Genomic DNA, 72,089 nt, shown 5'->3' on the forward strand with positions numbered 1-72,089 from the left:
ACGGAACCTCGCCCGTCCGCGTGTCGGTGTCCTTTGGGCGGGGCGCGGTCCCTGGCGGCCTTGGACCGGCGCTCTTTCGGTGGCTCCGACAGGCCGCCCTCCTCGACGATGTCCTCTTCAACTTCGGGTGCCTTCGCCCTCGGTCGATCCAATGTCGGTCGACTCCTCCTCCACCACGGGCGGAGCAACGTCCGGACCGTCGCCGCACTCGCCATGCCCCCGCGAGCCATGCTGGGTAGAGGAAAAACGTTGGCGGTGGGCTCGACGTGGCTAGTGCTCTCCTTCTCCGCTTGACTCCCGGCGGCGGGCTCTTCTGGAGCCGACCCCGCACCCCCAAGGTCGGACGGCGCCGCCTTCCTCTCCGCGGCTTTCTTCTTTGCCTCGGCCGCCCTCGTGGCCGCCACCCCGGCCGCGGGCGGCTGCGCCAAGGTCTTCTTCTTGGACCTACAGAGAGGCGAGGTGAGTCGACACTCGGTCCGATCGCAGGAAGGATAAATTCGACAAGAAATACTTACTTCACCGTGGGAATCGCTTTTACGCCCGGACCGGCCCGAGCTCCCGCATCGATCGCGTCCTTCAAGGGACGCCGAAGCCTCATGGACCCTTCCGGGAGAGTGGGCGCAGTCGCTTCGATAGCGGCTCGGCCCCTTCCTTGGAGGGCTCCGCCTTGTCCTCCGGACGGGAGGTCGCCTCCTCTTCAGCCCGCGCCCTGGGACGAGGACTCGGCACCCCTCTTCGACCCGCGCGGGAGTCGGTGAAGTCCCGCGCCTCCGAGTCCGACTCGGTGCGCTCCTCCTCCTCGTCGACCTCTTCCTCCTCGCCTTCGGTCATCTCCGGTGGTTCCTTTCCGGCGAGAGGAGGGAGGTGGTCCGCGATCTTCTGCCAACGCTGCAATCGAATCAAAGGAACAAGTCAGAAAGGAAGAAGCGCGGCTAAGCCGTGCGAAGTCGCCATGCGAAGCATTACCCGAGGCGCTGGGGTGTCTTCGGTGTAGGGCTGCAAGCCGTCCTCGAAGGAAGTAAAGGTGGCAGTGGTGATCTTAGCGAGCGCCTTCCGGTACTCGCCCTCGTCCCACTCGGTCGGCGTCGTCCGGGTGCGGTCGTTCTGTCCCCGGTACTCCACATGGGGTGAGCTCGGCACCGCAGGGATCAGCCGCCGGCCAAGCCAACGATTGTACATGTCGACCGCCGTCGAGCCGTCATCTTTTAGCGCCTGGATCGCTTGGCGCATATCCTTCACCACCTTCTCCTGCTCGCGCGGCAGCGACCGGACATTGAGGCGCCGCGGGACGCTCGGCTCGGGACTGTATTGGGGAATGCATACCTCGCCCGGGGGAGTGTACTCCTTGGCGTAGAACCGGAAACGACGCCACGGCGGCTGCGCCTTCTTGGGGAGCGCCATGTCGATGAAGCTTTCCCCGGACTTCACCTGGAAGGTGATCCCCCCGTTCGGGATGAGTGCTTCGCTGTTCTTGCTGGCCCGAGTCGCCCGCCCGTGGAAGATGGACACCCACAGCGGGAAGTAGGGCGGACAGCCCAAGTAGCATTCGCACAGCGCCACGAACAGAGAAATCTGCTGGACGCTGTGCGGCCCGAGGTCGGAAACCTTGATGTTGTAGAAGGCCAGCAACTGCCGGAGGAAATCGGAGGTGGGGAGAGCGAACCCGCGATCGAGGAAGCTCATGAAGATCACGAACTCCCCGGGCCGTGGGAGGGGCTCCGTCTCGTTCGCCGGCGGAACCCGCCATCGCTCCTGGTTGAACTCCGGGATGACTCCGGAGGCGACGTACGGGAGGAGAGACTCCCGCGTGACCTTCGACTTGCCCCAACCCTTCGCCGCCATGGATGCGTGTGGAGTGTGGAATGAAGATGAGATGAAGAGAAGATGGGGGATGAATGCGGAGGAGTGTTGAACCCTAATCCTAGGGGCGACCCTTTATACCGCCCGCACTCGTTCAGATTGAGGATGAGATCTGTTCGTTGAATTGTCCCGGAATCGCCGCCCCGCAATCAACGGTCGAGATCTGCGCCGTCACCGGCTGAATAGCCGTTAAACTAGCCGTTAGCGGTCACGTCGAGCCCAACGGTCAACAACATGCAGACGGTGTGCGCCTCGGTCAACGTGAAATCTAGCCGTTGGCCTCTCCACGTGTCTCTATGGTGACTACGCGTCGATCGGCAAACGGCGATCGGCTAGAGCCGATCGTCACACGCCGACTGACTGATCAAATTATGGCGACTGAGACTGCCACCGCACCCGCGACTTTATCTTTGGAAGCCCGGCGGCGACTCATCTTGATCCATCACCGCGCCTCTCCAAGACTTGTTCCAGATCCGCGCTTCTTCACCACCGCGCTTGGGGACTACTGATGGGGATATGCCCATAGGGGGTGGGTCGCCAGTCCCAGTCGCCATGAAGATAGAGGCTTGGGTGGATCGCCAGTCGCCTAAGCGACTGGGCCCTAAGGCGGCAGGCCGTGATCCCAAGGAGGAGGTCCACACGGCTGGACAAGAAGATTACTTGCGAGAGGGATAGCGGATCCCGGATTAGTAGCAACTGATATGATTCGGAGTTATCTCCATGTAACCCTAGGCCGGGGGTGCTTATATAAACCCCCGAGCTTAAACCCTAGAGGACACCTTACTCGAGATCCAATCTCCCCCTGTAAGCTCTCGGCGTAGCCACCGACTGAGCCCCCCCATTGTAATTCTCCACTGAGCAATAAAGATCTAGCAGGACGTAGGCCTTTTACTCTCCGGAGGGGCTGAACCTGGGTAAAACCCTTGCGTCTCTTGCACCTCGACCCGTAGATGGCAATGTTCCCTTCCCCTCGCATCAATGAAGTGCTACCCCCTGTAGCATCTGCCGTGGTTACATCCACGACACCGTTGGTGTTGCCTCAAACAAGTTGACCAATTGCTCTTTCCTTTGGTTTGTTGGCAAGCACGGTTGTGCAAATGTTTTCTTGATGAACTTTTTGGACGATATGTTGTGTGTTGCACCAAATATGAGGACCAATTTCTCTTTCCAATGGTTTGTGTGCACACATGTTGATGATATTTTGGACACTTCCTCTTATGCGTTTTGGCCAAATTCTCCACTTGTTGCTTCAAGGATGTTGAACAATTTCTCTTTCCGATGCCTTGAGAGTAACAATGAAAATGAGTTTCTACATGAGATGGACACCATGGTCGTCTCACAATTTGGAGTTTTTGTGTTCCCACATTTGGAAGATGTTCATACGGAGTTCTTGCACATTGACCTTGCACATGCATTATTCTTGATAACTTTGTGTTGTGCTAACGGTGTTGTGAACATGAATGGACATGTCGTTGATGATATGCTCCTCTATCACGCACACATATACTTTGCTTGGTCTTTGTTGTGTGAAGGTACATGTGACTTGTGGATGAGCGTCAATGAGTGGTTCCGCCCACATACTTCGACGACCCAAGATCTATCGATGAGAGCACACCGACATTATGCAAAGGTGACCTCCTTCTACTTACGCTCTCTTGCTAAACCCGTGGAACATTGGCTATGCTTTGAGTGTTGTTTGGCTTTTCTTGTGCTATTCATAGGGCTCTTGACAAGCGAAGCGACATTCAAGTGTGGTTGTCATCTACCTCCTATACAAGTTCATGAAGAGCTATCGTCGAGGACGACTCTTTTTCAAGTGGGGGGAGATGATGTAGCCCGACCTTCGGTCTTCGCCACATCATATGCTTCATCGACAAGACGGCACGCTAAGGTGAATCTTCTCCTTTACGCGTGCCTCGAATCGCCTATTTGGAACAATATACTACTTCATACTCCATCATACCTTGATGATAGGAACTCGACGACAAGTACGGAGGGAAGAGAGGATGCCATGGAGACCCGAGGACGCAAGGCCGATGTCACGGAAGCATGGAAGAGAAGGAGAAAGAGGAGCTGGACGCTCCAGGCCGGAACTTCCGCCCACCACCGCCGGAACTTCCGCCCAGATTCCATCCAAGACTGAAGATGCTCGCACTGAAGAACTGCGACCGGAACTTCCGCCCCTCATGGCCGGAACTTCCGCCCCCGACCGGAACTTCCGCCCTCAGGGACCGGAACTTCCGCCCTGTCGAGCCTCAGCCAGATCTCAGCCCCTTTTGGCTTGTAACTTACCCCTTCATCCCCTTGCCTATAAATAGACACCTACCCCCACCTTCATGAGGGAGAGATGATGTTTAGATGAATTGGCTTATGCCTCTATTATCCCTTTGTGGATTTGGGAAACCCCCACCTTAGGTGTGACCATCTATTGTATCCCTCCTAATCCGGATCTTTTCCATTCTAGTAATTCTATCAATTGAGAATCTCTTGCTTTGCAACTCTATTCTTAGTTGGTCTTTTACTCTTTGGACTTCTATTTGGATTTGTCGATCTTTTGCAAGAGATTCTACCTTTGGTCTTTCTCTCGCAATTCTATCGGTTGGTGGTTCGGGCCAACGAGGATAACCGATTTGTGTGTGTGCGTGTGTTTGTATCATGTTCTTCGCGTTCATCCACTTCCCCGCGAATCCCCCTCCGCAATCACACTCACCCGGGTCAAACCGTGAAGATTGGGCACAACCTCGGGCTTAGCCCGCATCAAACTCCTTCTGGCACTATCATTGATCCTGGCGCTTTCTTTTCCAGTTAATATTTGATAACTATTCGACCAATCCTTGCTCTGCTGATGCTTCACCTGCTTCTTCCTTCTCGAAGAAAATGCTAGTTGATGACGACCCCCTTGAAGGTTCTTCGAGCAAACATTTGTCGGAAGATTTGCAAGAACTTCGACAACAACTTCAATCCATGAAGAAACAAACTCTGGCAATGATGGAACAATCTCGGAAAGCATCCGAACAAGAAAAACTTGCTCTCCAACAAGCCAAAGAGGCTATGGCTGCCAAGGATACTGCTGTATTGGAAGCAAAGGAAGCCACTACCCGAGAAAATAGCATGCTCGAGCTAATGTTGGAAGCTAGCACAGATATGTTAGGTATGTTTTTCCAACCTCACAATGCCCCTCCTCTTTATTTTGCTGTGCCCCCCTTCCAATTTCTTGCCTTGTCGCTTAATAGGCTCGGTTCTTGATGCTGCCGCCGAAGATCGAAGAGTAAACGAGAGAACAAATCTTCTTGTCAATCTTTCCCTTAACCATGGCTGTTTATTCTGGGCCACCCCTGAACGAACCCAGCAAATTGTCAGGTTCCAAGATCGTGCTTGCCAAGTGCGCGAATTTCTCAATTTTTGCACGACAACATTAACCCTTGTTTACAAGACTTTGTTTCCTCGAAATGAAGTTCCCAAAACTCTTCCTGAATTGCTGGAGATATTCAGAGATGCTCCCCGCATTCATAATTTTGTGCGAGCTCAATTGACTGCTGGAGCAAGGTTCGCCATGATTATGATAAATATTTGCCATCCAAAATTAGACCTGACGAAGATTGTTGCTGATTGCACGGCCAAGAAATCGCGGCGAAAAATGATATTGACACAATCAATGAGATGGTAACTCCTGTGGCCGAGTCGATGATAGATGAGCTTCTTCGGATGGACTCGTAATTCTTCGTCAAGGGGTCCTATCTTTGAACATAAAACAACCAGAGGCTTGTCCATAGATAGTATTTTAGGCTTTGACTGATTTGTACCATATTGCAAAACATTGTGTCTGTATCTTTTTTGATTTCTTTTTTATTTCTGAAGAAATTTGTTGTATATTGTAAAGTGCTCTATATTGTTGGAGCCCCCGAGCCTTCTGGCTAGAGTTTGTACTGTTTTTTCCATCTCGAAGATTTTTCCTCTTGCCGTAAGAAGATATCTTTATTTTTTCATCAAATAGGTTGCAAGCCCCCGAGTATCTTAGTGTCGAAGTTCTATATTTTTGTTGCGAGGTTCTTAGACCAAAGCAATAAGATTTTTGACGTGTACACTATATTTATAATTGTTAGCTTCCGATTTTTATATTTGGCGAGGTATTAGTGTACCAAGGCGAAATATTTCGGTAAGTCTAGTTTGTCTATATTGTACGTATTTTGAGACTTGAAGGCGTTGAGCCCCCGAGCGTGTCGAAGAATAAGAAGTATATCTCCACTATCTTTATTATATTGCAACACCGCGAGCCCGCCTCATTAAAAACCTTTCCGGCCCCACTCGGTGCCCCGAAAAGGAAAAGAGTGCGTCTGAAAACTCGCGGGCGTTTCAGTACATTGTGTTTTTGCAGAGAAGGACTATATTTCAACTCTAGGTGTAGAACCGCCTGAGGTGCGCTACGTTCCAGGGGTTTTTCTCGGGAGCCCCTGTCTTCTTGTCCTTGATCCTGTATGCGCCTCCGTCGATGACTTCCGTGACAACGTAAGGCCCCAACCATGGTGATTCGAGCTTCTCAGTACTTTTTTGATTTAACCGCAAGACCAAATCCCCAACTTGAAAAGATCTTGGTCTTAACCGTCGACTGTGGTAGTTTTTGAGGTCTTGCTGGTATTTGGTGACTCGTGAAAGTACTTCATCGCGAGCTTCGTCGAGTGCGTCCATATAATCCTCCCGAGATTTTTGTGATGTTTCTTCGTCATACTCTGTTACTCTTGGAGAATCATGCTCTATTTCAATTGGTAGTACTGCTTCGGCTCCGTGGACGAGAAAAAACGGAGTTTCTTGTGTCGCCGTATTTGGTGTTGTTCGGATGCTCCACAAAACACTTGGCAATTCCTCTGGCCAAGTATGTCGAGCTTTTTCAAGCGGTCCTAGCAGGCGCTTTTTGAGACCGTTGCAGATGATACCATTGGATTTCTCGACTTGTCCGTTAGTTTGCGGGTGCCCAACTGACGCAAAGTGCAATTTAATGCCTACTTCTGCGCAGTATTCCTTGAATTCCTTGGATGTGAAGTTTGAACCATTATCTGTAACAATGCTATGAGGCACCCCAAACCGAAAAACGAGGCCTTTCACAAACTTTATTGCCGACTGATGTGGGAGGAACCCAGTGGATCCTCCTAGTTGATGCCCGATCTTTCACAGCGAGAACCTGGGGTAGAGAATCCTCCCAACAACGCGATGAACGCAGCCTGGAGAAGAGGGAACGAATCCAGCAAGCAACGGATCGACGAACGATACGCCTCAAACCAAGAGCTAGACAATCCTTGATGAACACAAGAACCTTCGCAGCGGATATAATAGATAACGGCAGCGCCGTACCCCCGGAGGGATGATATACGTGATCACACGCTATGGGGTAAACCCTAATCTTTAGACTAAACTTGAACCGTGTTAAACCCTAGCCGCCCCACCTCCTTATATGAGAGAGAGGTGGCCGGCCAGCCCCTATTGGGCTGGGCGCCCCACTATGGGCCTCCCTAACTTGGTTGGACAGGCCCAAACCAAGACTGACTCGATTTATTAAAAATCCCTAATTTGTCCATATATGACAATTACATAAACTAATATAATTAAGCTGGTGGAGTCCTGAATCGGGGCTCCACATAGGCCTCCGTGCCCATATCATCCTCCCCCCCTTCAAGAAGCGTTGTCCCCAACGCGTGAGGGTCTTCTGGAAAAGGTGACGTGATATGAACATGACACGTCCTCGCCGTCTTCAAGTCTTGCTTGCCTTCCACACCACATCCTCCCTCGCGGCCTTCTCGACTTGATACAGCACTTGGCGCCTCCTTTCTTCTCCACATGAACTTGGACTTCGGCGCCAATTCCTTCTTCTTGCGAGGTTTTGATGGACCCTTGTGTCGCTGCACATGACCCTGCACAAGATGTGTAATTCCTGGGCCACATAGATGTCTCACACGTCCATCCTTGCCTCGATGCATCCGCGGTGTCGCGGAAAACTGGACTGCAGTACTCCTAGCACGGTAATGCCGCTGCCCACTGTCTCCACTGACGCGCTCGCCTCCCACTCCTCCCACGCGCATCTGCGCCACATGTACTGAAGTATCATCAGCACAAATATCATCACCAGATATCGGCATCAACACAAACCGGAATCGTAGCACATGCTGCAACATCCACATCAACAACAAGTGTAGCTTCATCCGGCTTGTCACCAACAAGAACTGTCTTGTCATCTACATGCATGGCTGAAACAACACCAACATCAATGGTCGGAACATCATGCACTTCTTGCTGCACTTTAGGCTTGTGCAACTTCTCTTTACGCACCACTAACTCCACATCGGACTTGATATGATCATCACCCATAGGCTTCAAAGTCCGCTGTTTGCCACCATGCATAAAAGAATATGTATTTGCTCGCCCAAAGATGTGTCACATTACGATCATACTGCCAAGGACGCCCAAGTAGCAATCCACACACCTCCAATGGCAACACATCGCAATCGATCTCATCAACATAATCATCAACTGTAAATGGCACACGCACCTTATGAGTAATCTTCAGCATACCACAGCTATTCAACCACTCAAGACGTTTAGGTTCAGGAAGACGCCATGTAGACAATCCCAATGCTGCCACCATCGCCTTGCTAATGCCATTAGTACAGCTTCCACCATCAACCATCAACTTGCAAGCCTTGCCCTTGATAAAGCACTGAGTCTGAAACAAACTCCACCGCTGACCCTTGTCAACTGTCTTGCAAGCATCACCTTGTACCCTCTTGAGTTGCATATTCAGCCCGCTCAATGGTACATCCGCCTCAACAGTCACAGTAGTACTCTTGGTATCAAAGCCAGGTTTCCTCTCCTCTGAAGATTTCACCTCAACCTTAGTGACTGTTGGTAGTGGAACAATCTCCTGAATAGGAACTATGCACTTGTCCACTTCCTCTATTGCATGCACAACTCTGGACGACTGCTTACGCTGCTGCAATGGTAACCCAAAACCACCACGAAGAAACATTTTGAAGTCCGCCCAAGTATAAGCATACTCGCCTCTATCAACGGCATCATACCAACATATGTCCAACTCGGCATCCACACGCCGGTGAGCTAGAAGACAGGCATCATACCCATTGAACTTCCCTTTGTAGCAACGACATCGTTGGAAACCCAATTCCATGTACTTCTCCCATTCTTCATACTGCTCAATTGTCGCATACAGGCGTTCTATGCCAGGCAGCCCGGTCACTGGCCCGGTTGACCGGATTTCATACGAAGTTTTTCCTGGTCGCGAAATTTCGTCTTCTTCCCGATCCTGGTCGCGATTTTTCGCGATTTTGACCTCCGAAACAGCCATGGATGACCTCCAAACTTCACCAAACTTCCTCCAACCAACCTCCTTCGACCGAGAGCCAAACTCCTCCGATCTTAGAGCTAATCTTCTCCGATGCAAACCGATCAAAGAGATCGATCAACAACACCTCGCCGTGAGCAACCCAGAAAGCTGATACCACATGATGCGGGAGGAGTGGGAGGCGAGCGCGTCAGTGGAGACAGTGGGCAGCGGCATTACCGTGCTAGGAGTACTGCAGTCCAGTTTTCCGCGACACCGCGGATGCATCGAGGCAAGGATGGACGTGTGAGACATCTATGTGGCCCAGGAATTACACATCTTGTGCAGGGTCATGTGCAGCAACACAAGGGTCCATCAAAACCTCGCAAGAAGAAGGAATTGGCGCCGAAGTCCAAGTTCATGTGGAGAAGAAAGGAGGCGCCAAGTGCTGTATCAAGTCGAGAAGGCCGCGAGGGAGGATGTGGTGTGGAAGGCAAGCAAGACTTGAGGACGGCGAGGACGTGTCATGTTCATATCACGTCACCTTTTTCCAGAAGACCCTCACGCGTTGGGGACAACGCTTCTTGAAGAAGGGGAGAGATGATATGGATATCCGGGCCTGGTACTCTAGGACAGCCATTGATATGATATTTGGGTCTAAGGTTGTACCAGTAGTTTATTATAATCTTGTTATTAGGAGATAATAATGTAGCCAGGTCATGCTGTGGGCCATCTAGGGTTTTAATAGAGTCTGTTTGACTTGGGCCTGTCCAAGTCGAACTAGGTTAGGCCCAATAGGGGGGCCGGCCGGCCAGCTCTCCCTCTCATATAAGGAGATGGCACGGCTAGACGCTGCATCTGGTGAATTTATTGGCTTCGCTTCTACCCACTTGGTGAATTTGTCGACAGCGACTAGCAAGTACTCATATCCTCCTGGCGAAGCTTTGTGCAACTTGCCCACCATATCAAGTCCCCATTGGGCAAAGGGCCACGACAATGGTATTGGTGTTAATTCCGCCGCTGCAGAGTGAGGTTTTGCGGCAAATCTTTGACACGCGTCGCAAGTTCTTACTATTTCCTTGGCATCCTCGATTGCTGTCAACCAATAGAATCCTGCCCGAAAAACTTTGGCTGCAATAGCTCGACTACTTGCGTGGTGGCCACATATTCCTTCGTGTACATCCTTCAGAATTATTCTTCCTTCCTCGGGTGTGACACACCTTTGCAGAACGCCTGAAATACTTCGCTTGTATAACTCCCCCTTGATCACTGTGAAAGCTTTGGATCGTCGAATAATTCGCCTGGCCTCAACTGGATCGTCGGGTATTTCTTTCCTGAGGATATATGATATATACGCTTGCATCCAAGGAACTTCTACCATCATCACAAGTTCTTGGTCCTCTTCATCCTCCGTGGTTTCTTTGAGGGGCGCCGAAGTTTTTCCTTCCTTTGCTTTTTTCTGCACCTTTTTCGGCTTCGTGGATCTCTCCGCTATTTCTTCCCAAAATACTCCTGGCGGGATTGGGAGGCACTGTGATCCGATGTTTGCGAGAACGTCGGCTTCATCATTGCTCAATCTACTGATGTGATTTACCTCACACCCATCAAATAGCTTCTCAAGCTCATTGTACACCTCCTTGTATGCCATCATGCTATCATTGATTGCGTCACATTGGTTCATGCTGAGCCACCAATTGTGAGTCGCCAAATATTTTTAGTCGAGTTGCACCGCAAGCTTTCGCCATCTTCATCCCGTGTATGAGGGCTTCATATTCTGCTTCATTGTTGGATGCGTTAGGGAACGTCATCCGAAGGACATATTTCAACTTGTCGCCTTCAGGTGATATAAGTACTACTCCTGCGCCAGCTCCTTCTATTCTCTTGGACCCATCGAAGTTCATGGTCCAAGTTCTCGACAAATCTGGAGGTCCCGTGTTTTGTAGCTCCATCCACTCTGCAATGAAATCTGGCAGAACTTGCGACTTGATTGCCTTTCTTTTTTCATACGTGATGTCCCGAGGGGAAAGTTCTATTCCCCAAAGGGAGACACGCCCTGTAGCTTCTGGATTGTTCAAGCATATTTGAAAGAGGTGCTTCGTTGACTACTATTATCGGGTGTGCCGAAAAATAGTGGCGCAACTTCCTTGCCATTGCAATTACTCCATATGCTAGTTTCTGCATCATGCGGGTACTGCTGTTTGGAAGGCGATAAAACTTCACTGATGAAATATACTGGCCTTTGCACTCCATGGAGTTTTCCTTCTTCTTCTCTTTCAACAACTAGCACCGTGCTAACCACTTGGGGCGTGGCTGCAATATACAGAAGGAGAGGTTCCTTTTCCTTCGGCGCCACCAAGATTGGTGGTGTCGAGATTGTGCGCTTCAAATCCTCGAAAGCTCTGTCGGCCTCTTCGTTCAACTGGAATTTCTCTCCTTGCTTTATCAGAGCGTAAAATGGTAACGCTTTTTCTCCCAGCCTGGCGACGAATCTGCTCAAAGCTGCGACTCGCCCAGTTAGCTGCTGTATTTCTTTCAACTTTGTTGGCTTCCTCATTGTTACGATAGCTTGTATTTTGTCGGGATTTGCTTCAATCCCTCTTGCTGAAACCAGAAACCCCAGAAGTTCTCCTGCTGGAACGCCAAAAGAACACTTCGTCGGGTTCAGCTTGAGGCAGAATTTGTTGAGGTTGTCAAAGGTTTCCTTGAGATCCTCGATCAGCGTTGCCCCCTTTTTTGACGTTATGACGACATCGTCGATGTATACTTGCACGTTTTTCCCAATCTGTGTCGCCAAACACTTCTGCATCATCCTCTGATATGTTGCTCCCGTGTTTTTCAGACCAAAGGGCATTGTTCTGTAGCAAAACACGCCATAAGGTGTGATGAACGCTGTCTTTACTTCATCTTCTTCTTTCAATCTGATCTGGTTGTAACCAGAATATGCGTCCAGGAAGGAAAGACGTTCACATCCAGCCATGGAGTCGATAATTTGATCGATCCTCGGGAGGGGAAAGTGATCCTTTGGACAATGTTTATTGAGACACGTAAAGTCGACGCACATGCGAAGGACCTTAGTGTTTTTCTTCGGCACCAACACAGGATTTGCTACCCATGTGGCTTCTGTGTGCAACTCCTTGATAAAACCAGCTTCTCGTAGTCGATCGATTTCTGAAAGCATGGCCTTGCGGTTTGGTTCCAAAAAGCGCCGCAAGGGTTGTTTGATTGGTCTCGCTAGTGGATCCAAGTTTAGGTGGTGCTCGGCAAGTTCCCTGGGTACTCCTGGCATGTCAGCTGGACACCATGCGAAGATTTTCCAGTTCTCACGGAGGAACTCGACGAGCGCGCTTTCCTATGCGAGGTCCATGTCGTTTGCGATGGACGTCGTCTTTTTCGGGTCTGTCGGGTGAATCTGTACCTCCTTAGAATTTTTCTCGGTATTGAAAGTTGATTCTTTATTTGGCCTTCCAACGTCTGGCAGCACGTCGTAGTCAGTCATACTCCTTGACGCCAAATACTCAGCTTGCATCCCGAAAGTTTCTGATATCCGATGAAAATCCTTATCGCACTTATCGGCTAAGGCGAAGCTTCCTTTGACTGTGATTGGTCCCTTCGGTCCGGGCATCCTCCACAACAGGTATGTATAGTGTGGTACCGCCATAAATCTAGCATATGCTGGTCGTCCCAACAGAGCGTGGTACTGCGACGGAAAATCCACAACTTCAAATTCTAGTTTCTCGATTCTATAATTCTCTCGGGTTCCAAACTGAACGTCGAGATTGATCTTCCCCAATGGATAACTTGGTTTCTCCGGTGTGATACCATGGAACCTCGTGTCTGTTGGCTTCAAGTTTGCTAGGGATATGTTCATCTTCCTCAATGTATCTGCATACATAAGGTTTAAGCTGCTGCCGCCATCTATGAACACTCGAGAGACATCAAATCCCGCAATAACTGCTGGTAAGATAAGTGCTGACTGCCCTGGTCGAGGAACTTGCTGCGGATGATCTGCTATGGTGATGCCAATATCTTGCCCTGACCAATTAAGATACTCGACTGATGGTGGAGGCATTTTTTCTACCATGAACACCTGTCGTGAGATTACTTTCTGAGCTCTATTGGATGGCCTTCCCTTCTGAATCATCGACACTGCTCCGTTGGAGTTAGGATCAACGTAAGGTGGTGGTGGAGGTGCTGCCGCTATTCTGAGCTGATGTCGATTGTCTTCTGTAATCACGGGAGGAGGTGGCAAGTGAATCTCGCTCCTGGGTTCTCGAGGATTTCTCTGTGCTGCCCGAGCGTTAGCGTGCTCTGCCCACCTTAACATTGCCTGGAAATTGCGACAATCTTTCTGCAGATGTCCTGACTGTCTTTTTCCGTTGCTGTCGAGGAAAAAGTGCATCTGACACGGCCCATTCATCATCTCTTCAGGAGACACGAAAGGCCTCGGGAACCTAGGCCCGCTATTTTGCCTGTTGTTTCGAGAATCATCTCTATTATCGCCTTGCTGCTCATTGCTTCTCTGATAATCATCTCTGTTGTTTCCTCCTGTGTTTGCCCGAAAACCTGCCGAAATTTGTCCTGGAGCATCATAGTTCGGGTACTGCCGAGGAAATCGTCGCCTCGGTTGATAATTTCGACCACGGTCCTCCTCTGGCGACCTGTGCCGTTTGTTGTGGACAGCATCTTCTCCATCTGCCCATCTGTTTGCTATTTCCATTAACGCGGATACTGTCTTTGGGTTGGTCCTTCCCAAGTCCTCGACAAAATCTCCACGCCTGATTCCTGCGACAAACGCATCTATCGCTCTCTCGTCAGATATATTTTCTGCCGAGTTTTTGATGATGTTCCACCTTTGGATATATTTTCTCATTGGCTCGTCTGGCTTTTGTCGACATGCTCTCAACTCCTCTAACGACGCAGGTTTTTTGCACGTGGACCTGAAGTTCTTGACGAACACGTCCTCGAAGCTTTCCCACCTGTCGATAGATCCTGGAGGGAGTTTCTTTATCCAAGACCGTGCGGCTCCACTCAAATGCACCTAGATGCTTTGCATAGCTGTTGCTCTGTTTCCTCCTGTGAGTTTCACCGTCTCGAGATAATCAACTAGCCAATCTTCTGGATCTTGAAGGCCGTCGAATTTTTTGAAATTATCAGGCAACTTGAATCCCGAAGGTACTCGAGTTTTTCGCACTCTCCTCGTGAAGCACGGCAAACCGCACATATCCTCGTCGTTTAACTCTGGGGACTGCCGATGTTCTCTTCTGCTTTGTCGCGCTCTGTCGACCCTTGCTTGCGCTGCCGTATCTCTTGCTCCACTTGGTCCTTCAGGAGCTGCTGCTGCCGCAGGTCGTGGACTATTTTGCCTTCTTTGTTCCTTCGGGAGGTGTTGATACAAACGCCGTCCCCATGGCTCCAACTCCTGCTATCGCCATGTTGTAAAGTGTTTCCCTTGGATCCCCTGGAGGTGGTTTAGATGCGAGGATAAAAGCATGTGTCGCCATATACCCAGCCTCTGGTGTCTTAGGGATGATGTTTCCTCTTGTATCTATCGACATAAAGGACATGTCGAGGTTTTGGACCAGGTGCTCTCTTTCTGCTTCGGGTATGTGTTGTAACCTTGATCTTGCTCGTTCGAGCTTCCCTGTGGCTATCACCCGAAGTTCTAGATTGTCGACTCAACTCTGCCCTTCTCCTGCTGGATGCAGAAGCTGCCTCCTTTCTTCTGTTTAACTCAGCTGCCTGTTTTTCCAATTCTCTTGCAGCTCGTGCGAGCCTATATTGATATGCTTGTAATTCCTCTGGCGTGGCTGTGGTGGCCATTGGTTCTGATCCATCCATAGCTCTCGCGGCTCTATCCCATGCTGCTTGCGGGAGTCGAACTCTGTGTCGCGGCTGTGGCCCGACGTATTTATTGCCCAGGCCTCGTCGCAGATCGGAGGGATCGACGTATGGATTTCCCAGATCATCGAAAGCCTCAGATGTTTCCTCTTGGTCATTGCTTGGCTCTCCAATGACATGAATCTGATGATATTTTGTGTTCAGATCTATGTTGGGTTTGGTGACACCATCGTTGAGATTGGTGAAGACCTTGCCCACTGTAGTAGATTTGTCGATGAAGTCGTAACTGTGGACACTGCTTGAGCCATCGCTTATATATGAGTCCGCAGATGACTCAAACGACATGTCGCTGAAGATCTTGGCGAGTTTCTCTCTTGCCCTGATGCTGATGTAGCGTGACGACGAAGTTTCTTCTTCTCCTGATTCGGTTGACGATGTATAGCTTGAAAAATCAGAATCGACCGCCGACGATCCCGACGAAATCGGAATTTCGACACGATACGATCCTTCCTTCTCGACGCGAAAGCGAAACCTTCCGAACGTCATCTCCATAGGCTCCGCCAGATACGCATATGCATCCAAACGGGAGGGTGGGTGAGGAACAAAATCGACAGGACCAGCAGCTATCTGTTTACCTCGATCCATTGCGTTGCTTGCAGTTGATGATGTCGAAGATCTTGAACGTGCCATCGAGATCAGATCCTTACGCCTCTAGTCCCCACAGACGGCGCCAATTGACAAGGTATTAACTTGTCAATGCCTATGGATTGTAGGCTAGGGTTTAGTTGGAAGTAGAGGGCAAGTAGATCTCGAAGGTTTCAGCCGAAAAGTACTCGACGATTATGAAAACTAGGGTTTGTAAACAATAATTTGATGATTTCCGCGTCCCTCGACTCCCCCTTATATAGGAGGCGGAGCCGAGGGATTCGTGATGTACAAGTTACAAAGTCCGGGAAGGTTTCTAACTCGTCCCGTAAAATTACAAATAAGACTTTCTATTACAACTCTAGCTTTCCTTAATAATATCTTGGGCTTCCGAATCTTCTTATTCTTCGGGTAGTGGGCCTTCAGTAAACCCCGGGTACTATCTTCGGCAGGCCCATTTGGGATGCCTATGTCAGATGGCGCGCTCGAGGCTATCCATGCGCCGCTCCATGTTCGCATCATTGGCCGCCACTTGGCCATGCAAGTTGTCCGTAGCTTCGCGAAGTAGGGTCATGTCTTGGTTGATGATGTTGAAGTTGTGAGTCACCTCCTCATATTGCTCATCGATGCGTGTCTCGAATAAGGTGAGTTGCTCCTTAAACTATTGGCGTTGTGTCCATAGGTTGTGTTGGATAGCCAACCTCTCGGTGTTGCGTAGGACTTCATCCTCCCTTGCTTCGTCTCCGTGCCTATCCATGATAGAAAGACAAGAACTATGGTGTGTATGTGATAAGGGCTAAGCCCAAGGATGTGCCCGATCTTCACGGATTTTGGTGGAATTCGTGGGGGAAGAGGATGAACGTGATGAACACGAAGAACGCGAGGGGAATCGTGGGGATACAACACACACACACACACAAATCGGTTTTCCCTCGTTGGCCCGAACCACCAACTCGATAGAGGTTGCAGGAAAAGACCTTCCGGTAGAAGTCCCGCAAAGAGATCGACAAATCGAAGCTCGAGAGATCTAGAAGGGTGAAAAGACCGGAAGGTTGATAGAAGTGCAAGCAAAAGACCAAATAGGTATAAGTGCAAGCAAAAGATCAAACAAACGGTAGAAGTCACCAAAGAGATCTTCACGAGTCGATAAGGAGCCCGGGTGGGTACAAGATCAAAGATCTAGGTAGGGTTCCCACAAGGGTGAGCTAAGCTCAGGTTTAATTTCACATCCAGTCTAATCTCAGATCTGAGCCAACAAGGCTATTTATAGGTGGGGGCGAAGGGATAAGTTACACGATGAAAAGTGCTGTCGTGCTGAAGTTCGATGAGGCGGAAGTTCCGGTCATCCTGGGCGGAAGTTCCGGTCATGGGCGGAAGTTCCGGTCTTGTGGGCCGGAAGTTCCGGTCGGGGCGGAAGTTCCGGCCAACTTCCGGCCTTGTTCCGGAAATTCGCGATTTCCTCGCAGTAACATCCAGTGTTGTTTTTGCGCAATTCCGGAAGTAGGGCGGAACTTGGTCGGAAGTTCCGGTGGGCGGAAGTTCCGGTCCTCCGGGGCGGAAGTTCCGGCTGGATCCTTTTCCCTGGGCGCTTTAAGGCATCTTGAGGGCATCTGGCCGGAAGTTCCGGTCCTGGGGGGCGGAAGTTCCGGCCTGGGCGATGTAGCTCCATCTTCATCATTTCCAGCTCTCTCTCCATTGGCTTGGTCTCCATGGCTCGCGTCTTGGTCGATGTACCTGATTGAACATAGGGTATTTGCATGAAGTAGCAAGCCATCCAAAGGGGTATCAAAAGCATACGTGGAGAGGAGCGAATTCACCTCTTGGTGTAGGGCTTGGGCTCGAGCTCGTGTCATTGGACCACGAGGAGGGCTTGTCGGTCTTGAGGCGGTGGTGTCCGAAGGCCACCCCGTATCATCTCCCCCCCCTTGGGAAAGAGTCGTCCTCGACTCGATGTTCTCCTCATCGCCATGATAGGGTGAGAGGTCGGACACATTGAATGTGTTGCTCACCAAGTACTTGGATGTTGGTATGTCGATGACGTAAGCGTTGTCGTTGATGTGCTTGAGGACCTTGAAGGGACCATCGCCTCGGGGCTTGAGCTTGGAGTTTCTTTCTTGAGGGAAACGGTCCTTGCGAAGATGTATCCACACTAGGTCGCCTTCATTGAAGATCCGTGCCTTTTTCATCATGTTGAGGCGTGTTGCTTGGTGAAGAACTTGTTGCTCGATTGTTGCCCTTGTATCTTCATGTAGCTTCTTCATGTATTGTGCTCGCTTGTCGATGTTCATGTTTACTTGCTCGTGTAGCGAAAGAGGAAGGAGGTCAATCGCCGTAGGTGGTTCAAACCCGTAGACAACCATGAAGGGGCTTCTCATTGTTGTAGAGTGCTTGGCGCGGTTGTAGGCAAACTCCGCATGCGGAATGCAATCTTCCCATGACTTCAAATTCTTCTTGACAAGGACGCGGAGTAGTGTGGAGAGGCTTCGATTCACCACTTCCGTTTGCCCATCGGTTTGTGGGTGCGAGGATGACGAGAACAAAAGCTTGACGTTGAACTTGGCCATTAGTGTCTTCCAAAGGTAACTCATGAACTTGACATCTCGATCCGACACAATGCTTCTTGGTACACCGTGGAGTCTCACAATTTCCCTAAAAAACAAGGAGGCAATGTGTGAACCATATTTGGTTCTAGGCAATCCTAGCACAAAATCCATACTTATATCGGACCAAGGAGCATGAGGAATAGGCAATGGTGTATAAAGACCATAGGTTTGGAAGTTGACTTAGCTTGTAAGCATGTTGTACACCGTCGGCAAAGGCGCTCCACGTCGCGGTACATTCTTGGCCAATAATAGTGAATGGAGAGCATGGCATATGTCTTCTCTCGTCCAAAGTGTCCCATAAGACCACCACCATGCGATTCTTGTAAGAGCAAAAGGCAAAGCGAAGACATGGGAATACAAAGTTTGTTGCCCTTGAACAAGAATCCTTGGTGCGAATAGAAATCATCGATGCCCTTCTCACTAGAACACTTTGCAAAGATTCGGCCAAAGAAAGTATCGGAGGCATATAAATATTTGATTTCATCAAGACCCAAAACATGGATATCCAAACGAGTGAGTAATATGGTGAGCTTGCGGGAGAGAGCATCCGCAACTACATTGTCTTTGCCCTTATTGTATTTGATTACGTATCGAAAGGACTCAATGAACTCAACCCATTTTGCATGACGTTTGTTCAAATTGTGATGTAGCCCCGGTCACCGACGTCGCTACACCAAGACCAACAAGCCCCCCAAGTGGACCGATGACACGGGCCCGAGTTAAAGCGCTACACGATAAGGTGAACTCTATCCTCGCTACTCTTGACCTTGATACACCGTTGGACGGAATGCTACCTCATGCCGACACTCTATGTGTTATTAGGTACAAGGATCACCAAGGATACGAGGGAGAGGAGGCACCATTCATCAAGGGAGAAGAAGCTAAAGCCTATGGACTAGAAGAAGAAGAAAGAAAGAAGGAAGAAGAAAGAAGAAAGAAGAAGAGAAGGAGGGTGGAGCCTCCAGGCCATGGGAGGCCGGTACCTCCAGGCCTGAGGTGGCCGGAGCCTCCACCCTGGCCGGCCGGTGGCCAAAGCCAAGCCTGGCCGCGCGCCACATGGGGAGACCGGTAGTACCGGCCCCTCCTGGCCGGTACTACCGGCGGGGGTTGGGCGCCACCTCCTGGCCGACCTGCGGGAAAGAAGAGGAGGCCGGTACCTCCGGCCAAGGTACCGGCCGGGGTACCGCTCAGAGGTCCAAGTACCCTGGATAGTTTGCTTCGAAATGGACGTTTTTCCGGTACCTCGACCGGTACCTCCGCCCGTGGTACCGCCCGTGCGCGAATGTCTTCAAATCTGAACCGTCCATTCGCTATCTAGCAGTTGTAACTTATTTAGCCTTTGCCCAAATTACCCTTGACTCAGATCTGAGCTATTTGTATCCCCGTACTCCTCATTTGCTAGGGTTAGACATAGACTTGGATAATTCTTAGAGCTTAGCTCATCTTGGGGATTATCTCCTGTGTTTCATCAAGGCTACTCTTGTTGAGATTAATAGTTGTGTGTGAGATTCTAGTTTAACCACTCTCTCTCCCGCACAAGTGTTCGTCTACAACACCGATCTCTCACACCGGGATTCAACCTCTTGGTCTCTCCTAGTGTGATTCTACCGGCGTGGTTTGTCGAGCCATGGGAGTGTAAATCGATTGTATCGGGTTTGTGTGCGTGTGTGTTCATCGTGTTCGTCTCGTTCTTCGTTCCTCCACTTTTCCCCTTTTGATTTCGGGTCGATTTCGCAAGATTGGGCCACAAATTGGGTCTTAGACCTCATCATATGGTATCAGCAGCTCAAGGTTACCGCGAATTTGACCCCCCACCCACCCAATTTCGTCCCTAAAAAATTTCCCAAAAAATCCCCAAAAAATAGCCCTAATTTGCCTTTTGACCGATCTGCGATTTTGTTGAGTTTTGAGTGGTTTTGGTCCATTGATTCGGTGTTTTTAGTGTTGATCTATCACTTCCCCCACTTTCTATCCACAAATCCCATCGTTTTTCTTCAATTTGGGTCATTCTAGTTGGTTTTCCTAAGAACAGGAGAGAGAAAAGTGGGAAGAACAAGCAAGCTCGCGTGGGGGAAGAACACCTGGCCGGTACCTCCAGCCAAACCTGGCCGGTACCTCCGGCCAAGGCTCCAGCCTCCACTACCGGCCGCCACTACCGGCCGCCACTACCGCCCACCACTACCGCCCACCACCCAGCCGCCACCACCGCTCGTCCCCCCAAATCACCGGTAAACACCGCCGCGGCACCGCCACCACCACCGCCACCACCACCACCACCGCAAGACCACCGGCATACCACTACCACCACCGCCAAGCTAGTTTGACCCAACTTTTTCTCGCCTACCTTGTGTTTGCTTGTTCGGTTTGAGTGCCTTTTGTGTAACACTAACCCGCAGCTCCGAAGCAAGCGACGACACTCTCGGCACCCCGAGCTTGCAAACGTACTCTTGATCCAACCACCATATTGCAAGTTGAGTGTTCATCACCGCCTACGCCCCATCTAGGTATAACTTGCAAATCCTTTTCCCTTTTGCGATCTAACCTCCCGAGCATTGCTTGACTAGTGTTGCGAGACATTGCACGTGGCCCCGTTGTGAGGTGTGTGTGTAGTGTGGAGTCAAGCTTTTAAGCAAAACTCGTGTGGCAAAGTAGCAAAGGCGAAGCTAAGCTAACATAGTGCGAGACAAAAGCCGCCAAAACACAAAAGAGCAAAAGAGTGCAAGTGCCACAAAATACAAAAGAGTGTCAAGTGCCACCAAATACAAAGGAGGAAAGCTTTTAAGCAAAAGAGAGAAAAGAGAAGAGAGGCCGCGTGTAAATCTTGTTGTCTCTCCGTTGCAACCAAAGCTTTGTCTCTCCTTGTGTTAGTGTGACACCGAGCACCCTTGTTAAGGGTTTCTTACATCTTTCCGCTCATTCCTTGGTCGCACTAACCCCTTTCATCTCGTGTGTGTGTTCCACATCTTTTTCCGTGTTTTAGTGATCATCGCTTTGACATTCGATATTTGGATTTTACCCACTCTTAACAACAAACTTGATTTCGGATTTCGTCTCTTGGCTTTCCACCATACTCACCTACCACCATATTTGCTAGCTTTTGCGTGTGTCTTTGCGTGTGTGCCCGATACAATTGGTTTCGCTCTCGGTTTGATTGATCACCTCGATACTATCACACAACGGTAAGATTGTGAGGTAGTCTCCTTCCACTAACATACACAACATAGTTCTTGTCTTGCCATCATGGATAGGAACGGAGATGAATCACGGGATGGTGAAGTACTCCGCAACACCGAGAGGTTGGCTACTCAACACAACCTATGGACACAACGCCAAGAGTTCAAGGAGCAACTAGCCCTCTTCGAGACGCGCATCGATGAGCAATACGATGAAGTGGCTCACAACTTCTCCGCCGTGAACCAAGACTTGGCTCTCCTTCGTGAAGCTACGGACAACTTGAATGGCCAAATGGCGGCCAATGATGCTAACATGGAGCGGCGCATGGATAGCCTCGAGCGCGCCATCACCAACTTGGGTCGTCATCGCCGACACCGCTCTACTTCATCATCATCAAGCTCGCCGCAAGATTACTACTCTCATGGTGGCCTTTCGTCCTCAAGCTCTTCTTCAAGGCATGAAGACCATCATCGACCTCATCGCCCACATGCTCGTCATGAAGACTCTCGCTCCAACTCTAGGCGCGGAGAAATACATCGCCATGCTCGTCCACATGAGCGTCCTCCACAAGACCAAGTCCTACAACAAGATCGTCACCAAGCGGATCGCCATGCCCACCATGGGCGTGACGACCAACCCCAAGACCAAGGTCCTCAAGTTCAACCTTGGCAAGATCTCCGACGCCATCCTCGCCATGACCAACGTGGAAGAGGAGACCCACAACATGATCAAGATGAAAGAGCCAACTATGAGCCTCGTCAACAACCTCGACAAGATCTTCAACAACACCATCGCCGTGAACCAAGTGAAGCTAGCGTCCATTTTCAACGCCAACCCAATGCTATGGTTGGCCGGGGAAGACCTCCTTTCCCACCTCAAGCCGCAAGAGATGAAGGCATCCGTCCGCGCCGAAGAAACTTGGAGGATGAAGAGAACATGTATGGCAAGCTCAAGTTCAACATGCCCAAGTTCAAAGGTGAAGACGACGCCGAAGCTTACCTCTCATGGGCACTCAAGGTGGACAAGATCTTCCGCATCCACAACTACTCCGGTGCCAAGAAAGTGGCTATGGCATCACTCGAGTTTGAAGACTACGCCAACACTTGGTGGGAGCAAGTCCTCACTCTCCGAGAAGAGAAGGGTGAACCTCCCATTGACACTTGGGAAGATATGAAGAAGGCGATGCATGCTCGCTTTGTTCCTGCACACTACATGACCGACCTCTTCAACAAGCTCCAAAAGTTGAAGCAAGGCACCAAGACCGTTGAGGAATTCTACAAGGAGATGGAGCTCACTATGATGCGAGCAAACATCCAAGAGTCCGAAGAGCAAACCATTGCTCGTTTCTTCAATGGCCTCTCTTACCCCATCAAGAGGATCGTCGAGTTCCAACCCTACTCCAACATGGTTGAGTTAGTGCACAAAGCATCGAAGGCCGAGCGCCAAGTGATTGATGATATCAAGTACTCCAAGGCCAAGACCTACTTCACCTCCAAGTTCGCAACATCGACTCCTCCTACTACATCAACTCCTCAAGCTACAAGTGCCAAGGCCGACGCATCCTCTACACCATCCAAGAGACCGACTATCCAAAGTCGCATGAAGCAAACGGTCTCCTCCACCGCCTCCTCTAAGGCATCCACGGGACCCTCTAGTGTCACTTGCTTCAAGTGTGGCACCCAAGGTCACAAATCGTTTGAGTGCAAGAACACCAAGGTCATGATCACTATGGAGAATGGTGACATCGAGACTCTTGATGAAGATGAATATGAAGCCCTTGTGCAAGCCGCCGTGGAAAGTGAAGAAACTTATGAGCAAGAATGTGAAGAAGATCCTCTCTTATGTGAGCATGACCCAAGTCCCTCACTTGTGGTCACAAGGGTGCTCACCACACAACCTCATGCTATGGAAGAGCAAAGATGTAACATCTTCCAAACGCGTGCCGGAATTGGTGGCAAGTCGATCAAGGTCATCATAGATGGTGGAAGTTGCCATAACCTTGCAAGCACCGAGTTGTGTGAGAAGCTCCACCTTACTCTCCGCAAGCATCCTCACCCCTACCATATCCAATGGTTGAGTGACAAGGGCAACGTCAAGATACAACATACCATCACCGTCAACTTCAAGATCGGCCCTTATGAGGACACCATCGAGTGTGACGTGGTACCCATGACGGTGTGCCACATGTTGCTTGGCCGCCCTTGGCAATATGACAAGAAGGCTATACATGACGGACTCTCCAACACATACACCTTCAAGGTCAACGACAAGAAGTTCGAGTTGCGCCCGATGACTCCTAGCCAAATCATCGCGGATAATGCGAAGGCTTTAGTGATGAGGACATCCCTACTATTGTTCCATCTCCACTTCATGATGATGACAAGCAAGTTGCTGCAAAGAAGAAGTCCAATGATGAAATCAGAATTGGACCTATCACAAGAGCTCGTGCAAAGTTAATAGAACAACAGGTGAATTTGCTCCTAATAGAATCTGATTATTTTGTTAATGAGAATTGTTTACTGCCTAAGTCTTTGTGTGTTTGCATACTCAGGTTCATGGGAGAAGAAGGCATAGCACGAGGGAGCGAGGAGATGGAGCAAGACGTGATGATCATGCACATGGACGCGAGGGAGGAGAGGGAGGCCGGCGACCAGCATGAGGAGGAGGACATCACGCAGGAGGCTGCATATGGCGCACCACCACATGTTTGTGCGCCATACACATAAGGCCTGCGCGCCTAGTTGGCTGCACCCAACCATTGGGTCAGTTTGTATCACGTTTGGTTGAGTCGAACCAAGTTAGAGGACCAGGTCAGGTCGGTTTGCCTTTGGCCAGCCGCACCCCCCATATAATAAGCGCCTGATGCGCCATAGAGAGGCAGACCACGTTTTAGATAAACCCTAGTTCTTGAGACTGCTGCAAGCATTCATCTTGAATCCTGTCTCCAATTCGTTTCGATCTGGAGATTATATACTGCAAGTTAAGTGTGATCTGCTGTTCCATTGGGAATAAGTGAATTGCAATTATACCGTTTCGTGGTCGACGGCTGCGTTGCGCAAGTGTGTGAAGTCGTGAATATCCGAAGGGTAGAGAGCTGCTGCATTGGCATCAGGGATCTAGCGAGGAGAGATCATCGGCGACACCAAGTTATCTATCACCATCATCACCATTACCGCAAGCTTACTGAGAAGATCGGGCCACCCCATATCATCTTGGTATCAGATTTCCAGTGTTTCCTCGGTAAGCAATCCACCAGATCATCCGTAGTTTAGTTTTGATTTTCGTCCTATCCAGAAAAGCCAAAAAAAAATTAGGGTTCATAGTTTTGCCATAGCCTAGATTGCATCGTAGATTGGTTTTAGTTGCTGGTCGTTTTCCTTCTTTGATCCGATCTATTTCTTGTTCCGTAGGAGTCTAGGTTCTAGTCGGTTTTAGGTTTCGAGTCCACTTCGATCGCTCGCCATCAGACAAAAGACGCGATCTGTGCTGTCTGCGCGTAGGAAGCGAACGCTCCCGATCGGACACCGCGCCACGTTTTGTCCGGTCCAGCGCGTTGGCAAGCTTGCTCCGAGTCCCGCCGCGGCACGAGTTCTCATGCGTTCTTCTGCCGTGGTACAAATCCGAGTTTTTCTCGTTTTCCTTCAAAACCGAGTCCACATAGCGTACCTTTCTGCATCTTTTGATAAACATAGCCACAGCCTTTCTACTATATAATTGTGTAGGAGCTTACCTATTTGAGACTAGCATATTTTGTGCTCCACGGGCTACAGTACTCCGTGAATTGTTTTTATAAAGAGAGTCAAAAACAAGTGAAAAAAAAAAAGAGAAAAGAGAAAAGAATCAAAAACAGAAAAGTGAGAAGCCGGCCGAAGCATACATCTAAGTTGCTGCACTCGTAGATTGAGCAATCTTGTGCCTGTTACATTGAGCATTGCTAGTGTCTCTCTTGTGCATTGCAACATTCCCTGTTTTATAGTTGCTTTGCCACGTTTATCTCCACGTGTGTGTTTCCCTTGGGTGTTTTGTTCACACGATCAGCACTAGGACTTGTCTTTGGTGTAGTTAGGATTCCATACCTACAGCTCCACCATATACTCCTGCTTTGTCGTGTGATTGCTCTTATACCCTGGTATTCACTTCATCACATCAGTGCATTAGTCCTTTATCCGGACGGGTACGCATTTGCTATTCACTTTGGAACGGTAAGATTTCCTTTTCTTGTCAGTTTTGAGTGAGTTGTGAGTGTGCCACCATAAAGATTTTTGATTTAGTGCACTAACCTACTAATCATGTCTGTTAGTGGTGTTGATGATGTGATGCAGAAAAAGGCTGATGATGCTACTGTTACATGGAGGGAATATGAAGCTCTCCGTGATCATTTGCAAGGGGTTATTACTAGATCCACTGAAAACATTGACGCTGATATTCAAGCTGTGCAAATGAAAGTAGATGCCACTGAAACTACAGTCAATGCTATGCAAGCGCAAGTCACTGCTCTCCAGACAAGCATACAGCAATTGACAACTTCCGTCAATGGGCTGCGTGTAAGCTGATGAGCAACGCCACCATGAGGACCATGGCGATGTTGATAGTGTCCATGGAGATAATGAAAACATGATGGGCAACAATGGACGTGGGCGTGGTTTTCCAGGACAGGGTCGACCACCACCACCTGGTGCTCGGCGTGTGCCATTTCAGGAGGATGATGGATTGGGCAAGCCCAAGTTCACGATTCCCAGATTTGAAGGTTCCACTGATGCGGAGGAGTACCTTACTTGGGAGCTCAAGATTGAAAAATTATGGCGTTTGCATGATTACACTGAAGATAGGAAGATCAAGCTTGCTTCTTCAGAATTTGATGGTTATGCCTTGCGTTGGTGGGATAGCATTGTGACGGAAAGACGAGATAACAACGAGCTTCCTGTTCTTACATGGCGCAATATGAAGGAGATCATGCGAGCTCGTTTTGTTCCCACTAATTACCTGCGTCTTCGTTTATGATAAATTGACACAGTTGAAGCAAGGAACCATGACTGTTGATGCTTATTACATGGAGATGGAGATGTTGCTGCAGCGTGCACGTGTTCGAGAATCTATTGAGATGACCATGCAGCGATTTCTTCATGGGCTGAAGTACAACATCAAAGGTATTGTTAGGCATCATTCCTACAACAATATGAACGAGCTTTTGCATCATGCAAGGGAGGCTGAATCGCAGCTAGCTGAAGAGGCTCAAATCAAGGCACGATATACTTCTTCTGGGAGGTTCTCTAGCAGGGCGCCACACCAATCTGCAGCGCCTATGGAGGGTGCCACCAGAGGCCCCTCTTCTTCACATTCTCACCCAGCCTCCAATGTTTCTCATGCAAAGAAACCAGCAGCTCCTGCGCCTAGCTCTGGTTCCAACATGTCTACAGCTCGTAATAGAGATATGCAATGCCATACATGTGGTGGCAAGGGGCACTTCAAGCGAGAGTGTCCAAACAGAAAGGTGATGATTGTTAATGATGATAATGAGTATGAGACTGGAGATGACGCTGATCCGTATGATTCCAATGATGATGGTTACACAAGTGAGGGCGGCATGGATGCCTTTGCTTCCCCAGCGCCTACCATTGTTGTCTCGCAGCGTGCTTTGAGTGTCACGCCACATGCTGATTCCCAGCGCTGCAATTTGTTCCAAACAAAAGCACTAGTTGGCCCAAACAAAGCTTGCAAAGTAATCATTGATGGAGGTAGCTGCCGCAATCTAGCAAGCAAGGAGTTATGTGCCAAGCTAAACCTGAAATATTTACCTCATCCAAATCCCTACTACATCCAATGGCTGAGTGATAATGGAGAGATGAAGGTAAATCATATGGTGCGTGTGAATTTTGAGATAGGACCATACAAGGATTCCATTGAGTTTGATGTCGTTCCTATGACTGTTTGTCACCTACTCTTTGGGTCGGCCATGGCTGTATGATCGCCATGTGCAACACAATGGCCGAGCCAATACCTATCACTTGGAGTTTAAGGGCAAGAAAATTAATCTACAGCCTATGTCACCGCAGCAAATTGTCAATGAGTCTCGTCAGAAAACAGAAGTGAAGCTAGAACAGCCACCTACACGAGAAAATAATGTAATAGCTGTGAGTGAAAATATAACGAAAAGTGAGAGAGTGCCTAGTTTGCTTATATTAGCCACCAAAGAAGACATGGTAGAATTTAGAGAGGATCCTACAGCCATGCCACTTGTGCTTATGTACAAAGGCGAGGTGTTAGTTTCTAATGATATGCAACCTGTTTCTCTTGGTGTTTCTAATGTATTGCAGGAGTACGATGATGTGTTTCCGGAGGAGGTGCCCGCAGGACTGCCACCATTGCGTGGAATTGAGCATCAAATTGATTTGATTCCTGGTGCCACTCTTCCAAACCGTGCTCCGTACAGGACCAACCCCGAAGAGACAAAGGAAATACAGCAACAAGTACAAGCGCTTCTGGACAAGGGGTATATTCGTGTTTCTCTTAGCCCTTGTGCTGTTCCTGTTATTTTGGTGCCTAAGAAAGATGGTACATGGCGCATGTGCGTAGATTGTAGAGCTATTAATAACATCACTATTCGATATCGTCATCCTATTCCACGCTTAGAGGATATGCTAGATGAATTGAGTGGTGCTGCTATTTTCTCTAAGATTGATTTGCGTAGTGGATACCATCAAATTAGGATGAAAGAAGGGGATGAATGGAAAACTGCTTTCAAAACTAAATTTGGTTTATATGAGTGGCTAGTTATGCCTTTTGGTCTTACTAATGCACCTAGCACATTCATGCGCTTAATGAATCATGTTTTGCGAGAGTTTATTGGTCGTTTTGTGGTTGTATATTTTGATGATATACTTATTTATAGCCGCACTGAATCTGAACATTGTGCGCATATTAGACAAGTTTTGCAAGTGCTGCGTGATGCTAAATTGTATGCTAACCTTGAGAAGTGCACATTTGCAAAAGATAAAGTGATATTTCTGGGATATGTTGTATCTGCGCATGGGGTAGAGGTAGATTCATCTAAAATTGAAGCAATTCAAAATTGGCCTACTCCCATGAATGTTAGTCAAGTACGCAGTTTTCACGGTCTTGCTGGTTTCTATCGGCGTTTTGTGAAAGACTTTAGTACTATTGCTGCACCATTGAATGAATTAACTAAGAAAGGAGTGCCTTTTGTATGGGCGCTGCACAAGATCATGCATTTGATGAGCTGAAACGTTTGCTTACTTCTGCACCATTGCTTGCACTACCAGATTTTTCTAAGCAATTTGAAGTTGAATGTGATGCTAGTGGTATAGGAATTGGTGGTGTGTTGATGCAAGAAGGTAGACCTATTGCTTATTTCAGCGAGAAACTTTCTGGTGCTAGACTGAATTATCCTGTGTATGATAAAGAATTGTATGCGCTTGTTCGAGTTCTTGAGGTTTGGCAACATTATTTGTGGCCAAAAGAATTTATCATACATTCTGATCATGAAGCTTTAAAATATCTGAAAGCTCAATCTAACTTGCATAGGCGCCTAGCTAAGTGGGTTGAGTTCATTGAGTCGTTTCCCTACATAATCAAGTATAAGAAAGGGAAAGAAAATGTTGTTGCTGATGCTCTATCTAGGAAGAACATGCTATTGACACATCTTGATGTTAAAATTCCTGGTTTAGAGAGCTTGTGTGATTTGTATGCCACTGATCATGATTTTGCTGAACCATATCGTTTGTGTATGCTTAGAACTGCATGGGACAAGTACCACATACATGATAGATTTTTGTTTCGTGCTAACAAAATATGTGTTCCAGAATCGTCGGTACGTTTGCTATTGTTGCAGGAATCACATGCTGGCGGATTGATGGGTCACTTTGGGCGTGAGAAGACGCTTCTCATGCTCGCTGATCATTTTTATTGGCCCAAGATGAGGCGTGACGTGGACAGATTTGTTAGGCGCTGCATTGTATGCAACACGTCCAAGTCCAAGATGAAGCCTCACGGTTTGTATACTCCACTACCTGCACCTACCACACCATGGGAAGATATAAGTATGGATTTTGTGTTAGGTTTGCCACGCACTAAAAGAGGTCATGATAGTATATTTGTGGTAGTGGATAGATTCTCTAAGATGGCACACTTTATTGCATGCCACATAAGCGACGATGCGTCGCACATAGCTAATCTGTTTTTCAGGGACATTGTTCGCTTGCATGGAGTGCCCAAGACAATTGTTTCTGACAGGGATGTGAAGTTTATGAGCTACTTCTGGAAGACACTATGGGGCAAGCTGGGAACGAAATTACTGTTCAGCACAACATGTCATCCCCAAACAGATGGTCAAACGGAGGTGGTGAATAGAACATTGTCACAATTGCTGCGAGCTATGATCAAGAAAAATCTGCGTGAGTGGGAGGAGTGTTTGCCACATGTTGAGTTTGCATATAACAGAGCGGTGCACACTACTACTCAGCTTTGTCCTTTCGAGGTGGTGTATGGTTTCAAGCCAATCACACCACTAGATTTGCTGCCTCTTCCATTGCATGAGAGAGTTAATATGGAGGCATCAAAAAGAGCAGATTATGTGAAGAAAATTCATGAGAAGACACGAGAGGCCATTGAGACGAAAGGCAAGACCATTGCTGCTACACGAAACCAATCAAGAAAGCAAGTTTTGTTTCAGCCTGGAGATATGGTTTGGGTGCATCTGCGCAAGGATAGGTTCCCACAGCTGCGAAGGTCCAAGTTGAGGCCGCGTGGTGCTGGTCCTTACAAGGTGCTAGCCAAGATAAATGACAATGCCTACTCAATTGATATTCCTATTGCTGAGTTTGGTGGCGTTAGCAACAGCTTCAACGTTGCTGATTTGTCACCATATGATGGAGAAGACCTTGGAGCGTCGAGGTCGACGCCTTTTGAAGGGGGGGGGGGATGATGAGGACATCCCTACTATTGTTCCATCTCCACTTCATGATGATGACAAGCAAGTTGCTGCAAAGAAGAAGTCCAATGATGAAATCAGAATTGGACCTATCACAAGAGCTCGTGCAAAGTTAATAGAACAACAGGTGAATTTGCTCCTAATAGAATCTGATTATTTTGTTAATGAGAATTGTTTACTGCCTAAGTCTTTGTGTGTTTGCATACTCAGGTTCATGGGAGAAGAAGGCATAGCACGAGGGAGCGAGGAGATGGAGCAAGACGTGATGATCATGCACATGGACGCGAGGGAGGAGAGGGAGGCCGGCGACCAGCATGAGGAGGAGGACATCACGCAGGAGGCTGCATATGGCGCACCACCACATGTTTGTGCGCCATACACATAAGGCCTGCGCGCCTAGTTGGCTGCACCCAACCATTGGGTCAGTTTGTATCACGTTTGGTTGAGTCGAACCAAGTTAGAGGACCAGGTCAGGTCGGTTTGCCTTTGGCCAGCCGCACCCCCCATATAATAAGCGCCTGATGCGCCATAGAGAGGTAGACCACGTTTTAGATAAACCCTAGTTCTTGAGACTGCTGCAAGCATTCATCTTGAATCCTGTCTCCAATTCGTTTCGATCTGGAGATTATATACTGCAAGTTAAGTGTGATCTGCTGTTCCATTGGGAATAAGTGAATTGCAATTATACCGTTTCGTGGTCGACGGCTGCGTTGCGCAAGTGTGTGAAGTCGTGAATATCCGAAGGGTAGAGAGCTGCTGCATTGGCATCAGGGATCTAGCGAGGAGAGATCATCGGCGACACCAAGTTATCTATCACCATCATCACCATTACCGCAAGCTTACTGAGAAGATCGGGCCACCCCATATCATTTAGCGAGGGCACAACTCCGCACCCATAGTGAGATGAGAGGAGAGGGAGCGACCCACCACAAAGATAGTGAGCGCCACAAGCCATATATGAGTGAGTCCAAGAGTGTCCTTCTAGCCACCAAGAGTGAGTGGAGAGAGCTCCAAGAGAACCCATCCACCATATTGCACTATGTGCTCATATGCAAGGGACCATCGTCGGCGGCTAACGACTTAACCAACATTCCTCCGTCTTTGTTGTCTATTTTGCAGGAATTTGAAGATGTCTTCCCCGACGAGCTCCCTCATGGACTACCACCACTCCGCGGCATAGAACACCGCATCGACCTCATACCCGGCGCTCCGCTCCCAAATCGTGCCGCATACCGCACCAACCCCGAAGAGACCAAGGAGATCAACCGCCAAATTCAAGATCTCCTCGCCAAAGGGTACGTCCGAGAAAGCCTTAGCCCTTGTGCGGTTCCCGTGATCCTTGTGCCTAAACCGGATGAGACGCAACGGATGTGTATGGATTGTCGCCCCATCAATGCCATTACCGTCCGTTACCGCCATCCCATTCCGCGTTTAGATGACATGCTTGATGAACTTAGTGGTGCCACGATTTTCTCTAAAGTCGATTTGCGTAGTGGTTACCATCAAATCCGCATGGCCATTGGTGATGAATGGAAAACGGCATTCAAGACCAAACTTGGTCTCTATGAATGGCTCGTTATGCCTTTCGGTCTTTCCAATGCACCATCTACTTTCATGCGCCTCATGAATCACATCTTGCGTCCTCTCATTGGCAAGAGCGTGGTTGTCTACTTCGATGATATTCTTATTTATAGCAAAAACCTCGAGGACCATGTGCAACATGTGAGAGAGGTCTTGTGCATCTTGCGCAATGAAAAGCTTTATGCTAACCTCCCCAAATGCACCTTTGCTCAAAACAAATTGGTTTTTCTTGGTTTCGTGGTTTCCGCTAATGGGATTGAAGTTGATTCTTCCAAGGTGGAGGCCATCCACAATTGGCCTACCCCTACAAATGTTGGTCAAGTCCGAAGCTTCCATGGACTTGCCGGGTTTTACCGCCGCTTTGTGAAAGATTTTAGCACCATTGCTTGCCCTTTGAATGAGCTTACCAAAAAGAATGTTCCGTTTGTTTGGGGCAAGGCCCAACAAAATGCTTTTGATGAGTTGAAGAAACGTCTTACCGAAGCTCCACTTCTTGTTCTTCCAAATTTTGCCAAAACTTTTGAGATTGAGTGTGATGCAAGTGGGCTTGGTATTGGCGGTGTTCTTATGCAAGAGGGCAAACCCGTGGCATACTATAGTGAGAAGTTGGATGGCGCACGCCTCAACTATCCTATATATGACAAGGAGCTCTACGCTTTGGTTCGTGTTCTTGAAGTTTGGCAACACTATCTTTGGCCAAAAGAGTTTATCATTCATTCCGACCATGAGTCCTTGAAATATTTGAAAAGCCAACACAATTTGAACAAACGACATGCAAAATGGGTCGAGTTCATTGAGTCCTTCCCATATGTGATCAAATACAAGAAGGGCAAGGACAATGTTGTGGCGGATGCTCTTTCCCGCAAAAACACCCTTTTGCTAACTCGTTTGGATTTTCATGTTTTGGGACTTGAAGAGATCAAAGAACTCTATCCTTCCGATTCTTTCTTTGCTCCCATTTTTGAGAAGTGCTCCGTTGAGCGAGGAGTGGATGATTTCTATTTGCATGATGGCTATTTGTTCAAAGCTAACAAGATTTGCATTCCCGAGTCTTCGCTTCGAAAATTGCTTTTGCAAGAGTCTCATGGAGGAGGTCTTATGGGCCACTTTGGCCGTGACAAGACATATGCCATGCTCTCAACCCACTACTATTGGCCAAAGATGAAGCGAGATGTGGAGCGCCTTTGCCGTCGGTGCACAACATGCTTACAAGCTAAGTCTACCTCCAACCCTTATGGTCTTTACATGCCATTGCCTATTCCGTATGCACCATGGACCGATATTAGCATGGATTTCGTTCTAGGCTTGCCTCGCACTAAGCATGGTCATGATTCCATATTTGTTGTAGTGGATAGATTCTCTAAGATGGCTCATTTCATACCTTGCCATAAGAGCGACGATGCTTCACACATTGCTTCATTGTTTTTCAGGGAAATCGTTCGCCTACATGGAGTACCACAAAGCATTGTGTCGGATCGAGACGTCAAGTTCATGAGTTATCTTTGGAAGTCGCTCATGGCGAAGTTTGGAGTCAAGCTCTTGTTCTCATCATCATCGCACCCGCAAACGGACGGCCAAACGGAAGTGGTCAATCGAAGCCTCTCCACCCTCCTACGCATCCTCGTGAAGAAGAACTTGAAGTCATGGGAGGAGTGCCTTCCCCACGCGGAGTTCGCCTACAACCGCGCCAAGCACAAGACTACGTCAAGGAGCCCCTTCATGGTCGTCTATGGCTTCGAACCTTACACGGCACTCGACATACTTCCGCTTCCCTCCACGAGCGCATCAACATGGACTTCGACAAGCGCACCGCCGCCGTCAAGAAACTACATGAAGAGACAAGGGCAACCATACAAGAACATGTCCTTCGTCAAGCCAACCGCATCAACGCCAAGAAGAAGGCAAGGATATTCGAAGAAGGAGACCTCGTTTGGATCCACCTCCGAAGGAACGGTTCCCTCATGAGCGCAACTCCAAGCTCAAGCCAAGAGGAGATGGCCCCTTCAAAGTCCTCAAACGCATCAACGACAACGCTTACGTCATCGACATACCGACATCCAAGTACTTGGTGAGCAACACGTTCAACGTCTCGGACTTGTCACCCTATCATGGAGATGAGGAGGTGCAAGAGTCGAGGATGACTCTTTCCCAAGGGGGGGGAGATGATGTAGCCCCGGTCACCGACGTCGCTACACCAAGACCAACAAGCCCCCCAAGTGGACCGATGACACGGGCCCGAGTTAAAGCGCTACACGATAAGGTGAACTCTATCCTCGCTACTCTTGACCTTGATACACCGTTGGACGGAATGCTACCTCATGCCGACACTCTATGTGTTATTAGGTACAAGGATCACCAAGGATACGAGGGAGAGGAGGCACCATTCATCAAGGGAGAAGAAGCTAAAGCCTATGGACTAGAAGAAGAAGAAAGAAAGAAGGAAGAAGAAAGAAGAAAGAAGAATGGACAAGAAAAAGAAGAAGAGAAGGAGGGTGGAGCCTCCAGGCCATGGGAGGCCGGTACCTCCAGGCCTGAGGTGGCCGGAGCCTCCACCCTGGCCGGCCGGTGGCCAAAGCCAAGCCTGGCCGCGCGCCACATGGGGAGACCGGTAGTACCGGCCCCTCCTGGCCGGTACTACCGGCGGGGGTTGGGCGCCACCTCCTGGCCGACCTGCGGGAAAGAAGAGGAGGCCGGTACCTCCGGCCAAGGTACCGGCCGGGGTACCGCTCAGAGGTCCAAGTACCCTGGATAGTTTGCTTCGAAATGGACGTTTTTCCGGTACCTCGACCGGTACCTCCGCCCGTGGTACCGCCCGTGCGCGAATGTCTTCAAATCTGAACCGTCCATTCGCTATCTAGCAGTTGTAACTTATTTAGCCTTTGCCCAAATTACCCTTGACTCAGATCTGAGCTATTTGTATCCCCGTACTCCTCATTTGCTAGGGTTAGACATAGACTTGGATAATTCTTAGAGCTTAGCTCATCTTGGGGATTATCTCCTGTGTTTCATCAAGGCTACTCTTGTTGAGATTAATAGTTGTGTGTGAGATTCTAGTTTAACCACTCTCTCTCCCGCACAAGTGTTCGTCTACAACACCGATCTCTCACACCGGGATTCAACCTCTTGGTCTCTCCTAGTGTGATTCTACCGGCGTGGTTTGTCGAGCCATGGGAGTGTAAATCGATTGTATCGGGTTTGTGTGCGTGTGTGTTCATCGTGTTCATCTCGTTCTTCGTTCCTCCACTTTTCCCCTTTTGATTTCGGGTCGATTTCGCAAGATTGGGCCACAAATTGGGTCTTAGACCTCATCAAATTGTGTTGACTTTTCAAATATTTCAAAGACTCATGGTCGGAGTGGATAACAAACTCTTTTGGGCAAAGATAGTGATGAGGTCTAAGACCCCGTGTGTGGCCCGATCTCGCGGTTGACCCGAAATCCAGAGGGGAAGGAGAGGGAGAGCGTGAAGAACACGATGAACACGAAGAACACGAGGAACTCACGCACGCACACCTACCCGATACAACCGAGACTTACCCCCGTGGCTCGATGGACCACGCCGATAGAATCTCCTACGGAAGAGACCGCGGTAGAATTCCGAGGAGAGAGACCGGTGTTGGAGAAGGAGATCGGAGAGAGAGAGAGAGTGCTCGCACTAGAATCTCACTCACAGATCTAGATCAACAACAAGGGTTGCCTTGATTACAGAGGGATGAAACCCTAGGGAGACAAAGCTCATATCCATGTTTAAGCTATCATCTTGTCTAAAGAGGTAAGGGGGCGACCTGGGGGCTTATATAGGCATACAAGGCAGCATGGGTCGAAAAGGTACAAGTTGGTGGGTCAAACCCGACGAATCCGGTCACAGGGCCGGTCTGACCGGGCCTGGGACCGGCCCATCCGGTCCACAACCGGATCCTGGACCGGGCGGTGACCGGGCGAGGCTTCGGGAGCCCCGGGATTGCGTCCGGATGGCACGGGTCGTGTTTCGGGTCTAAAACCGGCCGGGCGGGTCTGGGGGCCGGTCAACCGGGCGTGTGACGGGGTGGGCGGGTCTGGGGGCCGGTCAACCGGGCCTGTGACCGGCCGGCCTCCCTCCTCCCGCTTCTTCTTCCTCTTCCTTCCTTCTTCCTTCATTCTTCCTCCCTTCTTCTTCTTCCTTCTTCCTTGCACCATGATGAATGGCTCCTCTTCCCTTCCCTCGCTTCCTTGCACCATGGGTGTTCCTCCTCTCCGGTCCTCGATGACTCTTGTACCTAATGACATATAACATGCCGACATGAGGTAGCATTCCATTCAAGGTATCTACGAGGTCGAGTATCGAGAGGAAGGAGTTCACCTTGACGCGTGTAGCGTGGGTTAGGGTTGAAGGTCCACTTGGGGGACTCTTTGGCCATGGTGTAGCGTCGACGATAGGCGGGGTTGCACTTGATGGTCTTGGTGTAGCGACGTCGGTGACCGGGGCTACATCATCTCCCCCCCCTTGGGGAAGAGTCGTCCTCGACTCTTGTTTCTTCTCATCGAAGAGGTAGTCCATGACGGATGTCCCATGTAGAGTTGGGTAGTCGCGGTCGAAGAAGAACTTGGAGAAAAACCACTTGCGAAGGGAAACCTCCAAGAGGCATTTGGCAAAAATGGGAACCAAAAGAGTGTGGATGTATCCAAAATTTGGTAGGGCAAAAATTTGTGCATGTAAGAGTTGTATGGTGTTAAAAATGTGTGGTGTAGCATTGTCCCAAGCAAATGGAACAAACAAAAGGCAAGTATCGGTGGCAAAATTTGGGGCAAAATTGTTATGTGCAATGGCAAAGAGATGGAAACTTCTAGCTTGGGAAAGTATGGTTGGCGCGAGCCAAGTATGGGTATCCTCAAGTGTCAAAGAATCCATTTCAATTGCCAAAGGTGAAATAATAAATCCAAAGAAGAGCAACTTTTTGTGTGACATGTGGCACAAGATGCATAAGGTGTCTCTCACATGTATGACATGGTCCTTGAGATTCTCGAAGTGTATGATGAAAGCATCAAGACATACAACAATCATTGTGCCAACAAGAGGTGTCAAGAGACGTTGCAAAAGAGGCAAAAGGGGCGACGAGGAGTTGGACCAAACCGGAAACTCGACAAGGCAAGTCGGAAACACATGAGGGCGAAGGCTTGTGGGAACATACCCTTTGGTGTGATTCCCGCGGGTTAGGTCCTTGTTGGGGTAGCTCTCAATTGCGTGTTTCGTGAGCTCATGCTCCGTAGCGGTGGAGGTAGTCATTCGGGTACCTATACACACAAAAGAGAAAACAAAAAGCGTGTGTGCATGGTAAAGGAACACATCATCCATCATGATGTTCCATGTCTCGTGCACATCACCATTAGTGTCAATCAAGATAGTATGAAATGCATGGCGATGGTGCATATGGCAAGAAGGTGCATTCATGGCATGTGGCAACTCATGATCATCAAAAATAGAGAAGGCTATGGGGGCCATCTCATGGACAATGAAATAAGCATTTTTGCATACCAAGCATAAGAAGGAGCAATTGTTCACAATCTTGGATGCAACGATCATGGAGTAGTGCAAACATTTTGGGCAAAGCATGCGGAAGCTAATATCATCATTGTCATTGCAAGCAATACATGTGAAAGAGCAAGTAGGTAACATATTGCAAGCAATGGTAGGAAAATGGAAGCTCTCATAGCATGGCATGGTCATGGTATCACAAGCACTCAATTCCACATGATCAACAATGTTATCAAGTAAAGCATCACATGGGAAAGTGAAAGTAGCATGTGATGTAGCAAATGGATCATCGAGATCATGCATGCACTCATAAGTCATCATGTCCACTAGTGGGATCATGGCATCATCAACACCTATGTTGTTACCTTTGAAGGCCGACTCATGTGATGTAGGTGTTGTGGAAGTAGGAGGATCCATGTGGTCGACATGTCCGTCTTGAAGCAAGCATGGTGAGATATCATCATCTTCATGCACCATGTACATCGTCTCCATGAGCGGGAACTCGTCCTCCGTGGAACCTAGTGCAACATAAGAAGACACAAACGAGGGAGAGGTTAATGTGTTAGCAAAAGTGATGTCCTCCATGGACCTATCATCTACATCTCTCAACTCACTTTGTGTATCACTCATGTCCTCCAAATGGAAGCACTCAAACTCGCATATGGGGTGGAAGTCACTCAACTCACTATCACTCTCACTCAAGTGGGCTAAGTGGCTCTCATCCTCACATGGGATTGGTACCAACTCATCAATCAAGCATATAGGAGTAGGCTCGACTTTCTCATCTCCATGCGCCTCCTTGGTTGAAGGGAAATTCCCATGCTCAACCATCTCAACTCCATGCGCCTCCATAGGTGAAGGGAGAATCCCATGGTCACCATGCTCAACTCCATCGCCTCCCAAGTCATCCTCAAGTGGTGGCGTCGTGGTGTAGTAGAGAGCTAGGCTCGGATCCACATCAACCTTGAGTTGACCTTGGCGATCTTCATCTTGAAGTGTGGGCGCGATAGGCATCTTGGAGACTTGTGCATTGAGCTCGTCGAAGTAGAGCTTCTTGGCGCTTGGCGTTGTGCATTGCCATGCCACATGACCCTTGGCCTTGCACACCTCACATAGGAGATTGGGACATTCCCGTGGAGGGTGGCCTTGTTGCTTGCACTTGTAGCACCGGAGTCCATAGGCATGTGACGAGGTAGGGGCCATTGTGGTGGTGGCGCAAGAGGTAGAAGTCGCCTCATGAGGAAGGTATGCGCGATCTGCACTTGCCGTCCTTGTAGTGGTGGACACCCTATCATGGTGTTTGTCGCCTTCATGTCGAGGCTCTCGTCTTCGGGCATCATCACCATGGCTTGAGTGGTGTCGTCGAAGACTCGTGGAAGATGTTGGTCGATGGTGATCATGAAGTGGTTTGTGGTGGCGAAGCTCATGTGGTGACGTATGTTGATGACGGTCCTTGCCATGCCTAGATGATGGCTCATGCGACTTGGCATGTTGCTTGCGGCGCCTTGTGGAGCTTGGAGAAGAGTGTTGATGACGCTCATGATGGGAACGCTCTTGATGCTCCATATGGTGTACTTGAGGTCGACGATCTTGTGCATAAGCACTCTCATGGTGGCGCCTTGTGGAGCTCGAAGAAGTGTGTCGATGACGCTCATGATGTGGACGCTCTTGATGATCCATATGATGGTGCCATCGTGGAGGTCCTCCATCTTCATATGTAGCTCCAATGGCCAAGTGGTGGTACTTGGGAGCATCGTCGTTGCTCCTTGTGGAGACTAGGTGAGGTTCCGCCATGGTGTCGATGTCGTAGGCGTGGCGTTGCTCCACCAAGTCGTCGATGTCGTACTCGTGGTGTTGCTCCGCCATGTCGTCGATGTCGTAGTCGTGGCGTTGCTCCACCATGTCGTCCATGCTTGATGAGCCATTGTCGATGTAGAGCTCGTCGATGTCCTCCTCAAGGTGGTGCTCTACCATGTCGTCGATGCTTGAGGAGCCATTGTCGATGTAGAGCTCCTCAATGTCGGTCATGTTGGCGATGCTCGCGGAGCCATAGTCGGTGTCGAGCTCCACATGTTCCTCCACATCCGCGGTGCTTGAAGAGGTATCCTCCTCGAAGTTCTCCATGTACTCCTCCGTATCCTCATCTTCGCTATCCATGTTAGCACGATGGTATGTATATGGTGTATGTTAGTGGAAGAACACTACCTCGCAATCTTACCGTGGTATGATAGGATCGGGGCGATCCAACAAGCCGAGGTCAAAGTCAATTGTATCGGGCACTCACACAAAAACACACGCAAAAGCTAGCAAATATGGTGTTAGGTGAGTGTGGTGGAAAGCCAAAAGACGAAATCTGAAATCAAGTATGTTGTCAAGAGTGGGTGAAGTCCAAAAATTCAAATGTCAAAGCGATGATCACTATAAACACGGAAAAGATGTGGAACGCACACACGAGATGAACGGGGTTAGTGCGACCAAGGAATGAGCGGAAAAGTGTAAGAAGCCCTTAAGCAAGGGTGCTCGATGTCACACTAACACAAGAAGAGATCAAAGCTTTGGTTGCAACGGAGAGACAACAAGATTTACACGTGGCCTCTCTTCTCTTATCTCTCTTTTGCTTAAAAGCTTTTTCTCTTTTGTACTTGGTGGCACTTGCACTCTTTTGTATCTATGGTGGCACTTTCACACTTTTGTATGTATGGGTGTATGGTGCTACTTGCACTCTTTTTGTGCTTTTCTTTCTTTTTCACGCTCTATGTTAGCGTTAGCTCGCTTTTGCTATCTTGCCACACGAGTGTTTGCTTGGATGCTTTACTCAACACAACACACACACCTCACAATGCGGGGCCACGTGCAATGTCTCGCAACACTCAATAAGCAATGCTCAATAGGATAGATCGCAAAAGTAGAGGGGTTACAAGGTGGGGAGCAAGTTATACCTAGATGAAAATGTTAGGCGGTGTCGGAACACACAACTTGCGATGATGGCGGTGGTGTCAAGAGTACGTTTGCAAGTTCGGGGTGCCGAGGATGTCGTCGCTTGCTTCGGAGCTGCGGGTTAGTTTCACAAACAAGGCACTCAAACCGGAACAAGCAAACACAAGTTAGGAGAAAAGTCGGGTCAAAGTAGCATGGCGTCGATGGCGGTGGTATGCCGGTGGTGATATCGGTGAGCTAGCGGTGGCGGCGGTGGTGGTGGGGTAGCGGCGATGTTTGCCGGTGGTATGCCGATGGCGGTATCGGTGAGCTCGTGGTGGCGGCGGTGGTGGTGGTGGTGCCGCGGCGGTGTTTACCGATGGTTTGGGGGGTGGCGGTGTTTGCCGGTGAAGAAGGGGGGTGGCGGTGCTTGCCGATGATTAAGGGGGGTGGCGGTGCTTGCCGGTGGTGGAGAGGAGTGGTGGTGGTCGGAGGTGGTGGGGCGGAAATGGTGGTGGTGGCCGGCTTGGGAGAGGATGAGCGGTAGTGGAGGGTGGAGCCTCCACCCGGAGGTACCGCTCGTGCACGGGTGGAGCCTCCACCCGGAGGTACCGCTCACACCTTCTTCTTCCCTGGGAGCTCACGCGAGGCCAGCTTTCTCTCTCCTGTTCTTCCCCAAATCCAAATCCAATTGACCCAAACTCGAAAATCGAAGGAATTTGTGGATAGAAAGTGGGGGAATTAGTAGATCAACACTAGAGACACCAAATCCATGGACCAAAACCACTCAAAACGCAACCAAATCACAGATCGGTCAAAAGGCAATTTAGGGCTATTTTTTGGGGATTTTTTGGGAAATTTTTCAGAGATGAAATTGGGTGGGTGGGGGGTCAAATTCGCGGAAACCAAAGGCTGCTGATACCATATGATGAGGTCTAAGACCCCGTGTGTGGCCCGATCTCGCGGTTGACCCGAAATCCAGAGGGGAAGGAGAGGGAGAGCGTGAAGAACACGATGAACACGAAGAACACGAGGAACTCACGCACGCACACCTACCCGATACAACCGAGACTTACCCCCGTGGCTCGATGGACCACGCCGATAGAATCTCCTACGGAAGAGACCGCGGTAGAATTCCGAGGAGAGAGACCGGTGTTGGAGAAGGAGATCGGAGAGAGAGAGAGAGTGCTCGCACTAGAATCTCACTCACAGATCTAGATCAACAACAAGGGTTGCCTTGATTACAGAGGGATGAAACCCTAGGGAGACAAAGCTCATATCCATGTTTAAGCTATCATCTTGTCTAAAGAGGTAAGGGGGCGACCTGGGGGCTTATATAGGCATACAAGGCAGCATGGGTCGAAAAGGTACAAGTTGGTGGGTCAAACCCGACGAATCCGGTCACAGGGCCGGTCTGACCGGGCCTGGGACCGGCCCATCCGGTCCACAACCGGATCCTGGACCGGGCGGTGACCGGGCGAGGCTTCGGGAGCCCCGGGATTGCGTCCGGATGGCACCGGTCGTCGTTCCGGTCGAAAACCGGCCGGGCCGGTCAGGGGGCCGGTCAACCGGGCCTGTGACCGGGTGGGCCGGTCAGGGGGACGGTCAACCGGGCCTGTGACCGGCCGGCCTCCCTCCTCCCGCTTCTTCTTCCTCTTCCTTCCTTCTTCCTTCATTCTTCCTCCCTTCTTCTTCTTCTTCCTTCTTCCTTGCACCATGATGAATGGCTCCTCTTCCCTTCCCTCGCTTCCTTGCACCATGGGTGTTCCTCCTCTCCGGTCCTCGATGACTCTTGTACCTAATGACATATAACATGCCGACATGAGGTAGCATTCCATTCAAGGTATCTACGAGGTCGAGTATCGAGAGGAAGGAGTTCACCTTGACGCGTGTAGCGTGGGTTAGGGTTGAAGGTCCACTTGGGGGACTCTTTGGCCATGGTGTAGCGTCGACGATAGGCGGGGTTGCACTTGATGGTCTTGGTGTAGCGACGTCGGTGACCGGGGCTACATCAGATAGTGTTGCCAAATTTCAAGAACACGAACCAAAGCGTAAAGTTCCTTGTCATATATAGGATAGTTGAGGCGTGCGCCATCCAACTTCTCGCTATAGTATGCCACGGGTTTTCCATCTTGCATGAGAACTCCACCAATACCGAGTCCACTCGCATCACATTCAATCTCAAAAGTTTTGGAAAAGTTCGGAAGAACAAGGAGTGGAGCCTCGGTAAGTCTCTTCTTCAACTCATCAAAAGCTTTTTGTTGGGCCTTGTCCCACACAAACGGAACATTCTTTTTGGTAAGTTCATTCAAAGGGCAAGCAATGGTGCTAAAATCTTTCACAAAGCGGCGGTAGAAACCGACAAGTCCATGAAAACTTCGAACTTGACCAACATTGGTAGGAGTGGGCCAATTGTGGATGGCCTCAACCTTGGAAGAATCAACTTCAATACCATTAGCGGAAACCACAAATCCAAGGAAAACCAACTTGTTTTGTGCAAAGGTGCACTTTGGAAGATTTGCATAAAGCTTCTCATGACGCAAGATGCATAAGACTTCTCTCACATGTTGCACATGGTCCTCGAGATTTTTGCTATAAATGAGAATATCATCGAAATAGACAACCACACTCTTGCCAATGAGAGGTCGCAAGATGTGATTCATGAGTCACATGAAAGTAGATGGAGCATTTGAAAGACCAAATGGCATGACAAGCCATTCATAGAGACCAAGTTTGGTCTTGAATGCCGTCTTGCATTCATCACCTATTGCCATGCGAATTTGGTGGTAGCCACTACGCAAATCAATCTTAGAGAAAATCGTGGCACCACTCAATTCGTCAAGCATGTCATCTAAACGCGAAATGGGATGGCGGTATCGAACGGTAATGGCATTGATGGGGCGACAATCCATACACATTCGTTGCGTCTCATCCGGTTTAGGAACAAGAATTACGGGAACCGCACAGGGGCTTAAGCTTTCACGAACATACCCTTTTTCGAGGAGGTATTGTATTTGGCGTTGGATCTCCTTTGTGTCTTCGGGGTTGGTGCGGTAGGCGGCGCGGTTTGGTAGAGGGGCGCCAGGTATGAGGTCGATGCGGTGCTCAATACCTCGTAGCGGTGGTAGTCCACGAGGAAGCTCGTCGGGGAAGACATCTTGGAACTCCTTCAAAAGAGACAACAAAGACGAAGGAAGTGTTGTTAAGTTGTTAGTCTCCGAAGATGGCCCCTTGCAAATGAGCACATAGTGCAATATGGTGGATGGGTTGTGGTGCAATTCTCTCATCTCACTCTTAGTAGCTATGAGGACACTCTTCATCTCACTCATATATGGCTTGTGGCGCTCACTTTCTTTTTGGTGGGTCACTCTCTCACCTCTCATCTCACTATTGTTGGTAGCTTCCTTAGCCCTCGCTAAAACCTTTGCATTGTCCGCAATTACTTGGCTAGGAGTCATTGGGCATAGGATGAATGTCTTGTCGCCGACCTTGAAGCTATAGACATTTGTGTAACCATCATGGCTTGCTCTTTTGTCATATTGCCAAGGGCGACCAAGTAGCATGTGGCACACAGTCATGGGCACTACATCACAATCAACGGTGTCTTCATAGGCGCCAATCTTGAAGGTTACGGGGCAACTCCCTCCATCGATGATAACCTTTATTGACTTGTCATTGATTCCGGCTCTTGTTTGGAAGATGTTGCACCTTTGATCTTCATTGGGGAGTGCATGGGTTGTCAACACTTTGGTCACCACAAGAGATGGGCTTGCATCATGCACACATAGGACTTGCTCTTGGTCTTCCAAGTCATCATCCTCATGATTGGTTGCGGCTTGGACCAAGGCTTCATATTCACCTTCACTCAAGTACTCCACATCTCCATCATCTCAAGTTATCATAACCCTTGTGTTCTTGCATTCAAAGGATTTATGTCCTTGAGCCCCACACTTGAAGCAAGTGATGTTACTAGATCCCGTGGAAGCTTTGGAGGACATAGTTGATTGATCCGGCTTGAAGCTTGTTGTCTTGAAGGCACTCTTCGTTTGCTTGGGAGGATCCTTGGGAGCAATAGCACTTGCGTTCTTGATGCTTGAGGAGGTGGTTGTTGCATTTCGCGCGGCGAAGGACTTTGTTTTTGCACTTGCTATGTCTTCTCGCACTTGGCGCTCGGCTCTTGTAGCTTGATGAAGCAACTCAACCATTTTGGTGTAAGGCAAGAACTCCACTATCCTCTTGACGGGAATGTTCAATCCATTCAAGAATCTTGCCATTGTTTGCTCTTCTCGCTCATCCACATTGGCACTCATCATGGTCATGTGCATCTCCTTGTAGTACTCCTCAACGGACTTGTAGCTTTGCTTGAGTTGAGTAAGCTTGTTGAAGAGGTCGCGTTTATGGTGGTTGGGCACAAAGCGTTTGTGCATGACTTCTTGCATCTCTTCCCATGTGTCAATGGGCTCTAGATCTTCCTTGTCACGCTTCTTGTTCACTTCTTCCCACCAAACATTTGCATATCCTTCAAACTCAAGTGATACCATGGCCACTTTCTTTGCTTCAGAGAAGTTGTGTATGCGGAAAATCTTTTCAACCTTGAGAACCCAAGATAGGTATGCATCGGGGTCTTCTTCTCCGTGGAATTTGGGCATGGTGAACTTGAGCTTCCCAAAGATTTCCTCTTCATTGCGGTCATTGCGTCTAGGAGGTGGTCTTTCTTCACCAAGTTCTTGACGTTGTTGAGGTAGATGTTGTGGACCTTGAGCATCTCTATTGTTGTTGCTATGTTGTTGACGAGGAGGTGGTCGTCCATGACCTTCATCTTGATCATCATTGTTGTGGGGGCGTCGAGGCATCACACTTTCTTCACTTGATGCTTGGTGTTGATTTGATTCTTCATTTCTTGCCCTTGGAGGAGGTTTTCTAGCATGAGGACGATCATCATGATGGCGGCGATTATCTTGACCTTTAGGGCGTTGAGGATGAACAACATTGATGATTTGGCGCTCTTGGTGCGCTTGCCTTTGTTCCTCTTCATGAAGGCGTTGTCTTTGAGCTTGAGCTTCTTGCACTTGTCGTTGCCGCTCTTGTTTTTCAAGTGCTTGTTGTTCAATGCGGAGGCGCTCTTGTTCCCTTGCTCGAACTAGCTCTTGATCATGGAGAAGGCGTTCTTGCTCTTGTTGGAATTGAGCAAGGATATTCTCTTGTTGAAGGCGCTCTTCTTCAAGGCGCTGACGTTCTTGGACAAGTCGAAGTCGAGCTTGCTCCGCTTCTTGAGCTTGTTGGTGAAGCACTTGAACATCCACATTATGGTGGCGTGGGTCTTCATTGGAATCATGGCGAGACGGTGTAGGAGCTCGTGACCTTGAACTATGAGAGCGCGAAGACCTTGAGTGGTGTCTTCTATCTTCTTGACGGTTGAGTGTATGGAGGATATTGTCCAACGCCGTCTTCATTTCCCTTGTCTCTTGACCTTGTATGGCGAGTGTTGCCTTCAACTCATTGCCTTGAGTTTCAATCTTCTCATTGAGGTCTTGAACTTGATTGTTGAGGTCATTCCGTTGCACTTGAGCTCTTTCTTCATAGCGGACGTTGGTATCCTTGAGCATGGATTCAAATTGATTGAGCTTGGCGTGGATGGCTTGAGTAGCTATTCAATGTTGGTGCCGCGTAATCGGTAGTTGGTTCCCTTCTCCACTAGACATGGTTACAACTAAAACAATAAATATGTGGTGGGTGGTTAGGAAAGACTACCAAAAGTGTCAAAACTTGCAAACCAAAATCGAAAAGGTGTTTCAAGGCGGAGGGAAACCGATATGTATGCACACACACAAAAACAAAAACTCTATATGGTGTTAGGTATGGATGTGGAAAGCCAAATGGAAAAACCAAACGAAAAGTCTATTGTCAAAAGTGGGTAAGATCCAAAAGTCACAAGTCAAAGGCGGTGATCACAAAAGGCATACACAAGGAGGAACACACGCGTGGGACAAAATGGGGTTAGCACGACTTGGAAAATGAGCAAGAACAAAATGGTCCTAACGAAGACTACTAGCTCGGTGTCACGGTAACGCAAGAGAGACCGTGGCTTGGTTGCAAAATTGAGAAGCAACAAGATTTGCGCAAGACGCCTCTCTTCTCTTTTCTCTCTTTTGCTTATAAGCTTTGGACTCGTTTGTGTATAGGTGTCACTCACACACTTTTTCGTTTTCTTTTTGTATTTTTTTTCTTAATTTTTCTCACTATGTAAGGATACTACTATCTATGTAAGTATGTCACACTCCTTTTGCTTAGCTTTTCACACGAGCTTGCTTCGAAGCTTTGATCAACACACGCACACCCTCACGGTCGGGACGCTTGCGCAATGCTTCGCAACACTAGAAAGCCACTCTCGATAGGAAAGATACGCAAAAGAGGCTAGGGCTACAAGTTAGGAGCAAGTTATACCACTTGATGATGGTGGCCGATGATCGTGAACTTGCGATGGTGGTGGAGGTGTCAAATGAACAGCTTGGATCCTCGGGGTGCCGTCGTCGTTGTCGATGTTGCGGAAGCTTTGTGGTAGCTGAAATGGCACTCAAACCGAAGTCCAAACACAAGGGGGTTAGTGCCAAAATAAAAAACGAAGGTAGCTGTGAAAAATTTGGCCAGCCTGAACTTCCGGTCCTGAGGGGCGGTACTTCCGGTCCCGTGCGGAACTTCCGGTCCTGCCGGGCGGAACTTCCGGTCTCAATCAGATCTGCGGGCTGTTCGTCAATTTGGGCGGAAATCCGGTCTGAAATCCTTCGAATTCAAGGAAAATTTGGGCACTAAAAGCTGTGGGAAGGTGGGGGAATTGCAGATCAACACCAAAGAGAAGTTTCTATTGGAGCAAAACCACCAAAAACTCAACAAATCGCGAGATCGATCCAAGGCCAATTTGGGGCTATTTTTGGGAAAAAAATTGGAATATTTTTTTGGTCAAAATTGGTGGAATTGGGTGATGTGGGGGTCAAATCCGTGGCAACCAAAGAGCTGCTGATACCATATGATAAGGGCTAAGCCCAAGGATGTGCCCGATCTTCACGGATTTGGGTGGAATTCGTGGGGGAGGAGGATGAACACGATGAACACGAAGAACGCGAGGGGAATCGTGGGGATACAACACACACACGCACACAAATCGGTTTTCCCTCGTTGGCCCGAACCACCAACTCGATAGAGGTTGCAGGAAAAGACCTTCCGGTAGAAGTCCCGCAAAGAGATCGACAAATCGAAGCTCGAGAGATCTAGAAGGGTAAAAAGACCGGAAGGTTGATAGAAGTGCAAGCAAAAGACCAAATAGGTAGAAGTGCAAGCAAAAGATCAAACAAACGGTAGAAGTCACCAAAGAGATCTTCACGAGTCGATAAGGAGCCCGGGTGGGTACAAGATCAAAGATCTAGGTAGGGTTCCCATAAGGGTGAGCTAAGCTCAGGTTTAATTTCACATCCAGTCTAATCTCAGATCTGAGCCAACAAGGCTATTTATAGGTGGGGGCGAAGGGATAAGTTACACGCTGAAAAGTGATGTCGTGCTGAAGTTCGATGAGGCGGAAGTTCCGGTCATCCTGGGCGGAAGTTCCGGTCATGGGCGGAAGTTCCGGTCTTGTGGGCCGGAAGTTCCGGTCAGGGCGGAAGTTCCGGCCAACTTCAGGCCTTATTCCGGAAATTGGCGATTTCCTCGCAGTAACATCCAGTGTTGTTTTTGTGTAATTCCGGAAGTAGGGCGGAACTTGGGCGGAAGTTGCGGTGGGTGGAAGTTCCGGTCCTCCGGGGCGGAAGTTCCGGCTGGATCCTTTTCCCTGGGAGCTGGAAGGCATCCTGAGGGCATCTGGCCGGAAGTTCCGGTCCTGGGGGCGGAAGTTTCGGCCTGGGCGCTGTAGCTCCATCTTCATCATTTCTAGCTCTCTCTCCATTGGCTTGGTCTCCATGGCTCGCGTCTTGGTCGATGTACCTGATTGAACATAGGGTATTTGCATGAAGTAGCAAGCCATCCAAAGGGGTATCAAAAGCATACGTGGAGAGGAGCGAATTCACCTCTTGGTGTAGGGCTTGGGCTCGAGCTCGTGTCATTGGACCACGAGGAGGGCTTGTCGGTCTTGAGGCGGTGGTGTCCGAAGGCCACCCCGTATCAGTATGTTAGTGGAAGACGACTCCCTCGCACTCTTACCTTGGTGAGATAGTATTGAGGCGATCAACCAAACCGAGAGCAAGACCAAATGTATCGGGTACACACGCAAATCCACACGCAAAGGCTAGCAAATTTAGTGGTAGGTGAGAATGGTGGAAAACCAAAAGATGAAATCCAACATTGAGTATGTTGTTAAAAGTGGGTAAGGTCCAAAAATCAAGTGTCAAAGTGAAGATCACTATAAACATGGAAAAGATGTGGAACTGACACACGAGATAAATGGGGTTAGTGCAACCAAAAAGTGAGCGGAAAAACGTAAGAACCCGTAAGCAAGGGTGCTCGGTGTCACACTAACACAAGGAGAGGCAAAGCTTTGGTTGCAAACGGAGAGACAACAAGATTCACACGCGGCCTCTCTTCTATTTTCTCTCTTTTGCTTAAAAGATTTTTCTCTTTTTGTATTTGGTGGCACTTGCACTCTTTTGTATCTATGACGACACTTTCACTCTTTTTGTGCTTTTTGTTTTCTTTCTTTTTCTTTCACTATGTTAGCGTTAGCTTCGCTTTTGCTATTTTCCCACTCACGAGTACTTTCTTAGAAGCTTGACTCCACACTACACACACACCTCACAATCGGGGCCACGTGTAATGTCTCGCAACACTTGAAAAGCAATGCTCGATAGGAGAGGTCGCAAAAGGAAGAGGGGCTACAAGGGTAATGCAAGTTATACCTGCGATGGTGGTGGTGGTAATCGAAAAGCGAACTCGGGCCGATACGGATTGGCGCCAAGTCAGGGGGCGGTCAGACCGGATTCTGGGCCGGCCGGTCCGGTCTGGGGGCCGGTCAACCGGTGTCTAGGCCGGACAGTCCGGTCACGGGGCCGGTCAACCGGTTTTCTTAACCGGCTGTCGTGTTTCTCTCTCCTGTTCTTCCCCAAACCAAAACCAAAAGATCAAATCGAAGGGAAACGAAGGGATTGGAGGCTAAAAGGTGGGGGAAATAGTAGATCAACACTAAAAACACCAAATCCACGGAACAAAACCACTCAAAACGCAACAAAATCGTAGATCCATCCAAAGGCAATTTAGGGCTACTTTTTTGGGGATTTTTTGGAAAAAAATTTAGAGACGAAATTGGGTGGGTGGGGGGTCAAAATCGCGGTAACCAAAAGCTGCTGATACCATATGATGAGGTCTAAGACCTAGGTTGTGGCCCGATCTCGCAATTGACCCGAAATCAAGAAGGGAAAAGAGGGGGAAGATGAAGAACGCGAAGAACACGAAGAACAAACACACTCACACCAACCCGATACAATCGAATCTTACACTCGTGGCTCGATGGACCACGCCAATAGAATCACTCGGAAGAGACACGAGGTAGAATTCCGTGTGAGAGATCGGGGTTGGAGACGGAGACCGGTGAGAGAGAGAGAGACAGAGTGGAGCACACTAGAATCTCACTCACAAATATCCAAATCCTCAACAAGAGTAGCCTTGATACAAAGGGGATCTAACCCTAGGGGGACAAAGCTCAAAAGTAGTTTAAGCTCAGATTATGTCTAAAGAGTAAAAGGGGGCATCCTGGGTACTTATATAGGCCTACAGGGCCCACAGGTCGAAGAGGTACAAAAGTAACCGACTCAGGCACTTTTGGTAGAGACAAGTCGTGAAATCCGGTCACGGGGCCGGTCCGAACGGGCCTGGGGCCGGAGCGTCCGGTCCAGACCGGGCCAGGGACCGGGCGGCAACCGGAAGTGTCACAGATGTCTTCCCGGTTGGCTCCGGTCCGCCGCCCGGTTGATGCCGAGGTGGATCTGGCGTGCCGCCCGGTTGACCGGATCGTGGACCGGGCCCGCCAGTCAGGCGGCCGGTCGGACCGAGTGCTGGGCCGGCCTGGGCGACTTCTTCTCCTCTCGCGCATGGCGTGCCCTCCTCTCCGTAGTCTTGACGCACCTCGTACCTAATAACACAAAGCATGTCGGCATGAGGTAGCAATCCATCCAATGGGATACCGAGATCGAGGGTAATGAGGAGTGAGTTCACCTTATCATGTAGTGCTTTAACTCGAGCCCGCGTCATTGGTCCACTTGGGGGACTTGTTGGTCTTGTTGTAGTATTGTCGGTGAGCGGGGCTACATCATCCACGCCCTACAGCCAACCATCACGCCGCTCGCCCCAGCTGCGCGCGTGCCTACCCCTGCGTCCGCTCGATCTCCGCTCCAGGCCAGTCACGCCCAAGCCACCGCGCGCCTACGCGCAAGCAAGCACCAGCTCGCCCAAATTACCATGTTCTGGATCAGCGCCCTGCTCTCCAATCACCCATGCAGCATCAGCTCCTGGGCGGCAGTACCGCTAAAGCACCCCCGGCAATGCCGGCCTGCGCCCCCCGGCAGTGCCGGCCACGGCCACGCCCATGCCCTGTTCAAGTTTTGTCCAATTTTGACACCACTTTTTGCACCAAATTTTGACAACTTTCCGGCGCCCATTTGACTCCAAATTTTAACATCATTCTCCAAATACTCCACGTAGCCCACCTCTAATTTTTGACGATTTTTGGAGCCCAACTTTTGACCGCTCGTTTCGACCCAACTTTTCGGGCATTGACTTAATTTGTCCGGTTTCCGATTTGGAGTGCCTTTGGTCCGTGAAAACCGCTTCCGCGCCTACATCAACACCACGACGACGACATCGGCACCCCGGATTCCGGCGACCCTTCGACACCACCTCGTCATCGCAAGTTTGTGTGCTTGACACCGCCTAACATCAATAGGTATAACTTGCCTCCCCTTGTAGCCCTGTTTCTTTCTTTGTGTACCTATCCCATTGAGAGTGGCTTTTCGAGTGTTGCCAAGCATTGCACAAGTGTCACGACCGTGAGAGGGTGTGTGTGCGTTGTGTTGAGCAAAGCTCCGAAGCAAGCTCGGTGAGAAAGATACACAAAACAAGAAAAAGTGTGACATAGAGAAAAATAAAGCTTCTAAGCATAGAGAAAAAAAAGTGAAAAGAAAAGAGAAAAGAAAAAGAAATAAAAAAGAGTGTGTCCACCGATACAAAAGATTGCAAAGCTTGTAAGCACTAAGAGAGAAAAGAGAATAGTGGCATTTGTGCAAATCTTGTTGCTTCTCTCATATGCAACCGAGCTACGGTCTCTCTTGTGTTGGCGCGACACCGAGCTTATAGTCTTTGTTAGGACCATTTTGTTACTTGCTCACTTCCTTGGTCGCGCTAACCCCATTGTTCTTCCTTGTGTGTGTTTCTGTGTTTCCTTGACATAGATCACCACTTTTGACTTTTGACTTTGGATCTTACCCACATTTGACAATAGACATTTTTTTTGGTTCTTTTCGTTTGCTATCCACATCGGCACCTACCACCATATAGAGTTCTTAGCCTTTTGCGTGTGCTTTGAGTGTGTGTGTGAGTACATATCGGTTATTCTCTTACTTGAACCATTTTCTCGATTTTGTTACTAGTTTTGACCTTTTGGTAGTTCTCTTTCCACCATACATACACCTTCCTAGTGAGAGCCTGATGTGGACTAAGTCCAAGGATGTGCCCGATCTTCACGGATTTGGGTGGAACTCGTGGGGGTAGGTGGATGAACGCGATGAACACGAAGAACGCGAGGGGGAATCGTGGGGATACAACACACACATGCACACAAACCGGTTTTCCCTCGTAGGCCCGATACACCTACTCGATAGAGGTTGCGAGAAAAGACCTTCCGGTAGAAGTCCCGCAAAGATATCGACAAATCGAAGCTCGCAAGATCTAGAAGGGTGAAAAGACCGGAAGGTTGATAGAAGTGCAAGCAAAAGACCAAATAGGTAGAAGTGCAAGAAAAAGATCAAACAAACGGTAGAAGTCACCAAAGAGATCTTGACAAGTCGATAAGGAGCCCGGGTGGGTACAAGATCATAGATCTAGGTAGGGTTCCCACAAGGGTGAGCTAAGCTCAGGTTTAATTTCACATCAAGTCTAATCTCAGATCTGAGCCAACTAGGCTATTTATAGTAGGTGGGGCGAAGGGATAAGTTACAACTAAAAGTGCTGTCGTGCTGAAGTTCGATGGGGCGGAAGTTCCGGTCAACCAGGGCGGAAGTTTCGGTCAGGGGCGGAAGTTCCGGTCTGGAGGGGCGGAAGTTCCGGTCGGGGCGGAAGTTCCGGCCAAGTTCCGGCCTTGTTCCGGAATTGCGCCATTGTCCCGCAGTAACATCCAGTATGGTTTTCGCCGACTTTCGGAACTTGGGCGGAACTTGGGCGGAAGTTCCGGTGGGCGGAAGTTCCGGTCCTCCGGGGCGGAAGTTCCGGCTGGACTCTGTTTCCTGGGCGCTGGAAGGCATCTTGAGAGCATCTGGCCGGAAGTTCCGGTCCTGGGGGGCGGAAGTTCCGGCCTGGGCGCTGTAGCTCCATCTTCATCATTTCCAACTCTCTCTCCATTGGCTTGGTCTCCATGGCTTGCTTCTTGGTCGATGTACCTGATTGAACATAGGGTATTGGCATGAAGTAGCAAGCCATCCAAAGGAGTATCAAAAGCATACGTGGATAGGAGCGAATTCACCTCATCATGTAGAGCTTTAACTCTGGCTCGCGTCATTGGTCCACTTGGGGGACTTGTTGGTCTTGGTGTAGCGACGTCGGTGAGCGGGGCTACATCATCTCCCCCCCCCCTTGGGAAAGAGTTGTCCTCGACTCTAATGTGACTTCATCTCCTTGACGTGGCATCCGAGCCTTGACGTGGATGATGTACTTGGTCTTGAGGGTCGTCCCATTGAAGTTTATGAAGCACATGTCTTGGTCCTTGGCGATGGTTGTTGGTAGTCCATGTAGTCGAATTTTCTCCCTAAGAAACAATGTATGCATGTGTGAAGCATTAACCGTTCGATAGCATGGCTTGCAATGATCAATATGATGGACTCTAGTTATCACATCAAAAGTTGGAGCATGGGTATAGGGGTTGGAAATGGACTTAGCTTGAAAACAAATGGGGCGTTGTATGCATTGAAGCTCGATGTCTCTCATCATCTTGTTGTCATGGTGTTGTGTGGAGAGCATGATAAGTGTCTTGTCTCGTCCCTTCTTCTTCGTGTTGAGGCGGGTAGCTTGACGAAGTACATGTTCATGTATGATGGCGCTTGTGTCTTCATGTAGTTTCTTCATGGTGATGGCGCGCTTGTCGGAGTCCATGTTGGTGCTCTCATGAATAATTGGAGGTGGGTTGTGGCTTCCGAACAAGAGCTTGGAGAAAAGCAACTTTTGCATAGAAGATTTGGGTATGCCAATTTTCGTTGCATTGGACAAGAAATCATCGTACGAATGGAAATCAACAAAAATGAGAACAAGAATTGTGTCGGTGTAGTCAATCTTTGGTAGGACAAGGAGTGATGTATAGTGAAATCTCATGTGCAAGTCACAAAAAGGGTGTTGTATAGCGTTGTCCCAAACCAACAGAACATTCAATAGGCAAACGATGGTGCTAGTGTTTTTCATGAAGCGAGTATGGAAAATGGCAATGGAATGGAAATGTCGAGCTTGGGAAAGTTTGGTTGGCGTGTGCCGCTTATGTATATCCCCAAAGGTCGAATAATTCACTTCAATGCCAATAGAAGAAATCTCAAATCCAAAGGAAATCAACTTTTTGTGTGCCGACGGCCATAAGATGCATAAGGTCTCTCTCACATATATAATATGGTCCTTGAGATTCATGGGGCACATGAGGATATCATCAAGGCCACTTTTGTCAACAAGATGTTTCAAGAGATGTTGCACAAGAAGCAAAGCGAGTGGCGAAACAAAACAACAACCCAAAGGCTTGACAAGAATTGTTGGAACCACACGTGGTCTAAGGATTTCATGAACATACCCGTGTGCTTGACAATCATGAGTAGGGCGTTGCATTTCCTCTTGTTCGTCGGTTTTGGTGTGGTGAGTGGTACCTTTTGGTATTGTGGCGCCTTGCATGGAGTCGATGTGGTGCTCTACGCCTTGAAGCGATGGTAGTCCATGAGGAAGGTCGGCGGGGAAGACATCTTGGAGTTCCTTCAAAAGAGACAACAAAGACGAAGGAAGTGTGGTTAAGTTGTTCGTCTCCGATGGTGGCCTCTTGGAAATGAGCACATAGTGCAATTTGGTGGATGGGTTGAGGTGCGCTTCTCTCATCTCACTTTTGGTAGCTATGAGGACACTCTTCATTGCACTCACATATGGCTTGTGGCGCTCACTCTCCTTTTGGTGGGTCACTCTCTCACCTCTCATCTCACTAGTGATAGTAGCTTCCTTAGCCCTCGCTAAAACCTTTGCATTGTCCGCAATTACTTGGCTAGGAGTCATTGGGCGTAGGATGAAGGACTTGTCGCCGACCTTGAAGCTATAGGCATTTGTGTAGCCATCATGGCTTGCTCTTTTGTCATATTGCCAAGGGCGACCAAGTAGCATGTGGCATACCGTCATAGGCACTACATCACACTCAACGGTGTCTTCATAGGCGTCGATCTTGAAGGAGATTGTGACGGTGTGTTGTATCTTCACATTGCCGTTGTCACTTAGCCATTGTACATGGTAAGGATGGGGGTGTTTCCGGAGCGGAAGGTTGAGCTTGGAGCATAGTTCGGTGCTTGCAAGGTTGCGGTAACTCCCTCCATCGATGATAACCTTTATTGACATGCCATTGATTCCGGCTCTTGTTTGGAAGATATTGCACCTTTGGTCTTCATTGGGAAGTACATGGGTTGTCAACACTTTGGTCACCACAAGTGATGGGCTTGCATCATGCACACATAGGACTTGCTCTTGGTTTTTCAAGTCATCATCTTCATGATTGGTTGCGGCTTGAACCAAGGCTTCATATTCACCTTCACTCAAATACTCCACATGTCCATCATCCCAAGTTATCATAACTCTTGTATTCGTGCATTCAAAGGATTTATGTCCTTGAGCACCACACTTGAAGCAAGTGATGTTACTAGATCCCGTGGAAGCTTTGGAGGACATAGTTGGTTGATCCGGCTTGAAGCTTGTTGTCTTGAAGGCACTCTTCGCTTGCTTAGGAGGATCCTTGGGAGCAATAGCACTTGTGTTCTCGATGCTTGAGGAGGTGGTTGTTGCATTTCTTGCGGCGAAGAAGGACTTTGTTTTTGCACTTGCTAAGTCTTCTCGCACTTGGCGCTCGGCTCTTGTAGCTTGATGAAGCAATTCAACCATGTTGGTGTAAGGCAAGAATTCCACTATCCTCTTGACGGGAATGTTCAATCCATTCAAGAATCTTGCCATTGTTTGCTCTTCTCGCTCGTCCACATGGGCACTCATCATGGTCATGTGCATCTCCTTGTAGTACTCCTCAACGGACTTGTAGCTTTGCTTGAGTTGGGTAAGCTTGTTGAAGAGGTCGCGTTTGTGATGGTTGGGCACAAAGCGTTTGTGCATGACTTCTTGCATCTCTTCCCATGTAGCAATGGGGTCTAGATCTTCCTTGTCACGCTTCTTGTTCACTTCTTCCCACCAAACATTTGCATACCCTTCAAACTCTAGTGATGCCATGGCCACTTTCTTTGCTTCGGAGAAGTTGTGTATGCGGAATATCTTGTCAACCTTGAGAACCCAAGAGAGGTATGCATCGGGGTCTTCTTCTCCGTGGAATTTGGGCATGGTGAACTTGAGCTTCCCAAAGATTTCCTCTTCATTGCGGTCATTGCGCCTAGGAGGTGGTCTTTCTTCACCAATATCTTGACGTTGTTGAGGTGGATGTTGTGGACCTTGAGCATCTCTATTGTTGTTGCTATGTTGTTGACGAGGAGGTGGTCTTCCATGACCTTCATCTTGATCATCATTGTTGTGGCGTCGTCGAGGCATCACACTTTCTTCACTTGATGCTTGGTGATGACTTGATTCTTCATTTCGTGCCCTTGGAGGAGGTCTTCTAGCATGAGGGCGATCATCATGATGGCGGCGATTATCTTGACCTTGAGGGCGTTGAGGATGAACAACATTGATGATTTGGCGCTCTTGGCGCGCTTGCCTCGCTTCTTCATCATGAAGGCGTTGTCTTCTAGCTTGAGCTTCTTGTGCTTGTTGTTGCCGCTCTTGTTCTTCAAGTGCTTGTTGTTCATTGCGGAGGCGCTCTTGTTCCCTTGCTCGAACTAGCTCTTGATCATGGCGAAGGCGTTCTTGCTCTTGTTGGAATTGAGCATTGAGATTCTCTTGGTGAAGGCGCTCTTCTTCAAGGCGTTGACGCTCTTGGACAAGTCAAAGTCGAGCTTGCTCCGCTTCTTGAGCTTGTTGGTGAAGCACTTGGACATCCACATTATGGTGGCATGGGTCTTCATTAGAATCATGGCGAGATGGTGTAGGAGCTCTTGACCTTGAGCTATGAGAGCGTGAAGACCTTGAGTGGTGTCTTCTCTCTTCTTGACGGTTGAGTGTGTGGAGGATATTGTCCAACGCCGTCTTCATTTCCCTTGTCTCTTGACCTTGTATGGCAAGTGTGGCCTTCAACTCATTGCCTTGAGTTTCAATCTTCTCATTGAGGTCTTGCACTTGATTGTTGAGGTCATTCCTTTGCACTTGAGCTCTTTCTTCATAGCAGACATTGGTATCCTTGAGCATGGCTTCAAATTGATTTAGCTTGGCGTGGACGGCTTGAGTAGCTATCCAATGTTGGTGCCGCGTCATCGGTAGTTGGTTCCCTTCTCCACTAGACATGGTTACAACTAAAACAAGAACTATGTGGTGGGTGGTTAGGAAAGACTACCAAGAATGTCAAAACTTGCAAACCAAAATCGAAAAGGTGTTTCAAGACGGAGGGCAACCGATATGTATGCACACACACAAAACAAAAACTCTATATGGTGTTAGGTATGGATGTGGAAAGCCAAATGGAAGAACCAAACGAAAAGTCTATTGTCAAAAGTGGGTAAGATCCAAAAGTCACAAGTCAAAGGCGGTGATCACAAAAGGCATACACAAAGAGGAACACACGCGTGGGACAAAATGGGGTTAGCGCGACTTGGAAAATGAGCAAGAACAAAATGGTCCTAACGAAGACTACTAGCTCGGTGTCACGCCAACACAAGAGAGACCGTGGCTTGGTTGCAAAATTGAGAAGCAACAAGATTTGCGCAAGACGCCTCTCTTCTCTTTTCTCTCTTTTGCTTAAAAGCTTTGGACTCTTTTGTGTATAGGTGTCACTCACACACTTTTTCTTTTTCTCTTTTTGTATTTTCCTTTCTCTTTTTCTCACTATGTAAGGATACTACTATCTATGTAAGTATGTCACACTCTTTTGCTTATCTTTTCACATGAGCTTGCTTCAAAGCTTTGCTCAACACACGCACACCCTCACGGTCGGGACGCTTGCGCAATGCTTCGCAACACTAGAAAGCCACTCTCGATAGGAAAGGTACGCAAAAGAGGCTAGGGCTACAAGTTAGGAGCAAGTTATACCACTTGATGATGGTGGCCGACGATCTTGAACTTGCTATGGTGGAGGTGTCAAATGAACCGCTTGGATCCTCGGGGTGCCGTCGTCGTTGTCGATGTTGCGGAAGCTTTGTGGTAGCTGAAATGGCACTCAAACCGAAGTCCAAACACAAGGGGGTTAGTACCAAAACGAAAAACGAAGGTTGCTGTCAAAATTTCGGCCAGGCGGAACTTCCGGTCCTGAGGGGCGGAACTTCCGGTCCCGGGCGGAACTTCCGGTCCTTCCTGGCGGAACTTCCGGTCGCAATCAGATCTGCGGGCAGTTCGTCGATTTGGGCGGAAATCCGGGCCGAAATCCTTCGAATTCGAGGAAAATTTGGCACTAGAAGCTGTGGGAAGGTGGGGGAATTGCAGATCAACACCAAAGGCAAGTTTCTATTGGAGCAAAACCACAAATAACTCAACAAATCGAGAGATCGATCCAAGGCCAATTTGGGGCTATTTTTTGGGAAATTTTTTTGGAAAAAATTTTTGGGCGAAAATGGTGGAATTGGGGTATGTGGGGGTCAAATCCATGGCAACCAAAGAGCTGCTGATACCATATGATGTGGACTAAGTCCAAGGATGTACCCGATCTTCACGGATTTGGGTGGAACTCGTGGGGGTAGGTGGATGAACGCGATGAACACGAAGAACGCGAGGGGGAATCGTGGGGATACAACACACACACGCACACAAACCGGTTTTCCCTCGTAGGACCGATACACCTACTCGATAGAGGTTGCGAGAAAAGACCTTCCGGTAGAAGTCCCGCAAAGAGATCGACAAATCGAAGCTCGCAAGATCTAGAAGGGTGAAAAGACCGGAAGGTTGATAGAAGTGCAAGCAAAAGACCAAATAGGTAGAAGTGCAAGCAAAAGATCAAACAAACGGTAGAAGTCACCAAAGAGATCTTGATAAGTCGATAAGGAGCCCGGGTGGGTACAAGATCATAGATCTAGGTAGGGTTCCCACAAGGGTGAGCTAAGCTCAGGTTTAATTTCACATCAAGTCTAATCTCAGATCTGAGCCAACTAGGCTATTTATAGTAGGTGGGGCGAAGGGATAAGTTACAACTAAAAGTGCTGTCGTGCTGAAGTTCGATGGGGCGGAAGTTCCGGTCAACCAGGGCGGAAGTTCCGGTCAGGGGCGGAAGTTCCGGTCAACCAGGGCGGAAGGTCCGGTCAGGGGCGGAAGTTCCGGTCTGGAGGGGCGGAAGTTCCGGTCGGGGCGGAAGTTACGGCCAAGTTCCGGCCTTGTTCCGGAATTGCGCCATTGTCCCGCATTAACATCCAGTATGGTTTTCGCCGACTTTCGGAACTTGGGCGGAACTTGGGCGGAAGTTCCGGTGGGCGGAAGTTCCGGTCCTCCGGGGCGGAAGTTCCGGCTGGACTCTGTTTCCTGGGCGCTGGAAGGCATCTTGAGAGCATCTGGCCGGAAGTTCCGGTCCTGGGGGGCGAAAGTTCCGGCCTGGGCGCTGTAGCTCCATCTTCATCATTTCCAACTCTCTCTCCATTGGCTTGGTCTCCATGGCTTGCGTCTTGGTCGATGTACCTGATTGAACATAGGGTATTGGCATGAAGTAGCAAGCCATCCAAAGGAGTATCAAAAGCATACGTGGATAGGAGCGAATTCACCTCATCATGTAGAGCTTTAACTCGGGCTTGCGTCATTGGTCCACTTGGGGGACTTGTTGGTCTTGGTGTAGCGACGTCGGTGAGCGGGGATACATCAGAGCCACCCAAAATGACACCACAAGAACAAGCCGAGATGAGAACCTACTTTGCCGACCTAGAGGCTCGAGAAGCCACAATGACCCTCCAAGACAAAGCCGAGTGCAAATCTTACTTCAAACACCTTGAGAGCAAGAGTGACACACCACATGAGTTGACTGAGGACGCTTTGATTTCTAACACATTAACCTCTACTCCTCTTGTGTTGTCTTCCTCTTTGCTAGGTTGCTCGGCCATCGACGACGCGATTGCCATGAAGATGAGGGACTCCACTATATGTGAGATGAGCGACTCCACTATATGTGAGATGAGTGAATCCACTATACACAAGCTTGAGTGCCTCCACGTTGATGACATGAGTGATACACCGAATGAGATGAGAGAGGTAGTTGATAGGTCATGTGAGACCATTTTCAATTCTAACATCTTACCCTCTACCTCTAGTATGTTTCCTTGTGTCTCATTAGGTTCCATGGATGATGAGTTCCCGATCATGGAGAAGATGTACATGGTGCATGAAGATGATGATATCACACCATGCTTACAAGAAGTCAAAGATGTCGACCACATGGCTCCTACTACTTCCACAACACCTACCTCAAATGAGTCGTACTTCAAAGGTAACAACATAGGTGTTGATGATGCCATGATCCCTCTAGTGTACATGATGATTTGTGAGTGCTTGCATGAGTTGGATGATCCTATTGCTATGTCATATGCTTCTTTCACATTCCCTTGTGATACTCGTGATACCACTATGGTTGATCATGTGGAATTAGTTGCTTATGATAATATCACCATGCCATGTGATAAGGGCTAAGCCCAAGGGTGTGCCCGATCTTCACAGATTTGGGTAGAATTTGTGGGGGAGGTGGAAGAACGCGATGAACACGAAGAACGCAGAGGGGAATCGTGGGATACAAACACACACACACACACACACACACACACACACAAATCGGTTTGTCCTCGTTGGCCCGAACCAACAACTCGATAGAAGTTGCAGGAAAAGACCTTTCGGTAGAAGTCTCGCAAAAATATCGACGAATCGAAATCCTATAGATCTAGAAGGGTGAAAAGACCAAAATCGATAGAAGTGCAAGCAAAAGACCCAAGGGTAGAAGTGCAAACAAAATACCAAGATTGGTATAAGTCACCAAAGATATACAATAGGATTCGATAAGGAGCCCGGGTGGGTAGTGTGACGCCCCAAAAGCGGTACCATGAGGATCCCAGCGAATCCGCCGAAATCCGCACGATATCGATTTTAGGAGACGCAGCACCGAGCGCCTCGTACACGCCGAAGCATGCACGCGATGCCGGTGGAATCAATCACGAGCGGTAACATTACAACAGGATTACAATAGAGCCCACAAGAGACATATACATTACGACAACAACTCCAACCAGTCAAGATACAAATATACAATACAAAGATCTGAATCATACAGAAGATCAAATATATCCGAGTACGGACAAGATACAAATTGGACTAAGAGTCCTGAAGATAAACAATGGCGTCCATAACCCTGCCCAGGCCAAGCCGGAAGGGTAACCTTGCTAACGTCTTCATCTTGTACCTGTCGAAGTCGGGCCATCGGTTGCCGACAAAAGGGAGGGAACAGAAGAGAAAAATAAAAGGCGAGAGTAAGTACCAAGGAACGAACTCCGGCACGTACTTAGCGAGACTAGAAATGGCTATACTCGCCGGGCGAGTATATATATATATCGCCCGGGGCTATATGGTAGGTTTAGCGGTAGCAAGACTATAACCAATAGAGACACGCTACAACATCCGTCTAATCAGAGAAGATAAGAGAGCGCACAAGGTAACAGATAAATACTACACAATCATAACCCAGCCAAATACACATATCCCCTTCAACAAAGCGAAGAAGCAATGTAAAAGGCACTCAACGGTGGACAAGTTTTATTAGGTATCGGTTGTAGTAATGCTATATTACTACGCAAGTTATTAATAGATTATTAGCAACAAGATAACGGTGTAAGTTATTCTATGATCGAGTTAAACAACTCCAAGTCATCCATAACCGCGGACACGGTTATCGATAAGATGTAACCCTGCAGGGGTGCCCAAATGTGCCCACACACACCATCAACCCACTTGCGATAGGTGGATATCACGACTCGCACTCTCCTTCACGACAACACTGTCCAGGAAGCCACCTAAACCCGTATCGAAGTCCGGCCGTATCCCCAAATATCTTATTTTCCCCGGAAGGTTCCAGAACACCGAAGGAGAGTCGGAGGCGGGCAGCAGGGGGCCCACACCATATGGCGGCGCTGGTGGCCCCTGGCCGCGCCAGCCTATGGGGAGGGGGCCCCGTGGCCCCTCCGACTCCGCCTCTTCGCCTATAAAGTCCCTTGCTGTAACATCCCAAAATTTCAAAACAAAACAAATGAATTTCCCTAGTTCCAAATTTTGGAACCAACAAAACTTTTATTAAATTAAGTTTGATACATAGTTAGCTTGCTTAATCCTTGTGCTATTGCCATGATTGCTTGTTATTAGTATTTGAAATAATCTTAAACCCTAAACCTCACCCCTCTTTTCACCATCCTAGTTAAAATAAAATAAAAGGAAATTAAATAAGAAAAAGGCATATGTGCCTATGGCTATTTCTATAAATCTTTACCCTAAGCTTTTATACTTGCTTAGAGGTTTGGAAAACCTTCATACACCCTATCTAGCACTTATCAAACCAAAACCAAAGTGAAACAAAAGAAATTAAAAGGAAACTAAAAATGCCATAGAGGCATATGAGAGTAAAATAGCAAATTTGTGAATCTAAGAATATTGACCCTAATACATGTTGTGAATGGTTGGATCACTCCTATATACCATTTCAACACTCAACCACACCAATTGGGTCAAGCCAAGTCAAATTGAAAATCAAATGCAACATATGCATAGAGGCATATGTGACACATAGCCATAATACCCAATTCTTGTTCTATGACTTTAAACCTTGACCAAATGGTGTGAAACCATCTCTCAACCTAATATAACACTAAATTGACCCTAACCCATGTCCAAGTGAAGCAAGATGAACAATTTACAAGTTTAATGAAATATGACACATCACCTCTTATGTGTTATGGCCATTTTTGCAAATCTTTGAGCAAGACCATTTGAATTGGTTTCAATGGTCTTAAAATGTTTCTAAACTAATAAGAATCACATTAGAGTCAAGAAAGGTCAAATCAAATGGAGAGAAATCAAATGGTGAGAAAATCCCATTTTCACTCACATACACACTTAGCCAAATTTGCAAATCTTCAACCAAGGCCACCATTGCTTGATCTATTGTTTGTAAAACTCTTATATATGATAAACAAACACAATTGCATCAAAGAAACCAAAAATCAAATCAAAGCAAAACTCAAAACTATCACACATATGATAATGGTCATATGTCACATTTATAATTTCTTCCCCACTTTGCACCCACCTATCTTTTGTTTCTTCAACCAAACTTGGTCAACTATGACCATGTCATCCAAGACCATATGAAATTGAACAACTTTCATGTTGACCACACATGCTAATGTTGACCAGGTTGACCAGTAGAGTTTTGCCAAGTGGAGACTTTGAATTAATGAGAAGATAACCCCAAATTTGAAATCTCACAAATCTTCACCAAATTGACCACCACCACCACCATTCTTTCTCTTTAATTATATGATTGAGCTCCACCAAAAAGAAATCCAAAATTCGACCAAAATGTTCTTGCGGCCATTTAATCAAACACCTGGCAGGCAGCATCTTTGGTTCATGTTACATGCTATTATCTAGAGGATTTTGGCCTAAACCCCTTTCAACTCGTGATGATCACCACCCTCTGCAACCCCTGCATCAAGCCTAGTACCTGCTTTGGGCGATTAAAGTGGAGAGATGGCTGCCAAAGCACCATACTGTGCACCATGCCGGCCACCCATGCCACTCATCTCTCTGGCTCTCCCCTCTCTCTTTCTCCATGTCACAGAGCATCTCTAACACACAAGGACACTGCCAGTGCACGGCTGAGCCTCACCCTTGCGCGCCATTGGCCGGAATGCGTGTGCCGAGACACGCCAGAAAACGTGCCAGGCACGCGGTGAGCGCGCCCTGGCATGTCTCTGGACGCGCCAGAGCACGCCGTCGACCCGTCGCCCTCGTCCTCCTATCCCTCTCTCACTTTGCACGCGCACGGCCCTCTGCACCAGCTACCTACTGGACATGCTCACTAGCCCGCGGCCGCCTTGTCACCGTCGCCATCATCAAGAACCTGCCGCGCCCGTACTGCAAGCCCTCAACGACGCCAGCACGCCCTCGTCCTCCCCTCGCTGCCCCTTCACGCGCGTCGTGACCGCCATGATCGCAGCTACCTAGAGCGCCCCCTATCTTGCCCCTTCACCCCTCCAAACGCCGGCGCCATGGACGACCTTCCACGGGCACCCGCAGCACCTCAACCCCCTATAAAAGGAGAGCTCCCGCGCCCGAATCTTTCACACCAACAAGTTGCTCTCATCCCTCTGATCCTCCTCAACACCTTCCCCTCCTCAATTAGCCTGCCTCTCGCCGGAATTTGACCGGAACCCGCAGCCACAGTAGCTCCTCGCCGTCGTCCAATTAGACCACCTCGAGCCTCGCCGACGGTACCAGTCGCTTCCTCGTCCACGCCAACGTCGACCAGCACCCAGCAGAACCCCGCGGGAGCCTCCGTCGCGCCGCCGACCCCCTACCTCGCCGGCGCAGCGAGCTCTCCTCCCCCGTCGACGACGACGACGATCAACCGTAGGATCAGCTTCTAATCGCACGGCTCCAGTTGAAAGGTACCGATTCGGCGGTTATGTGTCGCTGACAGATGAGCCCCACCCTGTCAGGCGGCCCGCGTGTGCTAGTCACACTGCTGGGCCGGCCCAAGTCTTTTCGCCCGTTTAGCCCATTTCGCGTTCCCGCCAAGCCCACTAAATTCAAAAATCGAATTTCTGTTAATTCCAATTTCCCTGCTGATGCTGAATTCAAATTTGAATAGTTTGAAATCTACTACACCAAATTGAACAAATTTTATATATTCAGAAAGCTTATGAAATTATCTAGCTAACCTCACTGGATTCAACCCCATATGTTGTGTAGTTTTTGAATAGTAAAAATAACAAAACAGAGACTTTTCAGTATTCAAATAAATCTAGAAAATCAACCAATTTGAATTTTGAAGTGAATCCAATTGCAATAATTCACATTTAACAAACTCTAATTTATTATGTAAAAATATGATATATGTTCTGTATATGATCATGGGCTAGAAGCAGAATATTGGCTATGTAGTCAATACTGGCCCATTTAAACTATTTCAAATTTTAGGAATTTAAATCTATGAGGTGTAGCACCTCATTTAAATCATTCTCACAAGTGATATGAAGTAATGTGTTGACCTTTAAATGCTTAGGCTCATACTTGCTCACTTGTAGAATTTAAATCAACATAGTATTTAAATTGCACTAGTTATTTAAATCACATGAGATGATGAATCTCATTTAAATCACTTTTCTCAAATACTAAGTGTGAAGTGTTGACCTTGGTCAACATGGGATCATCCCTGGTTATTTGAGAAGATTAAATTTTAAGAAGATTCAATGAGAGGAAATTATTTCTCCAAACCAAAGAGAAACCCTAATTCCAATCTTCAATGAGAGGAAATTATTTCTCCTAATGTTAAATAAAGAAACCCTAGCATAATTTGAGAATAAATGTTAAGTAGTGATGCTAGATCCTTTGTGTGAGCCAATAAGGCTAATTAAGACTACTTAAGTGTTGTTTGGTGATTGTATCCTCGTATTCGTTTATAGACGCTAGTACCGGAGACTATCAAGAGGAAGAGGTCTTCTACCAAGAGGAAGAGCAAGAAAACTTTGATCACATCACCAATCAAGGCAAGCTATATTATGGCAAGCTATTACCAATGCAAGCTAGACTAATGCAAACTATTTTGGGTTGCAAGTTTACATTCTTGCCAAGTGCAAAGCTCTACAAGAGCAAGGCACCATTACATTTTACTTTATGAACCTATCCCAAGTTTTTACTTTACAAGCTTTACTTGATTTTATTTATCAAAGTTACTTTTTGATTTATGATTCACTTGGTTGAATTATAGAGTAGTACAAGAGAATCACACTTAGCCTAGCAAGCTCCAAGATACTTAGCACCCCTCATAACTAGTGGCTAGTGCTCAATATTAAAAGTGACTACTCTAGTTGGGAACTTATGATTTGAAATGACTTTGAAAACCTTGGAATGATGAGTCATTCTATTGAGAGATTTTGAAGGTGAATATGACTGGTGAATGACTTGGTGAATTTTACCAAAACTGATGGTTGGGTTCGGATGCGATACCATTCCAATTTTACAAGTACCCCCACAATACCTAAATCTGGGTAAGGCTTAGCTGGAAACTTATGTATTTTAGTATGGGTTCCCTCTAAACAAGCGTCATCGGGGTTATGCCGGAGGCTGCCTCTACAACAGAAGGAATGATGTGAAATGACGTGAAATGAGGTGAATGTACGGCCCAAGCCCTGTGCAGTTCCCAAGCTGACCACGTGTCTTCACTGGGAGGCCAAGCTCATGGGGAGAGGTGCCTATACTAGAGTATGTAAATGAAAGGTTAGGATTGGTAGTTCGCGTACTGCGTACGATAAATCAGGGCCAGTTACCCCTGACGAACTATTGCAATTGTTGTGGCACAAGTGTACACCCTCTGCAGAGTTAAACCTATTCGAATAGCCGCGTCCGCGGTTATGGACAGTTGGAAAGGCCATACTGTTCCGTCATCAGAACTTTTCTAAAAATATGAATGGTGACTTGTGACTTGAATTGAAAGGTGACTTTGACTTTGAATCACAACTGAGTTGTGGGAATGACACTAATGTTCCCACTTGAGTAAGTTAGTCAAATGAAGAGGTTTTGGTTTATTAAAGTGCTTATGAAATAAAACTGGCTTTATGCAAATGAAACTAGAGCTTAGAACCCCCTTACTATAGTTGATAGTATTTACCTTAGTATTAGTTTGCGAGTACTTTAAAGTACTCATGGCTGTGTCCCTGGCTATTCAAATGGCCAGACTATGAAGACGAGTACCAGAACCCGGAAGAAGGACAGCAGGACGTCTACTACAACTAGGATCACTCCTGACGTCAACAGTTGCCTGTGGAATAGATGGACTACTACTACGCTACTTTCGCTTCCACTATGTGTTATGTAATGAATAAATAGAACTTCTATTATTGTAATGAGACTGGATCATGTGATCCTTTATTTGTAAGACGATTATGGTATGTAATGAATGATGTGTTGTGATATCAATCTATTATGTCTCGCAAAAACAATATTCCTGGGATTGCGATGAATGGCATAATAGGCATCTGGACTTAAAAATCCGGGTGTTGACAAGTTGGTATCAGAGCCATTGTTTGACCTTAGGAGACCCTAGTTAGAATGGACGTCTGAAAAATTTAGTTTCAAAACAAATGAAGTGACTATTTAAGAAAACTTATTCTCCCTCTTATCATTGAGATCTTTTTCAAAATAAGAAAGTTATGCTATATTCTTCTTCTACTACTATATAAAATTTTGACACACTACTCACTTCTCTAACTTACTCATCATAATTCTTCACAGATGGAGTACACCTGCAAGTCTTATCAGCTTGGCCACGGAGGAAACCTCATGTTCGAGAAGGATTTGAAACAACTGGTTGAGTATTTAGGACGCCCGTATCCCGAGTTCTTCGGAATACCCCTCAACAATCCATCCGGAGGACCACCTCGGTGGGAAGTTACTGCAGATCTGAGAGGAAAGCTCGGAGCCCCAGTATGGGAAACCATCTGGTTTTCTGTAACGGGAAGCACTTGGAAGGAAGGACTAGTAAGAGCTATGCAAGAAGCAATTGCCCGTCTGTGCGGACAGAATGTGAACAAGCTCAAGAATACCCGCTTCATTTACTACCCAAGACATGACCCCATGGGAAGACCAATAATCATGCCCCCGCACCCGGAGATGAACCACTATGTTGCCTACCTCGACTTCATGTTGTACAAGACCCGCAAGGAGTTGGAAAACGCCTTTCGCCAAGCACATTACCCGTGAAGACGAAGAATCCCCCCCCCCGAAGAGTAGTTTCATTTAAAGCACTTTCGTATGTGTGAGTTGTATCAGGATCCCCTTGTATCGTAGAGCGATGAATGGTTCTTCAAACCAACGGTGTGTTAGCTTTGTAATGTATGATGCTTGGTATGAATGAAAAAGTGTTGTTGGTTTTTACCCCCGCAACACTACTCAAGTTTTCAATATTATGAACTTTTTAAACTTTAACAAAACAAACCATAGAAATTTCCCTCTTATCTTATCATCTACATCAATGTTCAGATGGCCCCTCCCAATCGCACCAACGACGCGATGATGCAACCGCTACCAAACCACCGCTTGCCGACCGAGAAGTCGAGAGAGCTGAACGCCAAGCCAACATTGCTGCACTGCAACAGATAGCTCAGAACAATCAAGGCCATGGAAACCACGATCACCCTGGATCGAAGCTGAAGAACTTTCAGCACACCAACCCTCCGATATTCAACAAGACTGAAGAGCCCCTGGATGCTGATGACTGGCTCCAGACCATGGAGAACAACCTCGAAGTTGCGGGAGTTGAAGCCGCAGAAAAAGTACTGTTCGCCACCCACTACCTGTCAGGACCTGCCAGAGCCTGGTGGACAAGTGCCCGTGCAATGAATGCGGGACAGATGATGACATGGGAAGACTTCAAGCTGAAGTTCAGCAAGTACCATGTGCCCCAAGGACTGATCAAGAAGATGAGAGACGAGTTCCGTGAACTCAAGCAAGGAAGAATGTCCGTGGTGGAATACCGCGACAGGTTTCTCACTCTATCAAGGTACGCCCCGGATGAGACCGACACCAATGAGAAGAGAAAGGAAAGATTTCTGAACGGACTGCACGATGAGATGCAAACTGTGTTAGTGAACATTCCGTTCGCTGACTTAGAAGCCCTCGTGGACTCAGCCATACAGATGGAAGGAAAGCTACATCAAGCCAATGAGAACCGCAAACGCAGAATGATGAACCAGAATGGACCCCACCATACCCAGAAGTACCGCAACAACTCCTCTGGAGGATTCACCCCAAGATACAACAAGCCCCCTGCCCAGAATTATCGCCCCAACAACCACAACAACAACGGAGGACCCCCGAAGCCCGGAGGCAACAACAACAACAACAACAACCACCACCCCAACAACAGCAACAACAATGGAAACAACAACAACACCAATACTGCCCCAAGGACTGGAAGCAATGCTACCCCCGTCATCCCCAAAGACAAGTCCACCGTCAATTGCTACGAATGTGGAGTTGTGGGTCACTTCTCCAATGAGTGCCCCAAAAAGCTTGCCAGGATTGCCGCCAATACCGCTGCACCTGCTCAACAACAGCGTCGCTTCGCAGGTAGAAGGAATCAGAACAACAACAACGGCCGTCTCTACCACATGACTGCCACTGAAGCTCAGGAAGCACCCCAGACCATGCCAAGTATGTCTTCCTGTTAATAAAACGCTCAATCTCTCTTAGGAACCTAACTTTTCTTAAAATCTCGGGACGAGATTTGTTTAAGGGGGAAGGGTTTGTAACATCCCAAAATTTCAAAACAAAACAAATGAATTTCCCTAGTTCCAAATTTTGGAACCAACAAAAACTTTTATTAAATTAAGTTTGATAGATAGTTAGCTTGCTTAATCCTTGTGCTATTGCCATGATTGCTTGTTATTAGTATTTGAAATAATCTTAAACCCTAAACCTCACCCCTCTTTTCACCATCCTAGTTAAAATAAAATAAAAGGAAATTAAATAAGAAAAAGGCATATGTGCCTATGGCTATTTCTATAAATCTTTACCCTAAGCTTTTATACTTGCTTAGAGGTTTGGAAAACCTTCATACACCCTATCTAGCACTTATCAAACCAAAACCAAAGTGAAACAAAAGAAATTAAAAGGAAACTAAAAATGCCATAGAGGCATATGAGAGTAAAATAGCAAATTTGTGAATCTAAGAATATTGACCCTAATACATGTTGTGAATGGTTGGATCACTCCTATATACCATTTCAACACTCAACCACACCAATTGGGTCAAGCCAAGTCAAATTGAAAATCAAATGCAACATATGCATAGAGGCATATGTGACACATAGCCATAATACCCAATTCTTGTTCTATGACTTTAAACCTTGACCAAATGGTGTGAAACCATCTCTCAACCTAATATAACACTAAATTGACCCTAACCCATGTCCAAGTGAAGCAAGATGAACAATTTACAAGTTTAATGAAATATGACACATCACCTCTTATGTGTTATGGCCATTTTTGCAAATCTTTGAGCAAGACCATTTGAATTGGTTTCAATGGTCTTAAAATGTTTCTAAACTAATAAGAATCGCATTAGAGTCAAGAAAGGTCAAATCAAATGGAGAGAAATCAAATGGTGAGAAAATCCCATTTTCACTCACATACACACTTAGCCAAATTTGCAAATCTTCAACCAAGGCCACCATTGCTTGATCTATTGTTTGTAAAACTCTTATATATGATAAACAAACACAATTGCATCGAAGAAACCAAAAATCAAATCAAAGCAAAACTCAAAACTATCACACATATGATAATGGTCATATGTCACATTTATAATTTCTTCCCCACTTTGCACCCACCTATCTTTTGTTTCTTCAACCAAACTTGGTCAACTATGACCATGTCATCCAAGACCATATGAAAGTGAACAACTTTCATGTTGACCACACATGCTAATGTTGACCAGGTTGACCAGTAGAGTTTTGCCAAGTGGAGACTTTGAATTAATGAGAAGATAACCCCAAATTTGAAATCTCACAAATCTTCACCAAATTGACCACCACCACCACCATTCTTTCTCTTTAATTATATGATTGAGCTCCACCAAAAGGAAATCCAAAATTCGACCAAAATGTTCTTGCGGCCATTTAATCAAACACCTGGCAGGCAGCATCTTTGGTTCATGTTACATGCTATTATCCAAAGGATTTTGGCCTAAACCCCTTTCAACTCGTGATGATCACCACCCTCTGCAACCCCTGCATCAAGCCTAGTACCTGCTTTGGGCGATTAAAGTGGAGAGATGGCTGCCAAAGCACCATACCGTGCACCATGCCGGCCACCCATGCCACTCATCTCTCTGGCTCTCCCCTCTCTCTTTCTCCATGTCACAGAGCATCTCTAACACACAAGGACACTGCCAGTGCACGGCTGAGCCTCACCCTTGCGCGCCATTGGCTGGAACGCGTGTGCCGAGACATGCCAGAAAATGTGCCAGGCACGCGGTGAGCGCGCCCTGGCATGTCTCTGGACGCGCCAGAGCACGCCGTCGACCCGTCGCCCTCGTCCTCCTATCCCTCTCTCACTTTGCACGCGCACGGCCCTCTGCACCAGCTACCTACTGGACATGCTCACTAGCCCGCGGCCGCCTTGTCACCGTCGCCATCATCAAGAACCTGCCGCGCCCGTACTGCAAGCCCTCAACGACGCCAGCACGCCCTCGTCCTCCCCTCGCTGCCCCTTCATGCGCGTCGTGACCGCCATGATCGCAGCTACCTAGAGCGCCCCCTATCTTGCCCCTTCACCCCTCCAAACGCCGGCGCCATGGATGACCTTCCACGGGCACCCGCAGCACCTCAACCCCCTATAAAAGGAGAGCTCCCGCGCCCGAATCTTTCACACCAACAAGTTGCTCTCATCCCTCTGATCCTCCTCAACACCTTCCCCTCCTCAATTAGCCTGCCTCTCGCCGGAATTTGACCGGAACCCGCAGCCACAGTAGCTCCTCGCCGTCGTCCAATTAGACCACCTCGAGCCTCGCCGACGGTACCAGTTGCTTCCTCGTCCACGCCAACGTCGACCAGCACCCAGCAGAACCCCGCGGGAGCCTCCGTCGCGCCGCCGACCCCCTACCTCGCCGGCGCAGCGAGCTCTCCTCCCCCGTCGACGACGACGACGATCAACCGTAGGATCAGCTTCTAATCGCACGGCTCCAGTTGAAAGGTACCGATTCGGCGGTTATGTGTCGCTGACAGATGAGCCCCACCCTGTCAGGCGGCCTGCGTGTGCTAGTCACACTGCTGGGCCGGCCCAAGTCTTTTCGCCCGTTTAGCCCATTTCGCGTTCCCGCCAAGCCCACTAAATTCAAAAATCGAATTTCTGTTAATTCCAATTTCCCTGCTGATGCTGAATTCAAATTTGAATAGTTTGAAATC

General features: G+C 48.2%; 1 pseudogene; it reads left to right on the top strand.

Annotated features, from left to right (window-relative positions):
- The first annotated feature begins 23,046 nt into the window (after positions 1-23,046).
- Positions 23,047-31,245, top strand: LOC139835605 (uncharacterized; annotated as a pseudogene).
- Positions 31,246-72,089: the final 40,844 nt, after the last annotated feature.

This window comes from Lolium perenne, chromosome 2 (assembly GCF_019359855.2).
Source record: "Lolium perenne isolate Kyuss_39 chromosome 2, Kyuss_2.0, whole genome shotgun sequence".
Classification (NCBI taxonomy): Eukaryota; Viridiplantae; Streptophyta; class Magnoliopsida; order Poales; family Poaceae; genus Lolium; species Lolium perenne.